Raw genomic sequence first — 61,064 nt, 5'->3', positions numbered from 1 at the left:
TTGGATGTTCTTGTGTTTGAACTTCTCGATTCTTTGATCCTTGTAGAAGTAGTAGCATTCAGGTTTGGTATGACCCCGCAACCTGCAATAATGACATACCGGGTTATAGGTTTTATAATATGGCTTGAGTGATCTTACTGTACCAACGCGATGTGTCGCTGTGCTAGATTCTGGAATATCTCCTTGACCAGGGTCTGACGCTTTGACAAACACCGTTTTATCCTTTGAGCTGTTTCCTGTGAAACCTATACCAAATTTTGCAGAAGTCTTTCTTCCAGACTCAAGGATTTCGTCAAGTGTAGACGTGGTATCCATCATTTGGATTTGGCGTTTGTAGGTGTTCAGCTCCTACTTCAGAGTCTGTACCTCTTGTTTCAGTTTTTCTTCTCGGGCCAATGCCTCTTTAAGAAGCAGATCCCTATCGGCTATTTGAGTTTGATACACTTTCTTTGCAGTTGTTACAATCCCTATTTCACTAGTTAGTCTACGATTTTCTTTCCTTAGTGCTGCCCATTTGGGATACAACTTATTAAACTCAATTTCAAAAGATGATTCACTTGACTCTAAATCTTCTGCAGAGATATACTCGCCTCCCTCTGAGTCAGCAACATCTTCATGACACGGTCCAACAGCCATATGTGCAGTAAAGGCAACAAAATTACCAGAAATTTCGTCTGAATCAGATCCTCCTGTTTCACCGTCCGAGTCATCATCACTCCAAGTAACTGCTGACATGGATTTCTTGCGTCGAAGATAGGTGGGGCACTCTGCTTGTACATGTCCGAAGCCCTCACATTCATAGCATCTGATCCCTTTATTGGTGGATTTCTCTTTGGACTGTCCTGGACGTGAACCAGAAGACTTGAAGGTTGATGATCCGGATTTAGAACTCGTTTTAGATGATGACGCCCCCTTTTGCATATTCTTATTTCGTGAACCTTTTGATACCTATTTCAAAAGTTTAGAAAACTGTTTAGTAAGAAATACAACTGGATCATCACCTATTTCATCTAAGTCAGGTACACAATTATTTTCTTCAGCGGTAAATGCTACTGTTTTTTGTTTTTTTGTTTTTTTTTTTTGTTTTTTTTTTTTTTGTGTGATCTGTTAAGATTTCCATCTCATAAGTTCTTAGATTCCCCATTAGTTGTGTTACGGTCTTTTTCTCCCAGTTGTCATGTTCCTGGATTGCTGTAACTTTCATCCGGAACCGAGGTGGTAGTGATCGTAGAATTTTTTTCACCAACTTTTCTTGAGTGAACGGTTCTCCGAGGACCATAGCTCGATTTGCTAGCTCTTGCACACGAGTGTGAAAGGTCACGATGGTTTCATCTTCATTCATCCGGAGCTCCTCGAAGTCTGATTGTAACAGTTGCAGTTTCGATTGTTTTACCGACGTTGTACCTTCATAGGTAGCCTCTAGTGCTTCCCATGCGCCTTTAGCAGAATCATGACCTGCAACAATAGAAAATTGACTTTCATGAATTAGCCCATAAATAATATCTAGTGCCTTATCGTTGTGTCCAGCACTTGTTTTCTCAGCTTGGGTCCATTCATTTTCAGGTTTCGTCACTCGAGTTTCATCCTCACTGGTACTGGCTTTGGTTGGATGTTCCCAGCCTGTTACAATGATACACCATACTGCTTCACCTTGTGCTTTGAGATGAGTGCGTGTGCGCACCTTCCAATATGCATAGTTGTCACCGACTAGTTGGGGAAGAGCTTTAGTGTGCTCCATTCTGTAACACTCAATAACCCATGAGATCGAACAATTTAACAAAATCAGAAATAATAATAATAACCGCTGAAGAATTGAGATCAAGGGGCACGGAGTAGCCAGATCGTCAGACTAATAACTTAAGTCTGGTAGCTCTGATACCAAATGAAAAAGCCTGTGTATCTTGAAATCAATTTAACACTAAGGATTCTACTTGATTTTATGTTACGAGACAATTTCGCTGTTTAATTAAATCAATTTAATCAACGTATAAATAACGAAATTGAAAGCATAAATAAAGTAAAGACACAGTAGAATTGTTACGCAGTTCGGAGCTCCTTCTCCTACGTCTGCGGGGCAACCCACGTCTGCCCAATCCACTAGATGTTCACCACAGAGTATTACAAGAGGTAACGACAAACGGCTCACAGCTTTTACCACTACAACTCTTCTAAAACACCTATTCAGGACTGAACCGTGCATGCCATAACCATCTTTGGTGTAGCACTTCAGCTGTCACAGGTACTGATTTGAAGTACAGATTTAAATCACAAATAAGATAATCAATATTAAAGCAGTAATATAGGAAGCTTGCGTATGTGATCAGAATTTCAGAATTGGCAACTTCCTCTTTCGTTTTCCTTTCCTTATATACTGTACGCAACTCTCATTCATCCAATCCTTGATTGTAGCTTTCACATGTGGCTTGAATTCTTCTCAACCACATCTTCTTTAATTTGAGATCTTCAGACTTGCTCTTTGTCCAATTCATTAACAATAAATCTCCACCACACATTTTAGCTTGGTCTAATAATACTAATTACAAATCATTTTAATTAACATTACATATTAATAAAATAAACTAATAAATTAGTCAATCTAATGTGTACTAATTTGTACACTTACATAATAGATATCAAAGGGGAAACGGCGCTTTTGGCCCCTCAATTGTTTTAGTTTTGAAAATATAGCCCCTCTCAATTGATTTGAGTAAACTTAACCCTTTAATTGTTCAAAATGTAGCACATTTGGTCCCTCATGTTATATAATTAGAATTATTTTTATTAATTTATATAATTTATTCATTCAAAAATAAAAATATTTTTATAATAAATAAATACATAAATTAAAAATTTAAAAAAAATTGAAAAAAAAAAAAAGAAGAAGAAGAAGAACAGCCACCGGCGAGAAAACGCCCTCGCCGGTGGCTGTTCTTCTTCTTTTTTTTTTTTTTTTTTTTTTTTTTTTTGAATTTTTTAATTTTTTATTGCTGTTCAAAGTTGGCAAGGAACAGAGCAGCTACATGATGAGGGTGGACGATTGCAGCAGTATACAAATAACAAAATAATGATTCCATAGAATGGGAAAAAATGCAGTTTTAAATAAACATAATGATTCCCTTCTCTTCCTCCTGCATGATTTTGCAGAATAAATCATGGGTTTTAAGATTAAAGAATTGAAGTTTGGGGAATTGAAGAAAATCAGACCTTTGAGTTGTTATCTTCTGCGGCATAGGAATCTTCATCGTCTTCTTCTTGCAACACTTGATCCCACCATTGTCTCATCTGTCCCAGTTTATCTTTCATCCTCTTAAGCCTCTGCAATTAAGATTTTTGGATCAATTTTCAGAGAATATATAATATATAGTAGACCTCAAAGTTATTAGTGTTAACCTTGGTATTGGGACTCCCTTGAGCGGAGCTGCTAGGTGGGGATTTGATGGGTTGTGGCGCCACCGGAGGTCTAGGCGGAGAGGGGGCAACCGGCGGCCGGAACTCTAATGCGACGGTGGGGTCAGATAAAGATCTATGGAGAGGAGGGATTGGCGGCCGATCCCGAGACTCAGAATTCTTCACCGGAGATGGTGCAATATTCCAAAAACAGCGAGAAACAAAAGGCTTGAAATATATTCCAACCACCATGGCACCTCCTTTTCAAAATCCTGCACGCAAAAAAAAAAAAAAAAAAAAAAAAAAAAGAAGAAGAAGAAGAAGAGCCACCGGCGAGGACAGCCGGTGGCTGTTCTTCTTCTTCTTTTTTTTTTTTTTTTTTTTTTTTTTTTTTTGAATTTTTAATTTATGTATTTATTTATTATAAAAATATTTTTAATTTTGAATGAATAAATTATATAAATTATTAAAAATAATTCTAATTATATAACATGAGGGACCAAATATGCTACATTATGAACAATTAAAGGGTTAAGTTTGCTCAAATCAATTAAGAGGGGCTAAATTTCCAAAACTAAAACAATTGAGGGGCCAAAAGCGCCGTTTCCCCGATATCAAATTAACCAAGAGGAAGCATTCCTCAAGGTCATTCGACACTTTTAGAGCATCCATTTCTTGTTCTTTCACCCCGGGAACATTCTAGGTCAATAACCTTGTTAAGCCAAAAGTTGCTAGGTCTTGGAACATGCAACATCGTTGCCATTCCCACCATTCGATCCATTATTAACATTATTATTTTCGTCCCCATTATTATTAATCGGCAATATGGAGGAAGACATTTCATCAAGCAAATAAGGTTTTAAGCTTGTTGGATATAATTTCGAAATTCAAGCGCAAATGAAACATTCAAGTTACAAATTCAAGTCGTGTGTCACACATACTTTCCTTAAAATCTTATTTGATATCTCCCAAAGGTGCTAGGAGCATTGTGTCCTAGGTTTTTAAAGATAAAACAAATTAAATTTTGGCTAAATAGTTGAGCATTCAAACTATTAAGTCACGGAAAGCAACATAACCTGCATTGGTTGCCAATCATGCTCATTATGAGATTTGATTTGCACCCCCCTCCTCCACCCCCACCTCCTCTTACGTGAAAGAGAGAGCATTTATGCTATACAATTCAAGCTCCTCTTAAAAGAGAGCTGTATTTATACTAGTAAAATTCACTTCCCTGTTCCAATGTGGATAAAGACTTCTTCCAACCCAAATTGGTATACTTTAAGAATTAATTACTTATTCATTCAATATCTATTTTGAACGTACAATATATCAATTTTTTCGACTAACTTAGAAGAATGTGAATCCACTTTGACCCAAGCCAAATCAAATGTATACTCTACTGATATTTGTACCACAAAATAACCACTTACAATGTCATTTTTCCAAAAAATTTCAACACTTGAAACTCTTTATATTTTTTTAAAGGTATAACCAAAACTCACCTTTATATAGATTTGGTATAGATATGCTTCAAAATATCGCCAGCTTCTTTGAAATAAATTTAAAACATAATTTTGCTTGCTAAAATTATTACTATTACTGTAATACAACTAATTGTTTTGTATGACATTCTCATTAATAATATCTGTGACCATTTTTTAGGAGTAAAAGAGAACAAATAAAATGTTCACTTTTCTCTTTCAATTTTTTTTTTTCTTCACTTATCTTAAAATTTATGTTTACGATAAATTATAACCATTAATGAGAGGAGTTTAAAATTGTAAAGGTCGGTTATAACCATTAATGAGAGGAGTTTAAAATTGTAAAGGTCGGTCTGCCTCAACTTGAACTTAAAAAAATTAAACGTCGCCTGAGAGATTCGAACTCTCGCCGGGAAACCCCATGTACTTAGCAGGCACACGCCTTAACCACTCGGCCAAAGCGACTTTACGTTACAGCTTGCTATGGTTTTTATAAATACAAAGCAGCCTGTGTTGCACCATTAACATAAAGTAAGGTTAAACCTTTATTTGACTGAAATCTTTTGGACAGTTCCATTAAACCATGCCACCAATGTTCCCATCAACCTTATGTTTCCTATCCATTGTCTTAGGACTGTATTCCGTGATTTCGTCCAAACTATTATACATCTAAAAAAAAATTATAATCTTTAAAAGTTTGAAATTATTTGATTCAAAATTTTAAATTCTTTAAAAGTTATCTGGTATTTGATTAGACGCTTTAATGACACGTATGGTTCGCGTAATAGGCCTAAGTGACATAACATTCCCAATAATAAGCATATTCCTTTGTTTTGTAAACTTTTTTATTTCCGGGAATGGTTCATTCCCCCTACCGAGGGAATAACTATTACTAGGGCCCCCCCTGGTATGAACCTATTCTTGAGTTCTCAAGAATAGATTTTATATTTTATTTTCTATTTTACCCTTTCTCTCTTTGTCTCTATTTTTGCATTTCTTTCGACCAATTGCCGCCCCGGATGGACAGGAAACCATGGCCAAGCCGAGAGCACCGCCACCTACCCCTCCTCTGTTCGCCTCCTCTATTCGCCGGACGGTGATCGACTGAGCGTTAAATCCCGAAAGTCCCCGATCATCAATCTGAGAAGTGGCGGGTCGTCTCTAAGCATCCCTAGCATCATCCAAACCTTCAGGTCCTCCATGTAGTGGCCGCGACGCTGGCAACACCTCCACTGATGAAGGTGCGATCAAATTTTTGGACAACACTGGAGCCCTCCGATCGACATCCGGTCATTGGCGAACGACCTCGACGCATCCCCAACTCCAACCAAGCCCTCCGATCGTCCATGCAATGGCAGGTGGTCTCTAAGCATCCCTAACATCATCCAAACCTTCTCTCATGAGGGGGCTGTCGAACAGAGCCAAGACCACCCTCCCCATCATCTCAAGAGCCTTGGGCTCGCCGGAAACTCACCAGTGGGGCCCACCCAGCCAGAAAGCCATTAGTTCTCGACGTTGTACCAATCATAAACGCGATCGAAGCTCCGTTGTCGCCAGAGCGAGGGTGTCACATGGGAGATTACGAACAGAGTTCTGACCTAGATGACAAGCAATCACGACCCCTCTGATGCCATCGCAACCATCCCTTCCGGCGCTAGGCTCCTCAGCCCGGCGGCTTGCAGCGCACTGACTCCCGAAGAATCTGGAGGCTTCCGATCATCCAATTGAGTAGCGTCGAATGATCTCTGCACATCCCCAGGGCCCTCCAAATCATCTGATCCTCCATGTAAGGTCTGAGACGCCGGCAAAGAGCCAAAGACTCCTTCGACGAAGGTACAACCAAAATGCTGGATATCTCAGGGGGCCTCCAATCATCCCTTCGATCATTGGCGAACGACAACGACCCACCCCTGACTCCATCCCCGTCACCCAATCGACGATCCACCGGCTGGATTGCCGGCAAAGGGGCAATCGACGAAGACCTAGGGTTGTCGCGATTCATCGCAACATTCTGATTTACTTGTAGAAAGAGACAAAAATCCTAATAATAATAATCATAATAATATTATATATTTTGTATAAGGATAGTTATGTATTTTGCACATATATTATATTTCTATTCCTTAAACCAACCAAACTCCGGAATAACATTCCTAAAGTCCATTCCTTTACCGAACCAAACAATAGAATATAATTTCTATTCTATTCCTTACCTATTCCATTCCTTATGGAACAATATTCCTATTCCCTCAAAATTCATTCCGCGAACTAACAGCGCGTTTGGTTCACAGAATGAATTTGGAGGGAATAGGAATGTTATTCCACATGGAATGGAATATGTAAGGAATAGAATAGGAATTGTATTCTGTTGTTTGGTTGGTTGAAAGAATAGACTTTAGTAATTGTATTCCAGTGTTTGGTTGGTTAAAGGAATAGAATTGGAATAGGTTTTAAAGACATAAATACCCTTATACAAAATAATAATAATAATAATAATAATAATAATAATAATAATAATAATAATGATTATGATATACTGAACGTTATATATATATATATATATATATATATATATATATATATATATATATATATATATATATTTATATTTATATATTTATTTATTTATATTTATATTTATATTTATATTTATATACATGTATATGCATGTGTGTGTGTGAGAGAGAATAACAATAACATTAACAATAATAATAATAATAATAATAATAATAATAATAATAATAATAATAATAATAATAATAATTATTATTATTATTATTATTATTATTATTATTATACAAATACATATTTATTTTTATATTTATTTTCTCACTTATCCCACATCGGTTGGAGAAGTAAGGAATGGAGCCTTGAGGCTCTGGCTCCTATAAAAGGAGCCTCAAGACTCCATAATTTCAATTGCAATGCTCATTCGCTAGGCAAGCTTGCACTGCCCATCCGCTAAGCAAACTTGCAATGCCCATCCGCTAGGCATGCAGATGAGCAGACTACTTAATTTAGGAGCTAAGGCTCCATAATTAAGGAGTCTTATACAGTTAATTTATATATATATATATATATATATATATATATATATATATATATATATATATATATATATATATATATATATATATATATATAGGCGAGTTCAGGTGCGGCAATGTCTTACGGTGCGGCGATTTCTTACGGTGCGGCAACACCAATAGTTCAACAAATATGCACCATCAACGTTAGGAAAATACACCACACAAAACAGAGTAAACAGAGCCCTGCATCACCAAACACACACCATTAGGTGTGAGTAAAAACACCATACACTGTTCAGAAATACACCATTGGGGGTGATGAGTTATATGGTGTATTTTTTTGAGTTTGTTAGTGTATTTTGTGATGTTTTATTGCATTTTATTGTGGTGTGTTTTTATTACACTGTTGGTGTATTCTGGAATTCCGCCGCACCGCCGCACGGGAAGACCCCGCCGCATTTGAACTTTATATATATATATATATATATATATATATATATATATATATATATATATATATATATATATATAAATTATTTGTGTGTGTGTGTGTGTGTATATATACACACACACACACACACACACAAATAATTTATTTAAATATATATATATATATATATATATATATATATATATATATATATATATATATATATATATATATATATATATATATATATATTTATTGATAGATTGATGGATAAAAATTATAATTAATTAAATATATACATTTATATAATACATTATATTTATTAAATAAATATAAATATTATATAATGTGCAAAGGGTATTTTTGGTATTTGTGATATAAAAGCTATTCCCAAGGGCATGGGAATAGCTAATACCAAGGCCCCCCTAGGAATGGCTATTCCCCTTGCGAAAGTAATAGCCCATTCCTAGGCATGCTATTCCCATGACAAAATGATCCAACCAAGCGATGGAATAGGTCTATTCCAAGGAATGTTATTCCATTCCTGACCTATTCCATGCATGAACCAAACATGCCATAAACGTGCTGTAAGAGTTTTTTAATATTAAAGTTTTGTATCATTTGTTTTGTGTCACATTATCTCACTGTGGAGCAATAAAAATCATTTCCTTTAATTTACATAACTGATGCATCATCTTATCTTCTCCCAAATGTTGAATTCCCAACGCACCCTACACCCCGGCCCAACAGAATATTTCGAAGAATGTAAATCACGGTAACTCAATGACTCAACAGACAGGGCCAAATGTCGGTGCGCGCAAGAGATTTTACCTACTTTGGACATAATCCCCACACAGTCGCTGCTGAGGTTCAAACTTTGGTCTCATCTTATCTATAATCACACTTGGTCAAGTTCAAATTGGATGAGTACTGCACCATTGGTCTGAAATGCAGAAGGAGATCCAAGAAAATTGCTTACTTTACAGTAATTGCAAAAATCATGCATCATGGTTTGTTCTGGTCCTGTTATTCGAACTGGATCATGCATTATACCATTTGATGGATATATTAGAGACGGATCCGAACCAAACCGATCCAAGGAGAAGTGGAGACGACCCGGAGGACGACCTAGGCTTGGGGCGGCCTTGCCTCGAGGCGGCCTCGGCCCGGGGTGCCCTCGGCTAGATGATGAAAGGTCTTACACTGATAAAAGTTTGAGAGATGAAATGTTAATTTCATCACTACTGTCATATTTTCATGTGTTATCTGTAGTAAACACTGAGAATATATCTTTAGATAAAGTTTTCAATTACACAACTTAAAAGAAAAATTCTTTGTTGAGCAATGCGACAATTTTGTATATATTCTTGTATCTCATAAATCTTAATCTTGTATTCCCTATTGCTTGCAAATGGAGATTAAAGACTTATATAGGAATGATTTAAATGATCCAATTTTTTATTCCATTCTTTCTTTTGTAATTTTTGTTGTATCACATAAAGTATTACAAAATATAGGCATTTTTTTCCAAGACTTACTTTCTTGTACATTTACAATTTTTTATTTTATTTTTTTATATGTAATGTATTAATTATTTTAGAAAATTTTAAATTGTTGATCAACATCTCTCTAATTATTTATATTATATTTTATAATTTTTTCATATAATAGTTATAAGATCAATTGTTTTAAATTTATTTTGATTTTGTAATTTAACAATTAGATTTGTTTAATGGCAATTTTGTCACACATTACACGTATTTATAACTAGTATTATTGATTAATGTAAATATGTTTGTTCATTATTGGGCATTTTTATCACACATTGCATGTGTCTGTTCTATACTTTCTCTAACTATTACAACCCAAATAGTCAACACCGCACCACCAGGATTCGATCCTGTAACATTCCCTCAAAGGGGGCCACAGAGATGCCATCTGAGCGCAAGGTGTTTATAACTAGTATTATTGATTACTATAGATATGCATACATAATTCTAATTCTAATGTAATATATTAGATAAACTAGTATGATACCCGTGCGATGCACGGGACCACAATTTAACATTAATGAAAAAATGTTTGTTGTATTGTAAGATAACCATTTTTTCAACTTAGCATTACTTTGGATTTAAGAAATGGGATATAAACATACTTACCAGTAACGATTGTTATTGGTCTAACACGTCATAAAGAATTTGAAATTACAAATTGTTAAATACCTCTTTGTAAACAACGTGGTGTTTGAATTACAAATTGTTAAATACCTCATTACAAATCAAAATTTTGAGCCCTTTAGGATTGCTCACCATAGATGCGGCTACATATAATTATCTGTGTACAAAAACTGGCTTCTTGAGTAGCAATCCAACATGGGATAATGTCTGTCCCTGACTTTTGTTCATAGTCATTGCATATGACATCATTAATGTGAATTGTTTTCTTTTAAATTTGAATGGAAATATTGGATCTGAAGGAGTCATAGACATTCGAGGAACCAACACCCTAGTACCTGCATGGTCACCTGTAAATGTTTTTGCTTCTATGACATGTTATGCCAACTTAGTGACTATCAATCTAGTACCATTGCATAACCCGATGGAGTGATCTATATTTCTCGGTAGCATCACAGGTGAGCCAACCTTTAACGTTAAATAGTGGTTAGGTATGCCAGAAGCTCGTATGCCATTAAGGAATTCAGGGGTGTGTACATCGGACAAAAGTCCCTCGCTGGACTCAAACCTACAGACCATATCGCAACTCAAATATGTCTTGCTCTCGGCAACATGGATGTCACTCATGTATTGGTTGATCGCATTAACTACGTCTAGAGTTGGGGCCAGAATAGCACGATTTTCTAAAAAAAAAACTGTTATCGCCCTTGTCACTTGTAAACATCGGGAAAGTGTTTTCAATAATAGTGGCAATGGGATCCCCATTTGTGGACAATAACATGTCGGGTGGGATATCAACTTCTACAGAACCATCATTTTGACCTCCAATCGTCCCATCTCCAATTGCTGCAATCCATTTTGCAAAATCTTCAAGTTGTTTTATATCAGCGCCAACACCTGTATTAATCAAACAGAGATTTTTTGTCAAATTTTTAAAACCTTGAAATTGTCCCATAGATAAGAAACATTGATTGTGGCAGCAACAATGTCTTATCTTGATCCTTTTGGGACTACATGCAATATATGTCTAAAGTCACCACCCAACACAACCGTTTTTCCACCAAACGTTTGGTTCGCACTTGTTGGATTAACAAAACATAGTAAATCTCTTATTGTTCTATCTAATGCTTCAAAATAGTGGTTATGCATCATTGGTGCCTCATCCCATATGATTAATCTACACTTGATGATTAATTCAGCCAAATTACTACCAGGCCAGATGTTGCATGTCGAGTCCTCGTTCAGAGATATGGGGATTGCAAACCTTGAGTGTGCCATTCTTCCACATGGTAAAAGTAACGAAGTTATACCTCTTGAAGCGACGTTAAGTACTATTCACCTTTAGAACGCAGATACGAAGATAATGCCTTCTATACGAATGTCGTCCTGGTTCCTCCGTAACCGTACACAAAAAACAAACCCCCACCGTTTGTTAACGCATCTCCAATGATTGTATCATAAACAATCCTTTGTTCATTGGTTAGCTTACTTGACAAATTAACACTTTCCTCAGCAAGTGTTGCACGATCGTCAGATAACTCCTCAAGCAACAATCGGTTACCACACAAAATTGGTGACTCAAAGTTCGGCAAAGGCATAGGAGGAAAATCTTTCAACGATCTATTGTGAACTTGCAACACCTTTTCCAACTCAATCAAAGCAAAGTTTTTCTTCTCATCATCATTTAAAACCAAATCTACAATGAATTGTAGTTTATTTATTAATAAAGTATGCCATTAAATTATTATATTAATTAATTAATTAGTAAATACCATACCTTGATTTAAAAGTAACCTACGTTGGTTAAATTGTGCATCTTCAGCTAAGTGGTGCCACACCTCATTCCATACATGCTCTGGCCTATTTAGAGAATTAGTTATCAACAATGTCACAAAGAGTTGTCTCATCGATTGAGCCGATGACCAATAACTTGCTTCCTGAATTGCACCAATGTATTCTTTATCTTCATCTAACAACCCCCGTGCAGCATGCATCTCTAAATGTAGAATACTCAACCCCATCAAATGTACGAATGTCTTTGAAAGATGTACGGCCACGAACTATATTATGAAAGCATATAAGATCATATAGTTACCCAGGTGGTATATAAAAAATACGACCAATTGAAAACCCCTTTTTCCTTGGATGCCACTTTTGAATATCATTTTTTCCAAACAAACTTATTGGGCATCTCAATATAGGTAAACACTCGAGCATCTTCATATTTCCTATTTGCATCAAACCACCCTAAAAACGAACTTTGACCAATAGTAAATCTGTTTATCACATCTGTGATACTATCATCATCACGGAATACAACAGACTGACAATCTGGGAGGTGGAAGCTTAATCTCTCCACCGATGGTGTCCTATATTGCACATCAAAGGTTAGAAGACGCCATGTAGCCTCACACGCAGAGACACAACGGCAATCATAGTACATATTTATCTCATCAATTACTTCATTGCCCTCTAAGTCAACTGTGCTCTTATAGAATTTGGCTGTTACACGATCATTGTCTTTGTTAACATACTTGAACAAATATTTTATAGATCTAGATTGGTTACACCACTCAACGTTCATGTGTGCCCTATGCTTCATCAACAAATCTTTAGTGTGGTACAACGTATCTATTGTCCAACGGAACACCGTTTTTTGTTACGGTCATGCCATCATCACGTCGCCTATATACCGGGTACCCATCATCCTCCAAACTGGAGCAGTCAGCAAACTCCTTTGGGAAGTGCTTTGAACACCTTCAATTCCGTCTACCATGCAAGATGAGTTCTTTCTTGCAGATCTACATGGACCATGTATCATGAATTCTCCAACTACATCGTAGTACTCTTTATCGTGATCCTTGTTAGGTATTTCAGCTGATATGATAATGTCCATGTAGTCATGTGAACTGGTAAGCTCACTCCTATCTGGGAAAAGTAGGAAGACCCCACCCCGCTTCTGGAATTCGATGGTGTATATTACTTGAAAAAATAAAAATTAATGTACACATATATTAGTGATATAGTTTCAAATAAACTATAATTATAAAAATCAATAATTAATCTAACATGTACATTACCTGCTCTAATTGCTCCAAAAATTTTACCTGCTTTGAAATCTTTGATTAGACAATCAAATTTCATTTTGAATATCCGGTACACAATATCAGGCCTATCTTTAGCTCTTAAGTTCCTCTTATTAACGTACCCTTGTATTTCTAGCAACTTAGGGTTACACGTAAAAGTAACAAACAAATTGGGGTACCCTATCCACCGACAGATTGTCATCGCATCTTGATAATTCTGTATCATGTAGCGGGCCTCACCTGTAAAGCTAGATGGTAGGATTATACGTTTGCCTTGTGTGCTAGGATCAATTTCTCCCCTAGTCAACGTATTTGACAGTCCTTTGTATGCCTCGCACCTCAGTGTTTTTTGGTTGGTCCTAACAAAAATAAGTCTACCCGACTCCACCATGGTGTAAGCATCCACTAAGAACTGCTGGAACAATCTCCTACCATACAAAATTGTTGAGATCTCACTCGTTCTTTCATGAATTCGAAAGGGGAAGTACTCCCTCAGGGAGATACGGTGCCTTGAAAATTTTTTACTGCTTGATGTCCCAGCAAATGGGATATCTTCCCTGTAAGGAAACAGTATTGGATATTGTAGCGGCAAGTAAGCGGGATTCAGCTCGCTTATCCTTTTCAATGCTCCAGATTTTGCCTCAACTAAAATATCGCGTTCACCTATTGATGGGTTTAGATCACCAACAATCAAAGCTGCAACTTCTGACGCTGTTGGTAAGTTGTAAGTTTTTGCATCTTTAGAACGTTTACCAATTAATCTCATCTTTATCTCCACTCTTGGATTTGCTTCGATCTCAGACCTTGCATTGCGAAATGACTTTACCAAGACATTGTTCCGATTAATGACCTCTTTAATGTCAGCAATAACATCAATGTGAATTTTAGATTTATCATCTCCCCGCCTACATAAGAATTTAAAATCTTATGAGATCAAGATGGTGCAGTAATGACATTTATATGCCAACTATTACACATGAGATGAATTACACATACGTAACTGAGAAAATACGATTACTTATCTCATTTTGTGTGTCATGAATATACAGCTGTGTAAATTTCGGCTTGCTACCGTTTGGCGGCAATAAGCTGCCTATCAGGTGAAAATTCTGGCCATACATATGAAAACTGGAGCTGCACTGCCATTGTTTATGGAATTGTCAATCTTCCCACCCATTGATGTGAAACTAAACATGTTATTGTAAGACCTAATGTTCTCTAGGAAACATTTTCTTTTTTCACCGTTAGTGAAGAACAAATCAAATAACTTTTTAGGTGATGTTAGGACAATAAAGTATATTATTGAGTAATGAAGATATTGCTACATAGGCACATAATATTTTTAAACGATAACATATATTAATTAATTTAATATTTAATATTTAATTTCTAAAATTTAATATTAATATCAAATAAATATTAAGTATATTACTTTTTTTTTTCAGGATAAAAACTTACATACACTATCCAACCAAGGGTTGGATGAACCACTAGATAAACCAAATAAACTACATTAGGGAGACTATGAGGAAGAGGCTCAATTGAGAGCTTGTTCGTAAGAATCAAATTCGTAACTTTAATATAATAATGTATTATTATGCACACACCACACTTATACATTGCACTGTGCACACATTCATATTGAAATATATATATATATATATATATATATATATATATATATATATATATATATATATATATATATATATATATATATATATATATATTATGCTACTGCTCCTGTGCATTCACCCTATTATATGAGTCCATATGGACAGATCTGAGCCATTGAATACTTGAGATCAATGGCTTAGATTTGACGAACTTTGCAATTTCGCAATTGTGTAACTGTGCACTTCACTTGCACAGTTGGCGAAATATATATATATATATATATATATATATATATATATATATATATATATATATATATATATATATATATATATATATATATATATATATGATGCAGATCAAATAAAAAAAGCTCAACAGGTAAAAAATGCGGATGATTTCTAGCCTTAGATGCAATCCAAATTAACAGTCCAAATTGAATTTTAATTAAAAACTTGCGGTGGCATATTTGTAATTTTTAGTAAAATAAGTCAGTTTGTGTTTTCTTTCCGAGTACACATTTGTCATTCTTCGAGTGCACATTTTCCATTCATCAAATGCATACTTTTTCTTCTTCGAGTGCATCATTTTTATTTCCATACTTAGTTTCTATTTTGAGTGCACATCTTTGTGCCTTTGAGTAGTGCAAATCTTTTGGTCTTCAAGTGCACGTTTTGTAGCCTTCAAGTGCATGGTTTCTTTCTAAGAGTTCATAATTAATTTTCTTTGAATTTTCCCTTTTAGTGTTTTTTTTTTCCTCTCTCTCCATTGCCTTCTAGTGATCCTCTTTATTCTTTCAAGTGCTCAATTTAATGCCTAAAAGTGTATGTGTCTTACTATTGTGTAAAAATTTAAAAAATAAAAACAAAACTTAGCATTCAATTGAACCCTTTTTTCCTTCGGTGCAGATGCCTTCAAGTGCACAGTTTTATGCCTTCAAGTGCATGTTTCTTTGCCTTCAAGTGCACAACTTCTGGACAGTATTTGTTATATCTTGTGCATTCTTTTCAATGACATATAACTAAATTTTTAATGAAATTTGTGAGATTTACAAGCGACTTGTATGGGTAATTGTTTTAATAGCACTTAAGTTTAATAACATCCCTTTTTGGTACCATAAATTGCATCAATTGCACATCTATTTGCCTTCGAATGCAATTTTTTTACCTTCAAGTGCACATTTTTTTTACCTTCAAGTGCACCAACCGCATTTTCGCATGGAAAGTGACATGTGCACCAGATCCTAAACCTATACACACACACACACACACACACACACACACACACACACACACACACACATTTATATATTTCTTATTTTACCTCTAATTAAATTTATTTGCTATTTCACCACCACCACCACCGCCACCATCACTGCCACCGCCGCCACCACCACCACCATCGCTATCACCCCACAACCACCACCACCACCACCACCCCACTGATGAGCATATTTTATACCTTGATTTAAATAAGATTTTATACGTTAGTTTTATTATTTATATTTTATATTTAGTTTATTTTGTTATATTAAGATTATATAACTTAGTTAATAAATTTAAGTATAGTTAAGCTTATATTAATTATTAATATGAATAATTAGGTTTTGTGGGTCCCATGTGATTGGTGTTTAGCTTAATTCACTTTTCTTTCTTTTCTTTCTGCACGCCGATTAGCACTAGGATATACATAATTACTTTTACTTTTTTTCTTTCCGTTTTGTTCACGTACGCAGGACGCAGGTTGCGGACGCGAGGTCGAAGACGCAGCGCAGGAAGGCTTCGAACGGTGACTTTGTGCGATTCATTCGCGGAAGATTTCTGGAGGAAATTAAACAAAGTCTTTTGAAGATGAAGTTGAAGAGAAAGATGCGGTAAGAGCATAAATTTTAGGAAAGATTGTTGATCTGAAACCCTATAAAAGGAGAGCTATTCTGATGTATTTGGGGCATATTGTTCTTTCATATTCTTAATATTTTAGAATAGTTTGATCTATGTTTATCTAAATTACCTTAATCTGATTCGAGGGATTTGAAGTTTTAGTTGTGAATTTAGGGAGGTTCTATTTCAATTAATTTGTTGGATTCATGTACTTCTTGCTCTTTCAGAGTTAATTTTTCAGGAAGACTGATAATAAATTAAATTGACGACTTAGTTTATTATTGTTTATCCTATTGCTATCTATGAGTTTATGATCCGTAATTGTCATAAACGATTAGACCGAGTAGCTTGTATTAATTATATTGCTGTGATTAGTGCACAAAGGACAGGAAGACTAAGTTGCAGGTTGTAGCTATCTCAATCTGTGATTTAGACTTAGTTATTTTCTATTAAAGTGTAATGATGTTATTGAGTGAATATGGAATGCTATCGTCCCCAGTTTATTCAGTAACAGATGTTGGTTTGAATGGTTGGTTTGAATCAATTAATTCAGGGATATCAAAGGCTAGTTATGGCTATCCTAATTAGGCTTGTGCATCGGACGGGTTTGGACGGTTCGAGTTCGCGGAAGGCTAATTCGTTCGGACTTCGGATACCCTATACTAGCACCTAACTGTTTTTTTTACCACCTAATTCTGTCGGATATTCTTCCGAATTACCGTTCAGATATCCGACTCAACCGTCGGATAGATCGATTATTGTTGATAAAAGTGTAATTGCAAAAATAATAAATTTATTTAACAAAAAGAACTAATTTTTAAAACTTAACCACTAAAGTAGTCTAAACCACAGAACTACTTAAGTAGTAAGTGTGTTATACACTTCACATGTTCACAGTTACAACTTACAAATTAAAATTTACATTCATTACTCATAAGCATTTACTGATTACAGACTAACTGACTAAGCAATACAAAAACACAAAATAACTAAACTTGAAAGTCCAAATGTCCAATGTCCAAACTCCAAAGTCCAAGCCACCAAGTCTCAGCAGTCAGCAACTCAGCATTCATCAAAAAGAATACCAGTAGGCAGTAGACCCTAATAATATGATAATAACCTAATAATATGATAATAACCTATTTGGCTATTCCTCTTCCTGATAAGTAAAAACACAAAACTTTTATAAGCTTTAAAATATATAAACAATTGAATATGAGATGAATACATTATACATTATAGATAATTTAAAAATTGTATATAGAGTGCTCAGATTGCTATTTTTCCAGATCAACCAAGGATTGGGGGAAATTACTCAATATGAGTATGGCACAAAACACCACACTACATAGGCAACATGCCAAACCCAATTCTATATATTCAGATAACATGGTGGAAGCATCATCATTGCACATTTGCACAAGGGGCCAAAAACAATTAAGTAATTAACAATAAGTCAATAACAGAGATATGGATACTTGAGAGAAGTGAAGCCATATACATTACCACTTTACCAGACACCATTCATCATTCAAGTGCCAAATGCTCAATGACAGCAACATTTAAAATGTCACCAAGCCATTGAACACTTTCCAATTCCATTGCCTAGCCAAGGAATGAGGGCCTGAGGGACATTGATATTTGATACACATACACTGTAACACTGATGCAGTCATACACACATATCATATAATAATCATTGATCAAATATCAAAATAAATACAGAAATGCTTTATGGAATAAAAGTTATAAGTATATAACCATACAAGTATTGTAGGCAATAATCCAACTCCAGTTAGGCCTGTGCTGCACAACTCTGCAAAAAGAAAAAAAACACAAGTATAATTAAAAGAAGTATTAATTTATAATAAATATTTATAAATTCTAAGTTAAAATGTAAATTTAAGAGATTTACCTTTCTCAATCCTTTCAACATCTTCAATATTTTCTTCAACAGAGATTGGTTGATTGGCTAACCTCAACCAATCCTGTGCACACACAAGTGCCTCAACAATCTTAGGAGTTAGGGAACTCCTAAAGGCATCTAGTACTCTCCCACTGGTACTGAATGCTGATTCAGATGCAACAGTAGAGATTGGAACAGCAAGTACATCCCTTGCCATTTTAGATAACACATGGAACCTATCAGAATTCAGCTTCCACCATCTTAGAAGGTCAAAAGAATCATCATCATCCACAATGACCTCAGACAAATACACCTCCAACTCAGTTTTTTTCATTGACAAATCACCAGTACCCAATTTTTGTTTCTTAATCTGGGATTTCAATAATGCTTGAGGTTTCCCAACAGAAACACAATCAGAAATTATAACTGAAGGGGCTGACTTGGCAGAATTTTCAGGAACAGACTGGGCAGGAAAATAGGACACATAATCTTGAAATAACTCCTTAAGGCCAACAACAACCTTATCAAACATTGTTTTACCTTTGTCCTCACCATATAACTGGGTAAACTGAATGGGCATACATTCTATTTTTTCCCTGGGGTCTAAGATATTTGCATAGAATATGAGAAAGTTCGCTATCACCCCACAACCACCACCACCACCACCCCACTGATGAGCATATTTTATACCTTGATTTAAATAAGATTTTATACGTTAGTTTTATTATTTATATTTTATATTTAGTTTATTTTGTTATATTAGGATTATATAACTTAGTTAATAAATTTAAGTATAATTAAGCTTATATTAATTATTAATATGAATAATTAGGTTTTGTGGGTCCCATGTGATTAGTGTTTAGCTTAATTCACTTTTCTTTCTTTTCTTTCTGCACGCCGATTAGCATTAGGATATGCATTATTACTTTTACTTTTTTTCTTTCCGTTTTGTTCACGTACGCAGGACGCAGGTTGCGGACGCGAGGTCGAAGGCGCAGCGCAGGAAGGCTTCGAACGGTGACTTTGTGCGATTCATTCGCTAAAGATTTCTGGAGGAAATTAAACAAAGTCTTTTGAAGATGAAGTTGAAGAGAAAGATGCGGTAAGTGCATAAATTTTAGGAAAGATTGTTGATCTGAAACCCTATAAAAGGAGAGCTATTCTGATGTATTTGGGGCAGATTGTTCTTTCATATTCTTAATATTTTAGAATAGTTTGATCTATGTTTAGCTAAATTACCTTAATCTGATTCAAGGGATTTGAAGTTTTAGTTGTGAATTTAGGGAGGTTCTATTTCAATTAATTTGTTGGATTCATGTACTTCCTGCTCTTTCAGAGTTAATTTTTCAGGAAGACTAATAATAAATTAAATTGACGACTTAGTTTATTATTGTTTATCCTATTGCTATCTATAAGTTTATGATCCGTAATTGTCATAAACGATTAGACCGAGTAGCTTGTGTTAATTATATTGTTGTGATTAGTGCACAAATGACAGGAAGACTAAGTTGCAGGTTGTAGCTATCTCAATCTGTGATTTAGACTTAGTTATTTTCTATTAAAGTATAATGATGTTATTGAGTGAATATGGAAAGCTATCGTCCCCAGTTTATTCAGTAATAGATGTTGGTTTGAATCAATTAATTCAGGGATATCAAAGGCTAGTTATGGCTATCCTAATTAGTCTTTGGCTAAGTGCTTGAATCTGAACTTTACTTGTAAGAGCCAATGATCTAAGTCACATCTTTAACGTTTATTCTTCCTTGAATCAGAATTCAACATCTCTGAACTCGTTATTAATTATTGTCTATTTTATTTATTATTCTCAAACCCCCTAAATTTCCCTACTTTGAGTCATTTCAATTTAAGAAACAAAACTCATTATTTCTCTTGGGAATCGACCTGGTCTTGCCACTACTACAAATTAGTGGAGTGAGCCAGTATTAAATTTGTAGGCCTTCGACAACCCTGCTAAATTTTGGCGCCATTGCCGGGGAACTAAAATCATTTCTTGAATTTTTCTTTGTGATTGTTTCTGTTGTCCTTAGTGTTGCATGACTCGTTCCTCTCATTCAGGAATAGAATAACTAGTGATAAATAATTAATCTATCGCCAATTATAGAATTGAGTTAATACCTAAAATGGCCCTCGACTATAGTGATTTTTCGGTAAAAGTACCTATGACGTCATTGTATTATATTGTTTTGTTCAATTTAGTCCTTCTACTTTAATTTTGTTAAATTTAGTCCCTATACTTTAAAAATTGAATCAATTAAGGACAATAGCTGATGATATGAGCAGATATTTATGTATTTATTTGAGACATATTAATGTAATATATTGGTGGTAAAAATAATTAATTTTAAATAGGGAAAATGGCACTTTTTCCCCCTGAGTTATATGCTTATAGCATTATTCCCCCCTGAATTATTGAAGTGGCTGTTTTCCCCCCTGAAATATTAAATGGACATATTTACCCTTAAAATAAATATTTCATTTATTTTTTTTCAACAAATTATGACCATAATTTGATTCAAACCAAACAAACACTATAGCAACCAAACCGAAATATTCCAATTACAATTTAGAATCGAAATCCGATATTTAGAGTTTATTAAAATCATGAACCGGAACGGACGGTTTATATTTCGAACTGAAAAAATAAAATACATTTATTCTTGAATTTAGACTATTTTAAAATAAAAAATAAAATTTTAAAATAAAGACGGTTCAAAATTGCGAATCGGATCCGGAACCGCGGGTTCACGGTTCAAGATTCAATTTTTTTGATACATAATTTTAATAAATTGACATTTAAATATTGGGTTCTAGATCTGAATCATAATCGGAAACAATTAATTCGATTGCTTTAGTATCCGGTTCAATTCAAACCGAACCGTGGTCATCCCTACATATACGCAATAATTTGTTGGAGAAGTAAAATAAATAAAATGTTTACTTTAAGGGTATAAATGTCAATTTAAAATATCAGGGGGAAAAAGCACCACTTTTAGAATAATTGAGGGGACTAATGTGCTTACTTAAATAATTGAGGGGGAAAAAGTGCTATAAGTATATAACTCAGGGGTAAAAAGTGCAATTTTCCCTTTTAAATATTATAAAATAATATATGAGTTGGCAGGTAAGTATGATGACGTGGCGGAGATAATGTAAGCTATTGTCCTTAATTGTTTCACTTTTTAAAGTACATGGACTAAATTGAACAAAATTAAGGTAGAAGGACTAAATTGAACAAAACACTATAGTACAGGGACTTCATACGTACTTTGACTTGGCTTTCTCAATTTTGTCGTAAATACTTTGGTGACCTAATGTAGTCATAGTCTCCCAGAATTTTGTGTTTTGCTTAATATAGTCCTCCGTTTGTTATTCCGTCAAATTGGCGTTAAATAGATGGACAATTCAGTAATTTTAATATTGGCTTCTCTTTTAATTTATGTATAATGATTAAATAAATTACTCCTCTTTAGTGTTAAATAGAGGGACCATTTTGGGAATTAACTCTTATAGAATTAGTTGCGAAGGTTTTCAAAATAAAATTCTCAAAGTGATTATAGATATGTATAAGAAAATATAAATTATTGTGCTCAAAGTCAAGATGGCCGAGTTGGTCTAAGGTGGCAATTTCAGGTACTGGTTTGAAAGGGCATGGGTTCAAATCCCATTCTTCACATATTCTTCATTATAAGTCCGCCGCCTTTATGCAATTTTTGAGACAATGCATCACGTCTTCCTCCGGATCATCACATCGGGCATGTGTAGAGAATCCTCTTCAGCGCATTTCTCCATTGGTCATGAACCTCTTATGCTTAACGAGCCACAAGAACATGCAGACTTTATTAGGCACCCGTAACCTTCCAAATTGCTTTCCAATCTTTGCATGGATTTTGCTCGTCGGGTTTGCTTGCAATATTATAGGCTGAAGCCACTGAGAATCTTCCACTGCTCTCTGGACTCAAGTAGACATCGTCCAGAATCCCATTGTTTCTACGAATGCCTGCCATTATGAAATAGCTTGTGTTATAGATTCCTTTCCACAAATTTGAGCCACCAGTTTTCCCGGCAAAGGTTATGTCGTTAGTGTTTCGTCTAAGGTACTTGGATCTCACGGTTTTTTCCCAAAGACTGTCCCTTTCACTGGTTAGGTGCCACCCCATTTTCGTAAGGAAAACTAGATTCATTTCATGAAGGTTTCTCAATCCTAGACCACCCTCATTTTTGGGTAGCGTTACATTATCCCATTTAACCATATGACACATTTTCCCTAGACAAAGTTACGAATCTTTTTTTTCAATTGCTTCACAAGCACCTTTAGGAAAAAGGATGGACTACATCATGTAGTAAGGGGTTACACTTAGCACACTCTGGGCAAGGATCACTCTACTTGTAAGTGTCAGATTCTTCCCTTTCCGGCCTTCGAATCTAGAGGTCCATGTATTATATTGTTTTGTTCAATTTAGTCCTTCTACTTTAATTTTGTTCAATTTAGTCCCTATATTTTAAAAATTGAATCAATTAAGGACAATAGCTGATGATATGAGCAGATATTTATGTATTTATTTGAGACATATTAATGTAATATATTGGTGGTAAAAATAATTAATTTTAAATATTATAAAATAATATATGAGTTGGCAGGTAAGTATGATTACGTGGCGGATATAATGTAAGCTATTGTCCTTAATTGTTTCACTTTTTAAAGTACAGGGACAAAATTGAACAAAATTAAGGTAGAAGGACTAAATTGAACAAAACACTATAGTACAGGGACTTCATACGTACTTTGACTTGGCTTTCTCAATTTTGTCCTAAATACTTTGGTGACCTAATGTAGTCATAGTCTCCCAGAATTTTGTGTTTTTGCTTAATATAGTGCTCCGTTTGTTATTCCGTCAAATTGGCGTTAAATAGATGGACAATTCAGTAATTTTAATATTGGCTTCTCTTTTAATTTATGTATAATGATTAAATAAATTACTCCTCTTTTACGAATTAGTGTTAAATAGAGGGACCATTTTGGGTATTAACTCTTAAGGAATTTTTTTTTTTTGAATGCAACTCTTATGGAATTAGTTGCAAAGGTTTTCAAAATAAAATTCTCAAAGTGATTATAGATATGTATAAGAAAATATAAATTATTATGCTCAAAGTTAAGATAGCCGAGTTGGTCTAAGGTGCCAGTTTCAGGTACTGGTCCGAAAGGGCATGGGTTCAAATCCCATTCTTGACATTTTCTTCATTATAAGTCCGCCGCCTTTATGCAATTTTTGAGACAATGCATCACGTCTTCCTCCGGATCATCACATCGGGCATGTGTAGAGAATCCTCTTTGGCGCATTTCCCCATTGGTCATGAACCTCTTATGCTTAACGAGCCACAAGAACATGCAGACTTTATTAGGCACCCGTAACCTTCCAAATTGCTTTCCAATCTTTGCATGGATTTTGCTCGTCGGTTTTGCTTGCAATATTATAGGCTGAAGCCACTGAGAATCTTCCACTGCTCTCTGGACTCCAGTAGACACCGTCCAGAATCCCATTGTTTCTACGAATGCCTGCCATTAGGATATAGCTTGTGTTATAGATTCCTTTCCACAAATTTGAGCCACCAGTTTTCCCGGCAAAGGTTATGTCGTTAGTGTTTCGTCTAAGGTACTTGGATCTCACGGTTTTTTCCCAAAGATTGTCCCTTTCACAGGTTAGGTGCCACCCCATTTTCGTAAGGAAAACTAGATTCATTTCATGAAGGTTTCTCAAGCCTAGACCTCCCTCATTTTTGGATAGCATTACATTATCCCATTTAACCATATAAAACATTTGCCCTAGACAAAGTTACGAATCGTTTTTTTCAATTGCTTCACAAGCACCTTTAGGAAAAAGGATGGACTACATCATGTAGTAAGGGGTTACACTTAGCACACTCTGGGCAAGGATCACTCTACTTGTAAGTGTGAGATTCTTCCCTTTCCGGCCTTCGAATCTAGAGGTCCATGTATTATATTGTTTTGTTCAAATTAGTCCTTCTACTTTAATTCTGTTCAATTTAGTCCTTCTACTTTAATTTTGTTCAATTTAGTCCCTATATTTTAAAAATTGAATCAATTAAGGACAATAGCTGATGATATGAGCAGATATTTATGTATTTATTTGAGACATATTAATGTAATATATTGGTGGTAAAAATAATTAATTTTAAATATTATAAAATAATATATGAGTTGGCAGGTAAGTATGATGACTTGGCGGAGATAATGTAAGTTATTGTCCTTAATTGTTTCACTTTTTAAAGTACAGGGACTAAATTGAACAAAATTAAGGTAGAAGGACTAAATTGAACAAAACACTATAGTACAGGGACTTCATACGTACTTTGACTTGGTTTTCTCAATTTTGTCCTAAATACTTTGGTGACCTAATGTAGTCATAGTCTCCCAGAATTTTGTGTTTTTGCTTAATATAGTCCTCCGTTTGTTATTCCGTCAAATTGGCGTTAAATAGATGGACAATTCAGTAATTTTAATATTGGCTTCTCTTTTAATTTATGTATAATGATTAAATAAATTACTCCTCTTTTACGAATTAGTGTTAAATAGAGGGACCATTTTGGCTATTAACTCTTATCGAATTAGTTGCGAAGGTTTTCAAAATAAAATTCTCAAAGTGATTATAGATATGTATAAGAAAATATAAATTATTGTGTTTAAAGTCAAGATGGCCGCGTTGGTCAAAGGCGCTAGTTTCAGGTACTGGTCCGAAAGGGCATGGGTTCAAATCCCATTCTTGATATTTTCTTCATTATAAGTCCGCCGCCTTTATGCAATTTTTGAGACAATGCATCACGTCTTCCTCCGGATCATCACATCGGGCATGTGTAGAGAATCCTCTTCGGCGCCTTTCCCCATTGGTCATGAATCTATTATGCTTAACGAGCCACAAGAACATGCAGGCTTTATTAGGCACCCGTAACCTTCCAAATTGCTTTCCAATCTTTGCATGGATTTTGCTCGTCGGTTTTGCTTGCAATATTATAGGCTGAAGCCACTGAGAATCTTCCACTGCTCTCTGGACTCCAGTAGACATCGTCCAGAATCCCATTGTTTCTACGAATGCCTGCCATTATGAAATAGCTTGTGTTATAGATTCCTTTCCACAAATTTGAGCCACCAGTTTTCCCGGCAAAGGTTATGTCGTTAGTGTTTCGTCTAAGGTACTTGGATCTCACGGTTTTTTCCCAAAGACTGTCCCTTTCACTGGTTAGGTGCCACCCCATTTTCGTAAGGAAAACTAGATTCATTTCATGAAGGTTTCTCAATCCTAGACCACCCTCATTTTTGGGTAGCGTTACATTATCCCATTTAACCATATGACACATTTTCCCTAGACAAAGTTACGAATCTTTTTTTTCAATTGCTTCACAAGCACCTTTAGGAAAAAGGATGGATTACATCATGTAGTAAGGGGTTACACTTAGCACACTCTGGGCAAGGATCACTCTACTTGTAAGTGTCAGATTCTTCCCTTTCCGGCCTTCGAATCTAGAGGTCCATGTATTATATTGTTTTGTTCAATTTAGTCCTTCTACTTTAATTTTGTTCAATTTAGTCCCTATATTTTAAAAATTGAATCAATTAAGGACAATAGCTGATGATATGAGCAGATATTTATGTATTTATTTGAGACATATTAATGTAATATATTGGTGGTAAAAATAATTAATTTTAAATATTATAAAATAATATATGAGTTGGCAGGTAAGTATGATGACGTGGCGGATATAATGTAAGCTATTGACCTTAATTGTTTCACTTTTTAAAGTACAGGGACTAAATTGAACAAAATTAAGGTAGAAGGACTAAATTGAACAAAACACTATAGTACAGGGACTTCATACGTACTTTGACTTGGTTTTCTCAATTTTGTCCTAAATACTTTGGTGACCTAATGTAGTCATAGTCTCCCAGAATTTTGTGTTTTTGCTTAATATAGTGCTCCGTTTGTTATTCCGTCAAATTGGCGTTAAATAGATGGACAATTCAGTAATTTTAATATTGGCTTCTCTTTTAATTTATGTATAATGATTAAATAAATTACTCCTCTTTTACGAATTAGTGTTAAATAGAGGGACCATTTTGGCTATTAACTCTTATAGAATTAGTTGCGAAGGTTTTCAAAATAAAATTCTCAAAGTGCTTATAGATATGTATAAGAAAATATAAATTATTGTGCTTAAAGTCAAGATGGCTGAGTTGGTCTAAGGCGCCAGTTTCAGGTACTGGTCCGAAAGGGCATGGGTTCAAATCCCATTCTTGACATTTTCTTCATTATAAGTCCGCCGCCTTTATGCAATTTTTGAGACAATGCATCACGTCTTCCTCCGGATCGGGCATGTGTAGAGAATCCTCTTCAGCGCATTTCTCCATTGGTCATGAACCTCTTATGCTTAACGAGCCACAAGAACATGCAGACTTTATTAGGCACCCGTAACCTTCCAAATTGCTTTCCAATCTTTGCATGGATTTTGCTCGTCGGGTTTGCTTGCAATATTATAGGCTGAAGCCACTGAGAATCTTCCACTGCTCTCTGGACTCAAGTAGACACCGTCCAGAATCCCATTGTTTCTACGAATGCCTGCCATTATGAAATAGCTTGTGTTATAGATTCCTTTCCACAAATTTGAGCCACCAGTTTTCCCGGCAAAGGTTATGTCGTTAGTGTTTCGTCTAAGGTACTTGGATCTCACGGTTTTTTCCCAAAGACTGTCCCTTTCACTGGTTAGGTGCCACCCCATTTTCGTAAGGAAAACTAGATTCATTTCATGAAGGTTTCTCAATCCTAGACCACCCTCATTTTTGGGTAGCGTTACATTATCCCATTTAACCATATGACACATTTTCCCTAGACAAAGTTACGAATCTTTTTTTTCAATTGCTTCACAAGCACCTTTAGGAAAAAGGATGGACTACATCATGTAGTAAGGGGTTACACTTAGCACACTCTGGGCAAGGATCACTCTACTTGTAAGTGTCAGATTCTTCCCTTTCCGGCCTTCGAATCTAGAGGTCCATGTATTATATTGTTTTGTTCAATTTAGTCCTTCTACTTTAATTTTGTTCAATTTAGTCCCTATATTTTAAAAATTGAATCAATTAAGGACAATAGCTGATGATATGAGCAGATATTTATGTATTTATTTGAGACATATTAATGTAATATATTGGTGGTAAAAATAATTAATTTTAAATATTATAAAATAATATATGAGTTGGCAGGTAAGTATGATTACGTGGCGGATATAATGTAAGCTATTGTCCTTAATTGTTTCACTTTTTAAAGTACAGGGACAAAATTGAACAAAATTAAGGTAGAAGGACTAAATTGAACAAAACACTATAGTACAGGGACTTCATACGTACTTTGACTTGGCTTTCTCAATTTTGTCCTAAATACTTTGGTGACCTAATGTAGTCATAGTCTCCCAGAATTTTGTGTTTTTGCTTAATATAGTGCTCCGTTTGTTATTCCGTCAAATTGGCGTTAAATAGATGGACAATTCAGTAATTTTAATATTGGCTTCTCTTTTAATTTATGTATAATGATTAAATAAATTACTCCTCTTTTACGAATTAGTGTTAAATAGAGGGACCATTTTGGGTATTAACTCTTAAGGAATTTTTTTTTTTTGAATGCAACTCTTATGGAATTAGTTGCAAAGGTTTTCAAAATAAAATTCTCAAAGTGATTATAGATATGTATAAGAAAATATAAATTATTATGCTCAAAGTTAAGATGGCCGAGTTGGTCTAAGGCGCCAGTTTCAGGTACTGGTCCGAAAGGGCATGGGTTCAAATCCCATTCTTGACATTTTCTTCATTATAAGTCCGCCGCCTTTATGCAATTTTTGAGACAATGCATCACGTCTTCCTCCGGATCATCACATCGGGCATGTGTAGAGAATCCTCTTTGGCGCATTTCCCCATTGGTCATGAACCTCTTATGCTTAACGAGCCACAAGAACATGCAGACTTTATTAGGCACCCGTAACCTTCCAAATTGCTTTCCAATCTTTGCATGGATTTTGCTCGTCGGTTTTGCTTGCAATATTATAGGCTGAAGCCACTGAGAATCTTCCACTGCTCTCTGGACTCCAGTAGACACCGTCCAGAATCCCACTGTTTCTACGAATGCCTGCCATTAGGATATAGCTTGTGTTATAGATTCCTTTCCACAAATTTGAGCCACCAGTTTTCCCGGCAAAGGTTATGTCGTTAGTGTTTCGTCTAAGGTACTTGGATCTCACGGTTTTTTCCCAAAGATTGTCCCTTTCACAGGTTAGGTGCCACCCCATTTTCGTAAGGAAAACTAGATTCATTTCATGAAGGTTTCTCAAGCCTAGACCACCCTCATTTTTGGATAGCATTACATTATCCCATTTAACCATATAAAACATTTGCCCTAGACAAAGTTACGAATCGTTTTTTTCAATTGCTTCACAAGCACCTTTAGGAAAAAGGATGGACTACATCATGTAGTAAGGGGTTACACTTAGCACACTCTGGGCAAGGATCACTCTACTTGTAAGTGTGAGATTCTTCCCTTTCCGGCCTTCGAATCTAGAGGTCCATGTATTATATTGTTTTGTTCAATTTAGTCCTTCTACTTTAATTCTGTTCAATTTAGTCCTTCTACTTTAATTTTGTTCAATTTAGTCCCTATATTTTAAAAATTGAATCAATTAAGGACAATAGCTGATGATATGAGCAGATATTTATGTATTTATTTGAGACATATTAATGTAATATATTGGTGGTAAAAATAATTAATTTTAAATATTATAAAATAATATATGAGTTGGCAGGTAAGTATGATGACTTGGCGGAGATAATGTAAGTTATTGTCCTTAATTGTTTCACTTTTTAAAGTACAGGGACTAAATTGAACAAAATTAAGGTAGAAGGACTAAATTGAACAAAACACTATAGTACAGGGACTTCATACGTACTTTGACTTGGTTTTCTCAATTTTGTCCTAAATACTTTGGTGACCTAATGTAGTCATAGTCTCCCAGAATTTTGTGTTTTTGCTTAATATAGTCCTCCGTTTGTTATTCCGTCAAATTGGCGTTAAATAGATGGACAATTCAGTAATTTTAATATTGGCTTCTCTTTTAATTTATGTATAATGATTAAATAAATTACTCCTCTTTTACGAATTAGTGTTAAATAGAGGGACCATTTTGGCTATTAACTCATATCGAATTAGTTGCGAAGGTTTTCAAAATAAAATTCTCAAAGTGATTATAGATATGTATAAGAAAATATAATTTATTGTGTTTAAAGTCAAGATGGCCGCGTTGGTCAAAGGCGCTAGTTTCAGGTACTGGTCCGAAAGGGCATGGGTTCAAATCCCATTCTTGATATTTTCTTCATTATAAGTCCGCCGCCTTTATGCAATTTTTGAGACAATGCATCACGTCTTCCTTCGGATCATCACATCGGGCATGTGTAGAGAATCCTCTTCGGCGCCTTTCCCCATTGGTCATGAATCTATTATGCTTAACGAGCCACAAGAACATGCAGACTTTATTAGGCACCCGTAACCTTCCAAATTGCTTTCCAATCTTTGCATGGATTTTGCTCGTCGGTTTTGCTTGCAATATTATAGGCTGAAGCCACTGAGAATCTTCCACTGCTCTCTGGACTCCAGTAGACATCGTCCAGAATCCCATTGTTTCTACGAATGCCTGCCATTATGAAATAGCTTGTGTTATAGATTCCTTTCCACAAATTTGAGCCACCAGTTTTCCCGGCAAAGGTTATGTCGTTAGTGTTTCGTCTAAGGTACTTGGATCTCACGGTTTTTTCCCAAAGACTGTCCCTTTCACTGGTTAGGTGCCACCCCATTTTCGTAAGGAAAACTAGATTCATTTCATGAAGGTTTCTCAATCCTAGACCACCCTCATTTTTGGGTAGCGTTACATTATCCCATTTAACCATATGACACATTTGCCCTAGACAAAGTTACGAATCTATTTTTTCAATTGCTTCACAAGCACCTTTAGGAAAAAGGATGGACTACATCATGTAGTAAGGGGTTACACTTAGCACACTCTGGGCAAGGATCACTCTACTTGTAAGTGTCAGATTCTTCCCTTTCCGGCCTTCGAATCTAGAGGTCCATGTATTATATTGTTTTGTTCAATTTAGTCCTTCTACTTTAATTTTGTTCAATTTAGTCCCTATATTTTAAAAATTGAATCAATTAAGGACAATAGCTGATGATATGAGCAGATATTTATGTATTTATTTGAGACATATTAATGTAATATATTGGTGGTAAAAATAATTAATTTTAAATATTATAAATTAATATATGAGTTGGCAGGTAAGTATGATGACGTGGCGGATATAATGTAAGCTATTGACCTTAATTGTTTCACTTTTTAAAGTACAGGGACTAAATTGAACAAAATTAAGGTAGAAGGACTAAATTGAACAAAACACTATAGTACAGGGACTTCATACGTACTTTGACTTGGTTTTCTCAATTTTGTCCTAAATACTTTGGTGACCTAATGTAGTCATAGTCTCCCAGAATTTTGTGTTTTTGCTTAATATAGTGCTCCGTTTGTTATTCCGTCAAATTGGCGTTAAATAGATGGACAATTCAGTAATTTTAATATTGGCTTCTCTTTTAATTTATGTATAATGATTAAATAAATTACTCCTCTTTTACGAATTAGTGTTAAATAGAGGGACCATTTTGGGTATTAACTCTTATGGAATTAGTTGCAAAGGTTTTCAAAATAAAATTCTCAAAGTGATTATAGATATGTATAAGAAAATATAAATTATTGTGCTCAAAGTCAAGATGGCCGAGTTGGTCTAAGGCGCCAGTTTCAGGTACTGGTCCGAAAGGGCATGGGTTCAAATCCCATTCTTGACATTTTCTTCATTATAAGTCCGCCGCCTTTATGCAATTTTTGAGACAATGCATCACGTCTTCCTCCGGATCATCACATCGGGCATGTGTAGAGAATCCTCTTTGGCGCATTTCCCCATTGGTCATGAACCTCTTATGCTTAACGAGCCACAAGAACATGCAGACTTTATTAGGCACCCGTAACCTTCCAAATTGCTTTCCAATCTTTGCATGGATTTTGCTCGTCGGTTTTGCTTGCAATATTATAGGCTGAAGCCACTGAGAATCTTCCACTGCTCTCTGGACTCCAGTAGACACCGTCCAGAATCCCATTGTTTCTACGAATGCCTGCCATTAGGATATAGCTTGTGTTATAGATTCCTTTCCACAAATTTGAGCCACCAGTTTTCCCGGCAAAGGTTATGTCGTTAGTGTTTCGTCTAAGGTACTTGGATCTCACGGTTTTTTCCCAAAGATTGTCCCTTTCACTGGTTAGGTGCCACCCCATTTTCGTAAGGAAAACTAGATTCATTTCATGAAGGTTTCTCAAGCCTAGACCACCCTCATTTTTGGGTAGCGTTACATTATCCCATTTAACCATATGAAACATTTGCCCTAGACAAAGTTACGAATCTTTTTTTTCAATTGCTTCACAAGCACCTTTAGGAAAAAGGATGGACTACATCATGTAGTAAGGGGTTACACTTAGCACACTCTGGGCAAGGATCACTCTACTTGTAAGTGTGAGACTCTTCCCTTTCCGGCCTTCGAATCTAGAGGTCCATGTATTATATTGTTTTGTTCAATTTAGTCCTTCTACTTTAATTCTGTTCAATTTAGTCCTTCTACTTTAATTTTGTTCAATTTAGTCCCTATATTTTAAAAATTGAATCAATTAAAGACAATAGCTGATGATATGAGCAGATATTTATGTATTTATTTGAGACATATTAATGTAATATATTGGTGGTAAAAATAATTAATTTTAAATATTATAAAATAATATATGAATTGGCAGGTAAGTATGATGACGTGGAGGAGATAATGTAAGTTATTGTCCTTAATTGTTTCACTTTTTAAAGTACATGGACTAAATTGAACAAAATTAAGGTAGAAGGACTAAATTGAACAAAACACTATAGTACAGGGACTTCATACGTACTTTGACTTGGTTTTCTCAATTTTGTCCTAAATACTTTGGTGACCTAATGTAGTCATAGTCTCCCAGAATTTTGTGTTTTTGCTTAATATAGTCATCCGTTTGTTATTCCGTCAAATTGGCGTTAAATAGATGGACAATTCAGTAATTTTAACATTGGCTTCTCTTTTAATTTATGTATAATGATTAAATAAATTACTCCTCTTTTACGAATTAGTGTTAAATAGAGGGACCATTTTGGCTATTAACTCTTATAGAATTAGTTGCGAAGGTTTTCAAAATAAAATTCTCAAAGTGCTTATAGATATGTATAAGAAAATATAAATTATTATGCTTAAAGTCAAGATGGCTGAGTTGGTCTAAGGCGCCAGTTTCAGGTACTGGTCCAAAAGGGCATGGGTTCAAATCCCATTCTTGACATTTTCTTCATTATAAGTCCGCCGCCTTTATGCAATTTTTGAGACAATGCATCACGTCTTCCTCCGGATCATCACATCGGGCATGTGTAGAGAATCCTCTTCGGCGCCTTTCCCCATTGGTCATGAATCTATTATGCTTAACGAGCCACAAGAACATGCAGACTTTATTAGGCACCCGTAACCTTCCAAATTGCTTTCCAATCTTTGCATGGATTTTGCTCGTCGGTTTTGCTTGCAATATTATAGGCTGAAGCCACTGAGAATCTTCCACTGCTCTCTGGACTCCAGTAGACATCGTCCAGAATCCCATTGTTTCTACGAATGCCTGCCATTATGAAATAGCTTGTGTTATAGATTCCTTTCCACAAATTTGAGCCACCAGTTTTCCCGGCAAAGGTTATGTCGTTAGTGTTTCGTCTAAGGTACTTGGATCTCACGGTTTTTTCCCAAAGACTGTCCCTTTCACTGGTTAGGTGCCACCCCATTTTCGTAAGGAAAACTAGATTCATTTCATGAAGGTTTCTCAATCCTAGACCACCCTCATTTTTGGGTAGCGTTACATTATCCCATTTAACCATATGACACATTTGCCCTAGACAAAGTTACGAATCTATTTTTTCAATTGCTTCACAAGCACCTTTAGGAAAAAGGATGGACTACATCATGTAGTAAGGGGTTACACTTAGCACACTCTGGGCAAGGATCACTCTACTTGTAAGTGTCAGATTCTTCCCTTTCCGGCCTTCGAATCTAGAGGTCCATGTATTATATTGTTTTGTTCAATTTAGTCCTTCTACTTTAATTTTGTTCAATTTAGTCCCTATATTTTAAAAATTGAATCAATTAAGGACAATAGCTGATGATATGAGCAGATATTTATGTATTTATTTGAGACATATTAATGTAATATATTGGTGGTAAAAATAATTAATTTTAAATATTATAAAATAATATATGAGTTGGCAGGTAAGTATGCTGACGTGGCGGATATAATGTAAGCTATTGTCCTTAATTGTTTCACTTTTTAAAGTACAGGGACTAAATTGAACAAAATTAAGGTAGAAGGACTAAATTGAACAAAACACTATAGTACAGGGACTTCATACGTACTTTGACTTGGTTTTCTCAATTTTGTCCTAAATACTTTGGTGACCTAATGTAGTCATAGTCTCCCAGAATTTTGTGTTTTTGCTTAATATAGTCCTCTGTTTGTTATTCCGTCAAATTGGCGTTAAATAGATGGACAATTCAGTAATTTTAATATTGGCTTCTCTTTTAATTTATGTATAATGATTAAATAAATTACTCCTCTTTTACGAATTAGTGTTAAATAGAGGGACCATTTTGGGTATTAACTCTTATAGAATTAGTTGCGAAGGTTTTCAAAATAAAATTCTCAAAGTGATTTTAGATATGTATAAGAAAATATAAATAATTGTGCTCAAAGTCAAGATGGCTGAGTTGGTCTAAGGCGTTAGTTTCAAGTACTGGTCCGAAAGGGTATAGGTTCAAATCCCATTCTTGAAATTTTCTTCATTATAAGTCCGCCACCTTTATGCAATTTTTGAGACAATGCATCACGTCTTCCTCCGGATCATCACATCGGGCATGTGTAGAGAATCCTCTTCGGCGCCTTTCCCCATTGGTCATGAATCTATTATGCTTAACGAGCCACAAGAACATGCAGACTTTATTAGGCACCCGTAACCTTCCAAATTGCTTTCCAATCTTTGCATGGATTTTGCTCGTCGATTTTTCTTGCAATATTATAGACTGAAGCCACTGAGAATCTTCCACTGCTCTCCGGACTCCAGTAGACGTCGTCCAGAATCCCATTGTTTCTACGAATGCATGCCATTAGGATATAGCTTGCGTTATAGATTCCTTTCCACAAATTTGAGCCACCAGTTTTCCCGGCAAAGGTTATGTCGTTAGTGTTTCGTCTAAGGTACTTGGTGATCGCATGGTTTTTTCCCAAAGACTGTCCCTTTCACTGGTTAGGTACCACCCCATTTTCGTAAGGAAAACTAGATTCATTTCATGAAGGTTTCTCAAGCCTAGACCACCCTCATTTTTGGGTAGCGTTACATTATCCCATTTAACCATATGACACATTTGCCCTAGACAAAGTTACGAATCTTTTTTTTCAATTGCTTCACAAGCACCTTTAGGAAAAAGGATGGATTACATCATGTAGTAATGGGTTACACTTAGCACACTCTGGGCAAGGATCACTCTACTTGTAAGTGTGTGATTCTTCCCTTTCCGGCCTTCGAATCTAGAGGTCCATGTATTATATTGTTTTGTTCAATTTAGTCCTTCTACTTTAATTCTGTTCAATTTAGTCCCTATACTTTAAAAATTGTATCAATTAAGGACAATAGCTGATGATATGAGCAGATATTTATGTATTTATTTGAGACATATTAATGTAATATATTGGTGGTAAAAAATATTAATTTTAAATATTATAAAATAATATATGAGTTGGCAGGTAAGTATGATGACGTGGCGGAGATAATGTAAGTTATTGTCCTTAATTGTTTCACTTTTTAAAGTACAGGGACTAAATTGAACAAAATTAAGGTAGAAGGACTAAATTGAACAAAACACTATAGTACAGGGACTTCATACGTACTTTGACTTGGTTTTCTCAATTTTGTCCTAAATACTTTGGTGACCTAATGTAGTCATAGTCTCCCAGAATTTTGTGTTTTTGCTTAATATAGTCCTCCGTTTGTTATTCCGTCAAATTTGCGTTAAATAGATGGACAATTCAGTAATTTTAATATTGGCTTCTCTTTTAATTTATGTATAATGATTAAATAAATTACTCCTCTTTTACGAATTAGTGTTAAATAGAGGGACCATTTTGGGTATTAACTCTTATAGAATTAGTTGCGAAGGTTTTCAAAATAAAATTCTCAAAGTGATTATAGATATGTATAAGAAAATATAAATTATTGTGCTTAAAGTCAAGATGGTCGAGTTGGTCTAAGGCGCCAATTTCAGGTACTGGTCCGAAAGGGCATGGGTTCAAATCCCATTCTTGACATTTTCTTCATTATAAGTCCGCCGCCTTTATGCAATTTTTGAGACAATGCATCACGTCTTCCTCCGGATCATCACATCGGGCATGTGTAGAGAATCCTCTTCGGCGCCTTTCCCCATTGGTCATGAATCTATTATGCTTAACGAGCCACAAGAACATGCAGACTTTATTAGGCACCCGTAACCTTCCAAATTGCTTTCCAATCTTTGCATGGATTTTGCTCGTCGGTTTTGCTTGCAATATTATAGGCTGAAGCCACTGAGAATCTTCCACTGCTCTCTGGACTGCAGTAGACATCGTCCAGAATCCCATTGTTTCTACGAATGCCTGCCATTAGGATATAGCTTGCGTTATAGATTCCTTTCCACAAATTTGAGCCACCAGTTTTCCTGGCAAAGGTTATGTCGTTAGTGTTTCTTCTAAGGTACTTGGATCTCACGGTTTTTTCCCAAAGACTGTCCCTTACACTGGTTAGGTACCACCCCATTTTCGTAAGGAAAACTAGATTCATTTCATGAAGGTTTCTCAATCCTAGACCACCCTCATTTTTGGGTAGCGTTACATTATCCCATTTAACCATATGACACATTTGCCCTAGACAAAGTTACGAATCTTTTTTTTTCAATTGCTTCACAAGCACCTTTAGGAAAAAGGATGGACTGCATCATGTAGTAAGGGGTTACACTTAGCACGCTCTGGGCAAAGATCACTCTACTTGTAAGTGTAAGATTCTTCCCTTTCCGGCCTTCGAATCTAGAGGTCCATGTATTATATTGTTTTGTTCAATTTAGTCCTTCAACTTTAATTCTGTTCAATTTAGTCCCTATACTTTAAAAATTGAATCAATTAAGTACAATAGCTGATGTTATGAGCTGATATTTATGTATTTATTTGCGACATATTAATGTAATATATTGGTGGTAAAAATAATTAAGTTTAATTATTATAAAATAATATATGAGTTGGCAGGTAAGTATGATGACGTGGCGGAGATAATGTAAGCTATTGTCCTTAATTGTTTCACTTTTTAAAGTACATGGACTAAATTGATCAAAATTAAGGTAGAAGGACTAAATTGAACAAAACACTATAGTACAGGGACTTCATACGTACTTTGACTTGGTTTTTCTCAATTTTGTCCTAAATACTTTGGTGACCTAATGTAGTCATAGTCTCCCAGAATTTTGTGTTTTTGCTTAATATAGTCCTCCGTTTGTTATTCCGTCAAATTGGCGTTAAATAGATGGACAATTCAGTAATTTTAATATTGGCTTCTCTTTTAATTTATGTATAATGATTAAATAAATTACTCCTCTTTTACGAATTAGTGTTAAATAGAGGGACCATTTTGGGTATTAACTCTTATTGAATTAGTTGCGAAGGTTTTCAAAATAAAATTCTCAAAGTGATTATAGATATGTATAAGAAAATATAAATTATTATGCTTAAAGTTAAGATGGCCGAGTTAGTCTAAAGCGCCAATTTTAGGTACTGGTCCGAAAGGGCATGGGTTCAAATCCCATTCTTGACATTTTCTTCATTATAAGTCCCTTTAGGTAAGAATACATCCTCCGCCTTTATGCAATTTTTTAGACAATGCATCACATCTTCCTCCAGATCATCACATCTGGCATGTGTAGAGAATCCTCTTCGACGCCTTTCCCCATTGGTCATGAATCTCTTATGCTTTACGAGCCACAAGAACAAGTAGACTTTATTAGGCCCCAGTAACCGTCCAAATTGCTTTCCAATCTTTGCATGGATTTTGCTCGTCGGTTTTTCTTACTATATTATAGGCTGAAGCCACTGAGAATCTGGACTCCAGTAGACATCGTCCAGAATCTCATTGTTTCTACGAATGCCTGCCATTAGGATATAGCTTGCGTTATAGATTCCTTTCCAAAAATTTCAGCCACCAGTTTTCCAGGAAAAGGTTATGTCGTTAGTGTTTCGTCTAAGGTACTTGGATCTCACGGTTTTTACCCAAAGACTGTCACTTTCACTGGTTAGGTGCCACGCCATTTCCGTAAGGAAAGCTAGATTCATTTCATGAAGGCGTCTCAAGCCTGGACCACCCTCATTTTTGGGTAGCGTTACATTATCCCATTTAACCATATGAACACCTTTGCCCTAGACAAAATTACGAATCTTTTTTTTCAATTGCTTCACAAGCACCTTTAGGAAAAAGGATGGACAACATCATGTAGTAAGGGGTTACACTTAGCACACTCTGGGCAAGGATCACTCTACTTGTAAGTGTAAGATTCTTCCCTTTCCGGCCTTCGAGTCTAGAGGTAATCTTTTCCAGGAAAGGGGTAAATAAATTGAACATTTCCCGTCCGCGAGTGGAAGGGACGCCCATGTATCTACCCAAATTATCCATTTTTTGGATACTAGCGAGAGCCGTTTGTCTATCCGCTAGATCACGGTCCACGTTCTTTGAGAAATGGATATGCGATTTCTGAAAGCGGACTTTTTTACCTGACATCACTTCAAAGATGCTAAAAACATGCTTGAGAACCCTTATCTGTTCTTCTAAGGCTTTTGGAATTAAAATCATGTCATCAACAAATAAAAGATGTGTAAGTTCAGGTCCATACCTGGATAATTTGACTCCCCTCCATCTATTGTGGCTGATTTCAGCTTTGATCATGCGGCTAAGTCTTTCGATGCTGATAACAAACAAAAAGGGTGATATTGGGTCTCCTTGTCTGAGTCTTCTAGTTGGCTTAATCCAATTAAGCTGCTAACCCTTCCAGTGAATAGCTAATCTCGGAGTGGTAACGCACTCCATGATTAGATTTATCCAGTGATTATTCATTCCCAAAAAAGCGACCGTGTCCTGGAGAAAGTCCCATGATATTCTATCGTACGCTTTCTCTAAGTCAATCTTCATGACCATGGCTTTAATACCAACACTTTTCTTTTTCTTTTTCATTGAATGCAAGAGCTCTTGATAAATGGCAATGTTATCCACGATCTGTCTATTCGGAACAAAACTGCTGTGTTCTTCTCCAACCACATCTCTCTTTACCTCCTTTAATCTATACGTGATCACTTTGTACTTGACGTTGCATAGGCTGATTGGCCGGAACTGAGTGACTAATTTCAGGTGCTTCACTTTTGGGATAAGGGCAATAAAAGTGTCGTTCCAGCCCTCATGCATAACACCCAAGGAAAAAATTGAAGGACCATGCGTGTTAGATGGACCACATTCCACGCCTTCTGGTAAAATCCCGCCTGGAACCCGTCTGGCCCCGGGGCTTTAAAAGGAGCCATATCATAAAAGGCACCTTTGACATGGGAGTTATGGTGCATGTATCCTTAGTGAAGAAATCATGGAAATACTTGTGAACCATTGCTTCCATTTGCATGTCATCCACGATCCAGTCCCCTTCGGTATTTTTAAGACCTGATATAATAGAGCAGGCTTATCGGACCTTAGTAATTGAATGGTAATATTTAGTGTTTCTATCTCCAGAAGTAATCCATTCCTCCCGAGATCTCTAAAACCAATCAACCTCCTGCATGTAGAGGACATCCTTCATTTCCAACCTCAGCCTTCGTTCCAACTTTAATAACCCTCATCTTTTACCATAGTCTTTGGCACACTGGATACCCTCCAATCTAGCCAAAAGTCTACGTTTACTTCTTTCAAGATCCCCGATTGCTGATCTGCTCCACGCGCTAAGCGCCTGCTTAGTGGCCAGAAGCTTATCATCAAAAATCCAGGTCAAAGCTTCCTTCCAAGTATTCTCCATCACGATCAATAAATCTTCATGCATGGCCTATTTAGCTTGGAACTGGAAACGCTCGGGGATTCATCTATTCACTTCAATATCCATTCTGAGGAGGAGGGTATTGTGGTCCGAACAAAAACTTGGAAGGTGAGTTATGCAAGCTGAAGGAAACATATCAAGCCATAGTACAGGGACTTCATACGTACTTTGACCTGGTTTTTCTCAATTTCGTCCTAAATACTTTGGTGACCTAATGCAGTCATAGTCTCCTAGAATTTTGTGTTTTTGCTTAATATAGTCCTCCGTTTGATATTCCGTCAAATTGGTGTTAAATAGAGGGACATTTCAATAATTTTAATATTGATTTCTCTTTCAATTTATTTATAATGATTAAATAAATTACTCATCTTTTATGAATTAGTCTTAAATAGAGAGACCATTTTGGGCATTAACTCTTATAGAATTAGTTGGGAAAGTTTTAAAAATAAAATTCTAAAAGTGAGTATATATATGTATAAGAAAATATAAATTGTTGTACTTAAAGTCAAGATGGCCGAGTTGGTCTAAGGTGCCGATTTCAAGTACTGGTTTGAAAGGGCATGGGTTCAAATCTCATTCTTGACTAACATTTTCTTCATCATTATAAGTCCCTTTAGGTAAGAATACATCCGCCGCCTTTATGCAATTTCTGAGACAATGCATTGTGTAGAGAATCCTCTTCGACGCCTTTCCCCATTGGTCATGAATCTCTTATGCTTAACGAGCCACAAGAATATGCAAACTTTATTAGGCACCCGTAACCTTCCAAATTGCTTTCCAATCATTGCATAGATATTGCTCGTCGGTTTTACCTGCAATATTATAGGCTAAAGCCACTGAGAATCTTCCACTGCTCTCTGGATCCCAGTAGACATCGTCTAGAATCCCATTGTTTCTACGAATGCCTCCATTAGGATATAGCTTGCGTTATAGATTCCTTTCAACAAATTTGAGCCACCAGTTTTCCAGGCAAAGGTTATGTCGTTAGTGATTCGTCTAAGGTACTTGGATCTCACGATTTTTTCCTAAAGACTGACCCTTTCTCTGGTTAGGTGCCACCCCATTTTCGTAAGGAAAGCTAGATTCATTTCATGAAGGTGTCTCAAGCCTAGACCACCCTCATTTTTGGGTAGCGTTACATTATCTCATTTAACCATATGAACACCTTTGCCCTAGACAAAGTTACGAATCTTTTTTTTCAATTGCTTCACAAGCACCTTTAGGGAAAAGGATGGACTGCATCATGTAGTAAGGGGTTACACTTAGCACACTCTGGGCAAGGATCACTCTACTTATAAGTGTAAGATTCTTCCCTTTCCGGCCTTCGAGTCTAGAGGTAATCTTTTCCAGGAAATTAAAGGGGTAAATAAATTGAACATTACCCGTCCGTGAATGGAAGGGACGCCCAGGTATCTACCCAAATTATCCATTTTTTGGATACCAGCGAGACCCGTAAGTCTATCTGCTAGATCCCGGTCCACGTTCTTTGAGAAATGGATATGCGATTTTTGAAAGCGCACTTTTTGACCTGACATCACTTCAAAGATGCTAAAAACATGCTTGAGAACCCTCATCTGTTCTTCTAAGGCTTCTGCAATTAAAATCATGTCATCAACAAATAAAAGATGTGTAAGTTCAGGTCCATACCTGGATAATTTGACTCCCCTCCATATATTGTGGCTGATTTCAGCTTTGATCATGCGGCTAAGTCTTTCGATGCAGATAACAAACAAAAAGGGTGATATTCTGTAACACCCCGTGTTACGACCCCTAAGACCAATCAATCATTTGACCAATTGCCCAAAAGAAAGAATTAAATTACAATAATTAATTAGGAAAAGGCCCACCATAGTCCATGGGCCCTCTTCTCTAAACCCAACCCCTAGTCCTAAAAGGAATAGAGTTAGCAAGCCTATAGTACTTGGGCCCTAATTAGGACTCTTAGATATATAAATAGGGGACATAGGAGGCACCTAGAACCCCCACCACAATAATCTCTCACCACACCAAGAATTCCAAGAATTCCCCTAGGAGAAATCAAGAAAGAAGAAAGCTTAAAGAAAGACCCTTCATAGCCAAGGAATTAATTAAGGCTAAGAGGTAACCCATGTCTCAACAAAACCTATTTTCATAGCTATGATTCCCCTCTTAGGATTTCCCCCATATTCTTGTGTGTTGATGATTCGTTATATTGATCTTGGTAATTGGTGTTATGATTCCATGGGTGATCTTGATGATCTTAATGGTATTAAGGGGTTCTTGATGATTATATGGTGTTCTTGATATTCTTGATGATTATATGATGTTCTTGATGTTTATGTGATATTCCTACCGAATCTTGATATTAGAAGATGAATTGTGTTCTTGTTGAATTAAAAGTAATTAGAACCCTAGGTTGTATCGTGGAACTCGTATGGTATTATTCTTAGTATATTGGGTGGGAATTGGTATGTTTGGGTGTTAGTTATGTTTAGAAAAGCATGATAGGTTATGTGCCGTATGTTCTTGCTTTTGAATCCATTAATTGTCTACGTATTGTTGTCAACTGCGTTTGAAAGTGTCTAAGCATGGTTTAGGGTTCCACAAAGGTTCCCGGGGCGTTTTTGGTGAAAAAGAGTCAGTGGGGGGTAGGTGGGGGTAGGGGACCCGCCACCTACCCGCGGCCTAATTGGGCAACACCTGCAGCGGGCAGCCGGCGGGCGGGCAGCTGCCCGCCGGGCACCCGCTGCCGGGAATTATGCCACCGGCGGGCAGCCGGCAGGTGAACCCTCACCCACCGGCTACCCGCTGGAAAATACTCCACTTTGGGATTTCGGCTTCCCCGTTTGATGTTCCCCCGACCCCCGTGGTGTCCCAACGGACTCCGTCTATCGTGCCTATGTCTAGTTTGATATTTCGGGTATCGTTCGTAGGTTGTATGAGTCTTATATATTGCATGCTAGTTGAATTGGTATCCCGTTGACCTAGGTAAAAGGAGTATGTACCCCTTAGGATTATTCTTAGTATGTGAAGGATCACGCATAGGTTTTGTTATACGTTTTCCCCCCCTTCCCAATGTGTTAATGTGGGTTGCATGTGCTTGCTATGTGTTATGTGTGCATGATACCCCAATCCGGTTGCAATCGGATTGGTTATTCCTGAGCTGCGGTTCAGAAGCTGGCTGCGGTCAGATTTACACTCTTGGGCTGCGGTCCACCATTTGGTTGCGATCAAACGTTTCTACATGAGCTGCGGTTCATATTTCCTGGCTGCGGTCAGATGACATACTCTTGGGCTGCGGTCCACTGTTTGGTTGCGATCAAACTATGATGAGCTGCGGTTCATCGGTCGGTTGCGATCGACCCCTCCGTGTTGCGATACGGGGCAGGGTGCTGCGGGGCCGTGTCAGCGCTATATGCGCTGACCCTCATGTATGGGCATGCGATTGGTCCTGTGGCGCCAACAAAGTGTGCTTATGTGATGAGATATGGATAAGGTGTTGTTATGTGTGTTTTGAGAACGTGACTATAGGATTTATGCTAGCGACTGTATATGCTCGGTTATATGCTTGTCTCTATCTATCGTGCCTGTTCTCTATGCTGGAAAACTGTATATGCTTGGTATAACTGTTGACTGTGCTTATCCCTATCTGTCGAGTCTATTCCCTGTTTTGAAAGCTAGAGTCTCTTAGGATATATCTTCATGCTTCAAAATGGTTTTTCGTATATCTATGTATAGATCTATATGTATTGTATTTCAACGCGTTGGAGTGGGTTACCAGCATCTCTCGCTGAACAGATATATTTGGCTTTCAGGCACAGACGAGTAGATCACTGGAACCGCTAGAAGCTTGGGGCGTAGCTTAGATAGTTTTCCCTTTCGGCCTGCGTGCCATAATTTTGTATTGATACTGATTGAGGTTTTAGAATTTAGCCTGTGCACCTGAGTTCTCTAGCTCGGGTGTGGCATAACACTCCGTATTCTTATAAGCATTTTGGGATTTATGATCATTTACCTTTGTTACATAGTCTTTAAAAGTTTTTGAAATTTCGGGGTGTTACATATTCGGTCTCCTTGTTTGAGTCCTCTAGTTGGCTTAATCCTATTAAGCTACTAACCCTTCCAGAGAATAGCTAATCTCGGAGTGGTAACGCACTCTATGATTAGATTTATCCAGTGATTATTCATTCCCAAATAAGCGACCGTGTCCTGGAGAAAGTCCCACGATATTCTATCGTACGCTATCTCTAAGACAATCTTCATGACCATGGCTTTAATACCACCACTTTTCATTTTCTTTTTCATTGAATGCAAAAGCTCTTGATAAATGGCAATGTTATCCACGATCTGTCTATTCGGAACAAAACTTCTTTGTAGTCCAACCACATCATTCATTACCTCATTTAATCTATTCGTGATTACTTTCGTGATCACTTTGTACTTGACGTTGCATAGGCTGATTGGCCGGAACTGAGTGACTAATTTCGGGTGCTTCACTTTTGGGATAAGGGCAATAAAAGTGTCGTTCCAACCCTCATGCATAACACCTGAGGAAAAAATAGAAGGACCATGCGTGTTAGATGGACCACATTCCACGCCTTCTGGTAAAATCCCGCCTGGAACCCGTCTGGCCCCGGGGCTTTAAAATGAGCCATATCAAAAAGGGCACCTTTGACATCTTCAAGCGTAACCTTCCCGCATAAGGAAATAACATTATCATTATCCAGGCTAGATATATTAATAGGATCATACCTGGGTGTTATGGTGCATGTATCCTTAGTGAAGAAATCATGGAAATGCTTGTGAACCATTGCTTCCATTTGCATGTCATCCACGATCCAGTCCCCTTCGGCATTTTTAAGACCTGATATAATAGAGCAAGCTTGTCGGACCTTAGTAATTGAATGGTAATATTTAGTGTTTCTATCTCCGAAAGTAATCCATTCCTCCCGAGATCTCTGAAACCAATCAACCTCCTGCATGTAAATGACATCCTCCATTTCCAACCTCAGCCTTCGTTCCAACTTTAATAACCCTCGTCTTTTACCTTAGTCTTTGGCACACTAGATACCCTCCAATCTAGCCAAAAGTCTACGTTTCCTTCTTTCAAGATCCCTTATTATTGATCTACTCCACGCGCTAAACGCCTGCTTAGTGGCCAGAAGCTTATCATCAAAAATCCAGGTCTCAGTTTCCTTCTAAGTATTTTCCATCACGGTCAATAAATCTTCATGCATGGCCCATTTAGCTTGGAACTGGAAATGCTCGGGGATTCATCTATTCACTTCAATATCCATTTTCAGGAGGAGGGGATTGTTGTCCGAACAAAAACTTGGAAGGTGAGTTATGCATGCTGAAGGAAACATATCAAGCCATAGTACAAGGACTTCACACGTACTTTGACCTGGTTTTTCTCAATTTCGTCCTAAATACTTTGGTGACCTAATGTAGTCATAATCTCTCAGAATTTTGTGTTTTTGCTTAATATAGTCCTCCGTTTGTTATTCTGTCAAATTGGTGTTAAATAGAGGGACAGTTCAGTAATTTTAATATTGATTTCTCTTTCAATTTATTTATAATGATTAAATAAATTACTCATCTTTTACGAATTAGTCTTAAATAGAGGGACCATTTTGGGTATTAACTCTTATAGAATTAGTTGGGAAAGTTTTAAAAATAAAATTCTCAAAGTGAGTATATATATGTATAAGAAAATATATTTGTTGTCTTTCACATATTTTGGACAGACCTGCGACGTGCTTTGTACAGTCCTCGGTGCAGGAGCTTGATCAGTTGTCTTGTCAGACTTGTCAGTTGTCTCGGTTGTGGCAGTAGTCGTGGCCGCGGTTGTAGCAGTCCGGATGAAGGTAGCAGGATCATCATAAATCACGTAGTCAACATCCTTCTCTTCCAGCAGCATGATGATCCTTGCAGCCCATTGTTTGTAGTTCATACCGCCGGTGAGAATTTTGATGGGTGTGACATCAGAAGCTGGCTTCGTTGCAGTAGACATCGCCTCCCTGATTTCAAATATCTTTAACTGTTGTGCGTAACAACAAAAATAAATACCTAGAAGGAAGCTTGCGATGTGTCGTTGCTTTAGTACAAAAACCGGCAGCGTTCTGTGTCGTGTTTGGCAACACTATCTTAAAGATATTTAACGACCAGGGTATCGTTATATCTTCGACCGATAGCACAGATGTAAAGAACTCAGCGTAACTGGATCGTTGGGATAGTGTTTCAAGAGTATAGCGAGAGGTGGAACTGGTGTGCATTTATAAATGAAGAATGGAGCATCCTTTTATAGTGATGCACTTACCCTTACAGCCTCTGCATGATTGTAGGCATATTATGGACAGGACCTGCTCAACCAATGCTGTCCACACATGCTATCCACACAAGCTGTCTACACATGCTGAATGTTTCCCAACAATGGTGAGATAATGTCTAGTGTTTTTCAATGAATATTTTCTTCTCCTTTCAAAAAATTTAGAGTTAATTTCATTTGTGGTCCTAAATTTAATGTCTAGGCGATACTCTCGTATTTCGCCTGGCGAACTTGTGAAGGAGCGGTGAAGCAGATGAAGTTGAATGACTATTGAGTCTTTAATTGAATCCTAACAATTAGAACCTGCATGGAATTAAACTAAAGTCCTAAACCAATTAAAACGGTTGAAACCTACAAAATAACAAAAGAAAAATATGAAAAAACAAAAATGCCCCTACTAAAATTAGGAAAAGTCATGAAAAGGATTACAAGTATCCAAAAAATGATAGCCTGGGATGGTAAGTGGCAAAAATGATAGTCTGGGACTAAATTTGAAATTGTCACCAAAGACAAGAGACCTATGGTGAAATTAACTCTTCTTTTTCTCTTCTGTCAATAAAGGGTGTTTGGTTGGCATGAATTGTAATTTTAATTACAATAAAATTCAGTAGAAGTGGAAACTACAGTATTTGGTTGAAGAGAATTGTAATTCCCTCAACTCAATGAATTGTAAATCATACCTCCCCCATATGAATTGCAATTCATTGTGGAAAAAAGGCAAAAAAAGACATTTTTATTCTTGATTATTATTATTATTACTCAATGACATTTTAGTCTTTATATCACTTCTTTCCTTTTCAATTCCAATAGTTCAATTCTTCCCTATTAGACAATGTAATTTGAATTTCTATTTTATTCTACATTATTTTTTTCCTACTAAATTACAATTCACTTGCATTCAAAAAAAAAATTACAATTCACTTGCATTCAAAAAAAATTACAATTCACTTTCTCCCTAATTCTTTCTTCACAACCAAATGTCCTGTAAAATCACGGCACATGACCATAGTTTTTTTTTTTTTGAAGATATTTTTGCACTTTTGGTCCACGACTATAGTGGCATTATCAGAATTGGTCCACGACTTTCAAACCTTGCTATTTTAGTCCACGACTATTATATTATTTTTTTGGCAGAAATGGTCCTTCGGCCACTTCTCCGTCAAAATTCCACCGGAAGAAAATTTCTTCAGTTTTAGGAGGACTAAAATTGCTAAATTTGCCTAGTACGAAAAGTGCAGAATATGCTTTTATATAAAGTGTATTGCAAACCTGGAGTATTGATGTTGTTATTGCAAGCGAAATTTCAAATTTAGCCCTCTTAAAAATGAAGAAATTTTCTTCCGATGGAATTTTGACAGAAAAGTGGCCGAAAGGACCATTTTTGTCAAAAAAACAATAGTCGTGGACTAAAATTGTAAGGTTTGAACACTACTGGAAATTCTGAAATTTCCGACCACCTGAAAGTGATCTTAAATCAAGTTGAAAGTTTTGTTCCGACCACTTTTGGTATCCTGAAAGACCTTTGTTGCTATTTCCGACCACTTTTTGGACTTTTTGGTATCAACTTAATTTAAGATCATTTTCAGGTGGTCGGAAATTTCAGAATTTCCAGTAATGGAAAGTCGTGAATTAATTCTGATAGTGCCACTATAGTTGTGGGACCAAAAGTGCAAAAAAAAAAAAACTCTTTTTTTTTAACACATGACCATAATTTTAGTAAATGGAGTTTAAATATCATTTTGTTAAGTTAACGGCGTTAGGGACTGGTCCGTCAGATGAGTAGTGATGTTTTTCAGACTTTTAGAAAGGAAAGGCCAAAACCGTATTTTCACTTTTTGTCAGAAATGGCCTTCCCGAGGTGAATAAAAGGGGCATCTAGCCCTCTTGACGGCAGGTAAAAAAGGTAAATTTAACTATAACATGTGGTTTGGTACTTTGGTGGGAAGAAATAATTATGTTAAAAGAAATTGTAATTTGTAGGAAAAGAATAATGTATGAAATTAAAGGTCTTCGAGGAGGTTGAGAAAATATATATGAATAGATATTACATTGTAATAGAGTCAATGATATTCAAAAAAAAAATAAAAATTTAAATTATATTGTTTGATATGGATTAAAATGTATTTGCGTAATAATAATAATAATAGTTAAGGACAATTTAGTCTTTTTTCTTATTTTTTCTTTTCCAAAATGTATTAAATTCCTATTCTTAGGGAATACATGAATTACAATTTCACAAATGGAGTGAATTATAATTTCACGAAATTACAATTCTTTTCAACTAAATACTATAATTTCTAGCTTCGATAAATTACATTATGCGGAGTAAATAAATTATAATTCATGTTAACCAAACACCCACTAAATTTTGAGAAATAAGAGAATTACCTGTTTTCAACAAATATTACCGTGTGGCGCACCAACCTTTCATTGCTGCGCGAATCATGTGATAGATTTTTATACAATTTATATTTATCAAATTGATTATTTATTTTGTTTTTAAATTTACAACATTTTATTTAAATATAAAAAGAGTTAATATCCAAAATCGTCCTCGACTATAGTGGTTTTTCTCAATTTCGTCCTAAACGACTTTGTTGACCTACTATCGTCCAGACTTTTGTATTTCGCTCAATTTAGTCCCAGACTTTTGTGTTTTTGCTCAATTTAGTCCCTCATTTGTTATTCTATCCATTTGGTGTTAAATAAATAGACAATTCAGTAATTTTAATATTGGCATCTCTTTACTCATAGACATGTGAACTGCAAAATCCTTTTTTTTTTTACGAATTACTCCCAGAATTACTCCTAAAACTGCGAATATAAAATTTGATTTGCAGGTCCGGGAGTAATGCTGGGTGTAATTCGTACAAGAAAGAGGAATTTCGCACTTCAGCAGTTGAATGTAAAGAGAGATCAATATTGACATTACTGAATTGTTCCTTTATTTAACACCAATTTGACGAAATAACAAATGGAGGACTTAAATTGAGCGAAACACAAAAGTCTGGGACGATATTAGGTCACCAAAGTCGTTTAGGACGAAATTGAGAAAAACCACTATAGTCGATGACGATTTTGGGTATTAACTCATATAAAAATGTACCCAATGTATTCTAACAAATATTTTCTTCCTTTCAAAAAAATACAAATATTTTCTTCTCTTCTTCTCCCAAATATTTACTTCTCACTTTTAGGAGTGATTGTTCCATTTAATCAAAACTGTTATTTATATCAAATAATAATATTATTAATTAATATTAGTAACAATAATAATTCAGAAAAAAATAATATTTTTTATTAGTAATAAAATTCAACTTTAGGAATATTTATTTTCAAAATTATTATTTATGTAGTTTTTGCCTCTACGACGCTACTTGACATGAATAATAACTTTAATTTATTTATTTCAAGTAATAACACCCTTTGAAATCCTTTTTAATGACTAAATCACTTTTAAAAGATTTTTTCAAGTTGAGATTAATATTAAATCTACTATCTACTATCTACTATCTACTATACTAATAAGAGCCCAAGAAAGTTAGACCTATAATGGGTAGAAAAAATGGCGGTCAAGTTTTTTAAACAAATGAATGGCTCAGATTGATTAGATTTTAATTTTTCCTTAAGATTTATTAATTTATCCTTAATGAATATGATTATCCGTTAACTTTTTCTTTAAATATTGTCTTTTCCGTTAATTTCTGTTAGTTCACCGTTAACTTACTCATTAATTTCAATTTAAGTTAGAACCACATTCCAATCAAAGTTGGCATAATTAGTACTCTATTTTACTCTTATTAAATTAAATAATAATTTAGTAGCTACAACAAAAAAAAAATACATATGCATTTCTTTAATTTAGAATTATGTGTCTACAATGTCTTTATTCAAAAAAATTTATTCATTATCAATAAATTAAATAAGAGAAATAATTTCATTAGTTATATTGTCTTTATTTTTCTCCAATATAAAAATTCTTTATATTCAAATTCATCAATTTATTATATTCGCTACATTGTCCCTACAATGTCTTTATTAAAAAAAGTTATTCATTATCAATAAATTAATTAAGAGAAATAATTTTATTAGTTATATTATCTTTATTTTTCTCCAATGTAAAAATTCTTTACATTCAAATTCATCAATTGATTATATTCACTACATTGCTATTATCTTTTTTGTGCACTATTTTTTTTAATTAAATATCAAAGTTATAATACAAAATAATGTTATATATTTATTTACCAAGTATTTTATTAATACCATGAAAAAATTTAAAAAAATATAATTAATAAAGCGAATCATATTAACCACTTGAGGGATTTGTTGACAAAGAGATTATTCAAATCACACAACAAATTGAAGTGAGAACTATCTCGCAATGTCCTTGTTTGACAATCAGCCGTTAGCAGTTAGCATTAGCGGATTTGACCAGCGAATTATATAACGGTTGATAAAAAGATATTTGAAAAAATTAGATGTTTAGATTAACATGTAAAATGACCTAAGGGTATACATATAATAATAATAATAATAATAATAATAATAATAATAATAATAATAATAATAATAATAATAATAATAATAATAATAATAATTGTTTTAAAAAAATAAAAAATATATATAATTAAGCCAATCATATTAACTACTTGTGAGATTTATTGATAAAAAGAGTATTCAAATCACACAACAAATTGAGGTAGGAAACTACCTCGCAATGTCCTTGTTTGGCAATCAGCATTTAGCTCTTCAATATTAGTATATATTTAATATTTTATGCCCTAATTTTTATTTGTTCTCCCTTATGTCCCGTATTTGGTTTCAAGCATACCTATACAATTATTTTATTGACAATTATAATCAATCTTGACTATATTATCTTGCATTTGTAAACTTAGAATTACCTATTTAAATACACAAATTCAACATAAAATTATCTATGCATGAACAATTCCAATATAATATTGTCTTGATATATACTTTAAAGTACTTATTTAAAAAAAAAAACATTGGGCATTATCTCAATCGCGCAATGCGCGTAAAAAACTAGTATACTAATAAGAGCCTAAGAGAGTTAGGCCTATAATGGGTAGAAAAAATGGCGGTCAAATTTTTTAATCAAATCTATGGCTCAGATTGACCAGATTTTAATTTTTTTTTTAGATTTCCTAATTTATCCTTAATGAATATGATTATCCGTTAACTTTTCCGTTAAATATTATCTTTTCAGTTATGTTAGTTCACCGTTAACTTACTAATTGATTTCAATAAGAAAGGTCTTAGGTTCGAACCTATCCCTATCAAAGTTGGCAAAATTAGTACTCTATTTTACTCTTATTAAATTACTAGTTTTTACGCGCATTGGCGCGATTGTGATAATGGCTTATGTTTTTTTTTAAATAAGTATTTTAAAGTATATCAAGGCAAGATTATATTAGAATTTTTCATGCATAGATAATTGAATGTTGAATTTGCGTATTTAAATTGGTAATTCTAAGTTTACAAATGCAAGATAATATAGTCAAGATTGATTATAATTGTCAATAAAATAATTGTATGGGTATGATTAAAATCTACTATACTAATAAGAGCCTAAGAGAGTTAGGCCTATAATGGGTAGAAAAAATGACGGTCAAATTTTTTAATCAAATCTATGGCTCAGATTGACCAGATTTTAATTTTTTTTTAGAATTCCTAATTTATCCTTAATGAATATGATTATCCGTTAAATATTATCTTTTCAGTTCTGTTAGTTCACCGTTAACTTACTAATTGATTTCAATAAGAAAGGTCTTAGGTTCGAACCTATCCCAATCAAAGTTGGCATAATTAGTACTCTATTTTACTCTTATTAAATTACTAGTTTTTACGCGCATTGGCGCGATTGTGATAATGGCTAATGTTTTTTTTTAAATAAGTATTTTAAAGTATATCAAGGCAAGATTATATTAGAATTGTTCATGCATAGATAATTGAATGTTGAATTTGCGTATTTAAATTGGTAATTCTAAGTTTACAAATGCAAGATAATATAGTCAAGATTGATTATAATTGTCAATAAAATAATTGTATGGGTATGATTAAAATCAAATACGGGACATAAGGGAGAACAAATAAAAATTAAAGCATAAAATATTAAATATATACTAATATTGTTTGAGGAGATTCCGGCAGTATGATTTGTGGTTAGAGTTCTATTAAGACTTTAATATTAGAATTAGATTAATGTTGTAGTTATAATTCTATATTAGACTTTAATATTAGAATCAGACTAACGGTGAATTAAAGTACTTAATGGAAAAGTTAACGGATCGGATATAATCATATAATTAAGAATAAATTAAGAAATCTCAAGGAAAAATTAAAATCTAAACAATCTAAACTATTCATTTGATTTAATAATTTGACGGTCATTTTTTCGACCCAATATTTATAATTAAATAAATATTTGAAAGTATATAAATGCAAGATTTTATATGAGAAGTTCAACGTAAGTAATTTAATGTCTAATTTGTTTATTTAAATATATAATTCATAGTATATACAATGTAATATAGGAGATTCATTATAATTGTTACTAAACTTTTTTTAAATAGTAACCCAGTATTTTTGTTGTAGAGGGTTCTAATATATTTAATGAATGCACATATATACAAGATCAATGAATGAATCAACAATACCAGTTCTTTAGGTGTTTTGCTCAGTGTTCATTTAGTTCAACCATTATTGTTGAATAAATTATTATGGATAAAGAAATTCCTAATTTAAGGAATTTAGATGTAGTAAAAATTTAAAATTTTTAATTATAATGTAACCCAAAGATGTTGGGCGATTGGTAAATATGATGTAACCCAAATATCAAAATGCTAAAGAAAGTGTTTTGGTTATTCAACAGTTTGAAGCAAAGATTTGTTCCAAATCACTGAAAATACAAACATTGCAATTTACAATATTTTTACTTAACGTTTTTTAGAATGATTTCCCCAAAACACATCTATATTTTTTAAAAAAAAAGATTTATTATTAAAATTGTTGTCATTATTATTATTATTATTATTATTATTATTATTATTATTATTATTATTATTATTATTATTATTATTATTATTATTATATGTATACCTTAGGTCATTTTAAATGTTAATTTAAACAACTAATTTTTTCAAATATCTTTTTACCAACTGTTGATATAATTCGCTAGTCAAAATCGCTAGTGCTAACCGCTAACTGCTGATTGTCAAACAAGGGCATTGCAAGGTAGTTTCTTACTTCAATTTGTTGTGTGATTTGAATACTCATCAAGTAGTTAATATAATTGGCTTTATTAATTTAAGTTTTTTAAATTTTTTCATGGTATTAATAAAATACTTGGTAAATAAATATATAGCATTATTTTGTATTATAACTTTGATATTTAATTAACAAATAGTGCACAAAAAGATAATAGACAATGTAATGAATATAATGAATTGATGAATTTGAATGTAAAGAATTTTTACATTGGAGAAAAATAAAGACAATATAACTAATGAAATTATTTCTCATAATTAATTTATTGATAATGAATAATTTTTTTAATAAAGACATTGTAGGGTCAATGTAGCGAATATAATCAATTTATGAATTTGAATTTTGAATGTAAAGAATTTTTATATTTGAGAAAAATAAAGACAATATAACTAATGAAATTATTTTCCTTATTTAATTTATTGATAATGAATAATTTTTTTGAATAAAGGCATCGTAGACACATAATTCTAAATTAAAGAAATGCATATGTATTATTTTTTGTTGTAACTACTAAATTATTATTTTAATTTAATAAGAGTAAAATAGAGTACTAATTATGCCAACTTTGATTGGAATGAGGTTCGAACCTAAGACCTTTCTTATTGAAATCAATGAGTAAGTTAACGGTGAACTAACTGAAATTAACGAAAAAGATAATATTTAAGAGAAAAGTTAACGGATAATCATATTCATTAAGAATAAATTAGGAAATCTCAATGAAAAATTAAAATCTGAACCATTCATTTGATTAAAAAATTTGACCGCCATTTTTTCTACCCATTATAGGCCTAACTCTCTTAGTGCACAAAAAAGATAATAGACAATGTAGTGAATATAATGAATTGATGAATTTGAATGTAAAGAATTTTTACATTGGAGAGAAATAAAGACAATATAACTAATGAAATTATTTCTCTTAATTAATTTATTGATAATGAAATTTTTTTTTTAATAAAGACATTGTAGGGACAATGTAGCGAATATAATCAAATGATGAATTTGAATTTTGAATGTAAAGAATTTTTATATTGGAGAAAAATAAAGACAATATAACTAATGAAATTATTTCTCTTATTTAATTTATTGATAATGAATAATTTTTTTGAATAAAGACATTGTAGACACATAATTCTAAATTAAAAAAATGCATATGTATTATTTTTTGTTGTAACTACTAAATTATTATTTAATTTAATAAGAGTAAAATAGAGTACTAATTATGCCAACTTTGATTGGAATGAGGTTCGAACCTAAGACCTTTCTTATTGAAATCAATGAATAAGTTAACTGAAAATTTGACCTCCATTTTTTCTACACATTATAAGCCTAACTCTCTTGGACTCTTATTAGTATAGTAGAAATAATAATTTAGTAGTTACAACAAAAAATAATACATATGTATTTCTTTAATTTAGAATTATTTGTCTACAATGTCTTTATTCAAAAAAAAAAAGTTATTCATTATCAATAAATTAAATAAGAGAAATAATTTCATTAGTTATATTGTCTTTATTTCACCAATATAAAAATTCTTTACATTTAAATTCATCAATTGATTATATTCACTACATTTTCCCTACAATGTCTTTATTAAAAAAATATTCATTATCAATAAATTAATTAAGAGAAATAATTCCATTAGTTATATTGTCTTTATTTTTTTCCAATGTAAAAGTTCTTTACATTCAAATTCATTAATTGATTATATTCAGTACATTGTCTATTATCTTTTTTGTGCACTATTTTTTAATTAAATATCAAAGTTATAATACAAAATAATGTTATATATTTATTTACTAAGTATTTCATTAATACCATGAAAAAATTTTAAAATAATAATTAATAAAACCAATCATATTAACCACTTGAGGGATTTGTTGACAAAGAGAGTATTCAAATTACACAACAAATTGAAGTGAGAACTACCTCACAATGTTCTTGTTTAACAATCAGCGGTTAGCGGACGAATTATATCAACGATTGGTAAAAATATATTTAAAAAAATTAGTTATTTAGATTAACATGTAAATAATAATAATAATAATAATAATAATAATAATAATAATAATAATAATAATAATAATAACAATAACAATAACAATAACAATAACAATAACAATAACAATAACAATAACAATAACAATAACAATAACAATAATAATAATAATAATAATAATAATAATAATAATAATAATAATAATAATAATAATAATAATAATAATAATAATAATAATAATGATAATATCAACTACCATGTAGTGTGATGGCATTTCGATTACCATTCCAAATGGATAGTTATAGGTTCAAACCTTAGTGATGGGGGTTTATCTTTTTAGGGTTGAAAATATTTGAGAAAGTATAGAATAGAACATATACTATTTTAGAAAATAATAATGAAAATTACTATTTTGGTCCCTTAATTGTTTATCAACTGTCAATGTAGTCCATAATTTTCAATTTCAACTAATTTGATCCAGGAGTTATTTAAAATTTCGTCAGTTGAACCCTTCCGAATGACCAAACAAAAATTTCGTCAATTTGATCTCAAAGTGTTTAATTGACGAAATTTTAAACAATTCGAGAATCAAATTAGTTGAAATTTAAAACTATGGACTACATTGACAGTTGATAAACAATTGAGAAATCAAAATGGTGATTCCTAATAATGACGATGATGATGATGACGATGATGATGATGATGATGATGATGATGATGACGACGACGATAACAATAATAATATAGTAAAGAGAAAATTGTATTTTTAGTTCCTAAGTTATAACAAAGTTCCGACTCAGTCCTTAAGTTATGACTGTATCTGAGTTTAGTCCCTCAGTTATGAATGAAGTGGCGAGTTTGGTCCCCAATGTTAATATTTCGTCTGCAACTAATGGAAAACTTAAAAACAATTTAATAATAGAGGGGTAAATAGGAATTTCAAACTATAATCCACTTCTTTTGTTGAAACTCATTGCACAACAGACATTCTTTTCTTCTTATACATACCATTGAAGGTCCTTTTCTTCCCCAAGCATTGAAATCTCAAATTCGTCCACTTCCAAGTTGCGAAATCCACAGGTAAGTCGTTTCCATATTTTATATGTTTAAATAAATAATCAGTATTCTCCGTATTACTGAACTAATTTAGCCATTAATTATATGATGTCATTTCTTAGTTGTGGTACTTCATCTTTACCCAAATTTGGGGATACTTTTCGATGTAAATGTGATGATTTATTACCTATCAAAATGTCATTAAGTTATGCTAATCCAGGGAAAAGATACCAAGCTTGTCCACGTTATGGTGTAAATTTTTGTATTTGTCAAAAATTTGTAATTTAAGTTGTTTTTTTATAAATATAATTGAAATATTGAAATTTGATTTTCCAGAAAAAATGAGAGTATGGTTTCTTCGCTGATTACATAAGCAACATATGGCTTTTGTTGATTTGGGAGAAAGTATTTTGGCTAAGTTTGTAAAAGGGGGAAACGGGGGAAACAAGCTATATTACATACAAGTTTTATTAAGGAATTTACTTATTTACCCGTAGAATTAACTCTGTCAACACACCACTAGCGTTAGGGTCCAAACTCGCCACTTCTCTCATAACCGAGGGACTAAAAATAGATACAGTAATAACACAGTGACTGAGTCGTCACTACTATACGGTTATAATTCAGGGACCAAACTCGCCATTTTCTCTATAATAAATAATATATCTGCAAATCTAATAAGAATTAATAAAGTTAGACCCCTAACGAGAACAAAAAAAAAAAAAATGCTGGTGTAATTGTTGGTAGAAATGAATGGTTCATATTATTTTGATTTTAGTATTTTTTTTTTCCTATTTTACCCACTATTGTATCATTTACTTTTCCTAAATACCCTTGTATTCTGTCAGTGTAAATTTTAGTAACGGAATATTCCATTAACTATTTATTATTCTTAACTTAGTCATTAATTTTCATAAGAAAAGTCTTAGGTTCAAACTCCATGCATCCCAATCAAAATTGACATAATTGTTAAACATATACTATGAATATGTGAGAGTGTATTAAAAAATACAATATAAAATTTAACATGAACTTTGGACAATTAATTAGAATCACGCATTGGGCATTGATGAAACGGTATACCTAATTTACAGTATATATTCTACACATATGAGAAACTATGCCTATTATCATTGTCTTTTTGGAAAAGGAGGATTTGGTTATGTTTCAGAAGGGCACTGCGCAAAGGCACTAAAATTACAGTGAAGCACACCAGGGGACTATATCAAATCAAGAATTCATTTTTGGTGGAAGTGACAACAAGAGGAAGCATGGATCACGCCAATTAATAGGATTTTGTGTTGCAAAAACTATACTTAGGGTACTATCCAGTGAGGGTGTTTCCCTCTAAAATTGCTATTGCACTAGTTAATCCAACATTTCTGCCACAGGTCATAATTATGCATTCTTGAAATATTTACTTTTATGAAGAAAAAAAATTAATAATCTTGCATTGATATATGCAGAATATCAAATGATGATACTTTGATAAATTCTAAAACACTAATTTAAAAATACACATTAGACATTAGACTATTTGTGCAATGCGCGTGTGGTAACTAGTAATAATAGCTTAAAACATAATAAGTGTGAATGAAGGTTATACCCTTAATTTATGTCCGTTTTTTCCGTTAAATTTTTTTTATACATTATGCTATAAAGGTTGTACTTTACAATATTTTGGACAAACATACACCTACCGTTATAACTTCCGTTATATTTTACACTATTATTACTATGCACATATATGCCTCCACCATATATTTTCTTATCTTCTTAAATAATAATAATAATAATAATAATAATAATAATAATAATAATAATAATAATAATAATAATAATAATAACAACAACAACAACAACAACAACAACAACAACAACAACAACAACAACAACAACAACAACAACAATAATAATAATAATATACTTATATGTTAGTTATTTCTTAAAATATAAATATCAAATTTATAAAAATATTTTACATTATTATTATTATTATTATTATTATTATTATTATTATTATTATTATTATTATTATTATTATTATTATTATTATTTACAATAATTTAAATATCTAAAATCTAAATTAATTTAAAATTTTAATATAAATTATTAATATTGGGCACCTAGCTATTTTTTTTGTGCATCGCGCATAAAAAATACTAGTAATCTACAAATCTAATATGAGCTAATAATGTTAGGCCCTTAATTGAAACAAAAAAATGTCAGTGTAATTGTTTCTTGAAATTAATGGTTCATATTATTTTAATTTTAGTTTTTTTTTCTTGATTTTCCTTATTTACCCTCTATTATATTATTTTCTTCCCTTAAATAATCCTGGATTTCGTTAGTATAAACTTTAGTAACGGAATATTTCGTTAACTATTTATTATTCTTAACTTACTCGTTAGTGTAAGTGTACAAATTAGTACACATTAATTTGGCTAATTTATTAGTTTAATTTATTAGATTGATTTATTAGTTTGTATTATTTAGTAGTATTATTATTAAGTTAAGCTTTTGGACCAAGATCAATTTGTGGTGGAGATTTTCTCATGAAGAAGGATTCAAAATGCAAGTAAGAGATTACTAAAGAATGAGTGGCTAAGGATGTTTGAATCACATGTGCAACACATAATGTGGATCAAGAAAGTGGAAGGTAAAGCCTATAAAAGGAAAGCACATCAAAAGGGAAACTTGCCAATTTTGAGATTACAATTCTGAGTGCACACTTTCCTTACAAAGCGTCATAATTTAATATACTATGTTATTTAATTATTATGAAGATTTAAATCTGTAATACATGTTCTGTACGTGGTACTGCTGAAGCATCTTGTGAAGATTGTTTGGCATACGTGTGTCAGTCCTGGATAGGTGTTAGAAAGAGTGGTAGTGGTAAAGGCTGGAGGCTATCTGTATTTACCTCTTGTAATACTCCTTTTGGTGAACATCTATAGTGGATTGGGCAGACGTGGAGTGCCCCGCAGACGTAGGAGAAGGAGCTCCGAACTGCGTAACAATTTCTTTGTGTTTTTTACTTTCGTTTATGCTTTCTGTCTTCATTATTTATATTTGTTTAACCAAGTTTAATTAATGAACGTAACTGGTGCTTAACTTAAAAACAAGTAAAAATACATTACTTTTTGATTTCAAGATTCACGGTGCAATTTCAGTTAGTTTATATAAGAAATGTCTTAGGTTCGAACCTCATCCAATCAGAATTGACATAATTGTTAAATATATACTACGAATATGTTAAAATATACGGAGTATTAAAAAAATAAATATAATATAAAATTTAAAATAAACTTTGGTCAAATAATTAGCACAACTAAATACAAAACATTCAAAGTTGAGCATCAAAGATTATAAATCATGAACTTTGAAAATCATTTTCTTGCATTAAAAAAAAAAAATTAGGTTTAAGTTTTTTTTTTTTTTTTGTTTAATTAATCTTCGTTTGATTATCTAGAACAAAACTCAATATTTCCATTATGCTTTTTGCATTATTGGAATGATTTAGGTTATTATGGTATTAATATTTTTTGTATGTCTTTTTATAACGGTATAATTGTACATTACTTTACAAATATTATAATATTATTTTTTATCGAACAAAATATTACATCATGGTCAGACCTGCGCGACCTAACTACAAAGTTGTTGATCAGAAATACAATTACACCTGGACTTTAAAACGATAGGACAATTTTCCAAAGAATTGACAATATCCCACTAGCTCAAATTGAACAAGTTTACACATCATTCTTAGAATTTTATCAATGTATGAAAGCTTCTAAAAAAATTTGTAAGTTAATCTTTATTATATCATTATAACAATATATTTTGAATTATTTATTATCATCATCTATTGACAGTAATTGTAGCAATTTTCATTGACAAACTCCCAAAACAATGGTTTAAAAAAAATCTCAAAACAATTTGTCTCAATAATGAATGTAAATTAAAAAAATCAATGACTTTAATGTTGTTGATGAAAAGTATATACGCCACTTTATTACTCTTATTAAAATAAATAAATAAATTGGTAGCTACAATAAAAAATAATACATAT

At 33.9% G+C, this 61,064-nt stretch overlaps 1 protein-coding gene and 7 non-coding genes across 8 annotated transcripts; 6 read left to right on the top strand and 2 right to left on the bottom strand.

The window, feature by feature from the left end:
- Positions 1–5,251: 5,251 nt before the first annotated feature.
- Positions 5,252–5,333, bottom strand: TRNAS-GCU. Its single transcript has one exon. It is a non-coding gene; the product is annotated as a tRNA-Ser (tRNA).
- A 1,148-nt stretch (positions 5,334–6,481) lies between these two features.
- LOC109183148 lies at positions 6,482–14,733 on the bottom strand. Its single transcript, XM_019333333.1, has 8 exons — positions 14,660–14,733; positions 13,582–14,492; positions 13,195–13,483; positions 12,678–13,092; positions 12,279–12,561; positions 11,991–12,197; positions 11,198–11,398; positions 6,482–6,690 (listed from the first exon to the last, which is right to left on the bottom strand). Exons 1-8 carry the CDS (start codon positions 14,731–14,733, stop codon positions 6,482–6,484), a joined length of 2,589 nt encoding a protein of 862 aa, XP_019188878.1.
- A 9,427-nt stretch (positions 14,734–24,160) lies between these two features.
- Positions 24,161–24,241, top strand: TRNAL-CAG. The gene has a single exon. It is a non-coding gene; the product is annotated as a tRNA-Leu (tRNA).
- A 3,000-nt stretch (positions 24,242–27,241) lies between these two features.
- Positions 27,242–27,322, top strand: TRNAL-CAG. Its single transcript has one exon. It is a non-coding gene; the product is annotated as a tRNA-Leu (tRNA).
- Positions 27,323–28,790: 1,468 nt separating this feature from the next.
- On the top strand, positions 28,791–28,871 carry TRNAL-CAG. The gene has a single exon. It is a non-coding gene; the product is annotated as a tRNA-Leu (tRNA).
- Positions 28,872–31,871: 3,000 nt separating this feature from the next.
- TRNAL-CAG lies at positions 31,872–31,952 on the top strand. The gene has a single exon. It is a non-coding gene; the product is annotated as a tRNA-Leu (tRNA).
- Positions 31,953–33,426: 1,474 nt separating this feature from the next.
- TRNAL-CAG lies at positions 33,427–33,507 on the top strand. Its single transcript has one exon. It is a non-coding gene; the product is annotated as a tRNA-Leu (tRNA).
- Positions 33,508–36,480: 2,973 nt separating this feature from the next.
- TRNAL-CAG lies at positions 36,481–36,561 on the top strand. Its single transcript has one exon. It is a non-coding gene; the product is annotated as a tRNA-Leu (tRNA).
- The last annotated feature ends 24,503 nt before the right edge of the window (positions 36,562–61,064 follow it).

The sequence above is a fragment of the Ipomoea nil genome, unplaced genomic scaffold (genome assembly GCF_001879475.1).
Source record: "Ipomoea nil cultivar Tokyo-kokei standard unplaced genomic scaffold, Asagao_1.1 scaffold1101, whole genome shotgun sequence".
Lineage (NCBI taxonomy): Eukaryota > Viridiplantae > Streptophyta > Magnoliopsida > Solanales > Convolvulaceae > Ipomoea > Ipomoea nil.
The sequence above is the reverse complement of the archived record's forward strand: the minus strand, read 5'-3'. Positions and strand labels throughout refer to the sequence as shown.

Bases quoted from the DNA above. Each gene is read 5' to 3' on its own strand.
- LOC109183148 (XM_019333333.1), bottom strand. From the start codon at position 14,733: ATGGCAGTGCAGCTCCAGTTTTCATATGTATGGCCAGAATTTTCACCT. The intron at 14,493-14,659 runs GTAGCAAGCCGA...ATTCTTATGTAG, and splicing joins CAGCTTATTGCCGCCAAACG to GCGGGGAGATGATAAATCTA. The intron at 11,399-11,990 runs GTAAGCTAACCA...TGATTAATACAG, and splicing joins GGAAAGTGTTAATTTGTCAA to GTGTTGGCGCTGATATAAAA.